Source organism: Vicugna pacos, chromosome 5, assembly GCF_048564905.1.
Source record: "Vicugna pacos chromosome 5, VicPac4, whole genome shotgun sequence".
Taxonomy (NCBI): Eukaryota; Metazoa; Chordata; class Mammalia; order Artiodactyla; family Camelidae; genus Vicugna; species Vicugna pacos.
The window spans coordinates 77,516,196-77,588,284 of record NC_132991.1 but is presented as its reverse complement, the minus strand read 5'-3'; the positions used below and the strand labels follow the sequence as shown (position 1 = coordinate 77,588,284).

General features: G+C 37.4%; 1 protein-coding gene across 9 annotated transcripts; it reads left to right on the top strand.

The window, feature by feature from the left end:
• Nucleotides 1-24,604: 24,604 nt before the first annotated feature.
• Nucleotides 24,605-65,426, top strand: NAB1 (NGFI-A binding protein 1). 9 transcript variants are annotated; one of them, XM_072961591.1, is made up of 8 exons: nt 24,605-24,680; nt 37,440-38,277; nt 45,289-45,422; nt 47,997-48,048; nt 57,628-57,717; nt 59,315-59,477; nt 61,234-61,350; nt 62,888-65,426. In XM_072961591.1, exons 2-8 carry the CDS (start codon nt 37,459-37,461, stop codon nt 62,974-62,976), a joined length of 1,464 nt encoding a protein of 487 aa, XP_072817692.1. In that variant the 5' UTR covers nt 24,605-24,680; nt 37,440-37,458; the 3' UTR covers nt 62,977-65,426. The 9 variants fall into 9 exon arrangements, with proteins under 9 accessions (XP_072817692.1, XP_072817688.1, XP_072817687.1 ...); XM_072961587.1 differs by lacking the exon at nt 24,605-24,680 and adding an exon at nt 26,747-26,930 and having other exon boundaries at nt 37,555-38,277; XM_072961586.1 differs by lacking the exon at nt 24,605-24,680 and adding an exon at nt 26,776-26,953 and having other exon boundaries at nt 59,318-59,477.
• Nucleotides 65,427-72,089: the final 6,663 nt, after the last annotated feature.

Sequence of the window (72,089 nt, the reverse complement as noted above, 5' to 3'; positions counted from 1 at the left end):
AAGTCAACCACAAGAGGCAGAGTGGAATCCAAGGAGTGCCCCAAAGTTATCAGGAATCCACCATCTTCCTTGGTGAAGGCTTTGACTGGCTCATCTTCCATTCTATACCCTGGTGAACCAATCACTGTGGCTGAGGGGATGCAATTCCCTGGCTGGGGTCAAGAATGGAGAGAGAGGCTGTTGTATTACAGAAAGGATGTTGAGCAGGCATTAGGAGCTGTTCAATCAGAGGGATCTCACCAACCAAGGGTATAGGGTAGGGGTGGGTAGTTTTGAAGAAAAAGAAAACATTTTGTACATACCCAGTCCTTTGGTACTCAAAGGTGGGAAGGAAATGAGAGAAAGGAGAAACTCTTTAGTAGAAACAAGACTCTTGCTGGAATGTCCTATACACTCTTGCCACTGGAAATGAGCAGTTACAACAGTGGTCACACCAGAGACCATATGCATCCAATAGGCGTATGTCCCATTAGCTTGATCTATACTACCTTCGAATCTCACAAAATTTTCCTTTGAGGAAAGTTTAGTTTTCTCATTGATTTAAAGTCAGTAATTTCTGTTCCTCTGAGCACAGAATTGCTTTTAATTATAAATGCATGACATTTAAAATTATTTAAATACAAATATTTTTACACCAAGGGGTGTGGAATGCTGGGTGTGGGATGTGGGGATGGAAGCAATGAATTTTTTCCTGTGCAGAAACCCTGCTGCACAGGGAAAAAAAAATTTTTTTTCCCTTAAGTCATCGTTCCGAAAGTCATCCCTCTCAGGGATGCTTGTTATTTAAAATTAAATGGAATTGGCATTTAGAGATTTTTGAATAATTTAGCTAGGCTTGTTTCAGTGATTACAAAATGGTTGCAGACGGGTCAAGGTCCCAGTCATGTCGGGGAATTAAGAAACATTATTTGTTTTCATGGTCACTGGTCACCTGCCCCCCCTAATCTTACATGCTTCCACCACCACGGCTGCGACCCCCACTCCTCTCCATACAGGAAGCTCCTTGAGGACAAAGACTACCTTTTATTCATCTCACTCCTGGTGTGGCCTCTGACACCCTGCGTACACTGCATCTGTCTGTGTTGAGTTGCACTGAACACTGACACGTGGGGAGTCTGGACATTCAGGAAGGTAGAGAGTTCTGTGAATTCTCAGCAAACAAAGCTCCTTAGAACAAAGTCAGCAACATAACAACAACAGCTTTACAAATTTCTAGATGCACAGCTGCCATTTTTGGCAGATGCATATGTTGAAAATCTTACACGAAGCTAATGCCCGTCAAATATTGGAAACCAACTCTGGGCAAAATTTGAAGTGTATTTTCTATATCCCCACTCTTGACTTTTTTAAAACCAGTTTTTCCAATAGTCCTTCCCTTTTTTGTGTTCAAATCTCCCCTTTTCATTCCTTCCTCTTATGAAAGTAAGAAAGGACCCCATTTTTAAGTTGTAAATTAATCGATTGTAACTTGGAATTGATGAATTTCATTTGAATTTTTCCTCTAGTATAAAAAGAAAGACTGTGTTACACTCTGACAGGAAATGCAGGCATGAGTAGGCAGACGGGGGCAGTCCTTCTGTCCATCTCTAGGTGCCTTTTTCCTTCTCTCCCTCCCTTTCTGCTTTCCTTACTGGGGAGTGGGTGGAAAGGGGTCAACATGAAGACCAACCCTACTAGTACAATGATTTTAATCCTTTGAGGGTGACTAGAGGGGATTAAACGGAAAAGGTGGTCATGGTCTTTTTTTCTACCCCAAACACCTACTTCTGGGACCTGAACAGGACTATGGAGGGTGACAGTCCATTTCTCTCCATATAGTTAAGTCCACCTTGCCTTACCCCAGTCACTTCAGGCACAGTCCCCTTCCTGGCCTCTTTTTCTTTCTTTTGAACACAGGCCCACCCCCTCTCTCAAATTTAACCCAAGTCTTTCCATCCATGAGCTTTAACAAAAACTACCGTGTACCAATTCAGTCCAGCATCGTTAGGAGTTTGCAAACTTTACTACTTATCTGAATACAACCTTGCAAGACAGGTTAATATTGTTTCCATTTTACTCCTGAGATTCAGAGAGGCTAGGGACATCCCCAAGGTCACAGCACCAAGTGGCCAAGTCCGAAAGCATGGGTCCTTCAGCTCCAAAGCCCAGGTCTCCCAGATGTGTTGTAATGTTGTCCAACAGTTTGGCATTCATTAAAAAAAAACTGATAACCTTTTCATTCTGCTACCTCCCTAATCTGACATCTCGGATCACATCCTCTTATGTCATTTCTGCCCTCACTGAATGTCTCTGGGGCACTTCACATCCCACGTGATTAAAACCACTCCTATGGTCCCAGTCTCCAATTCAATCAAGTCTGCTGCTTAAACTAGAAACCTAGGACCCTTGATTTTTCCCTTTGTTTACTCTCTTTTTTAAAAATTGGTCACTAAGCCCTACAGATCCTTTCTTCCACGTACACATATAGTGCAGATCTACTCCTGGACTCTCATGTTTCATTTTGTAAGAGTTCTAACTGTTCTCTCATTCAACCCTCCATGCTGCCATCAAAATATGTTTTTTTTTTCTAAAATATACACTGAATTACATCACTCTCTTGTTTATCAATTCACAGGACAAGGTCAGAATTCCTTAGCCTGGCATAGATCATCCTGTCCTATTCTTCCCTCCCACAGCCCTGACTCCTTGGCTGGTTCCCAACCCCCTTGGTCCTTTGAATCTATGCTTTCACGCCTGCTGAGCTTCTGTTTTCTTTTTCCATGTGGCCATCCCTAGTCACACACCAAATTCAAGTTCAAATGTCAGTCCTGCTGTAAAACCCTCCCTCACTTCTATGGAAAATCTGGTCCCCCTGCACTTCCACAGCTGTTGATACAGGGCTTGATGATAAGAACACAAATCATTGTATCTGGGGTGTCTGCTGCTAGTGTACGTCACCCCACTAGAGTGAGAACCCTACATGGGCAGAGATCTAGTATCATCTGTGCTTGGAATTCAGACATCTTGCACTGTTTCAGGCATATGATAGATCCTCAATAAATATTGTTGGGCTGAACTTAACTGAAGTGTATCCAAGGCATAAACAAGGGTCTCACCGTGCCCACCGTCCATCCCGGTGCTTGTGATTTAAATACCTACTCCCAGTCAAGCTGAGGCCTGAGCAAAACAGGCAAGATCTCAAAGTCTGTTTTTTCTGTCTGTGACTTCATCTTTTTTTCAGTTCCCCTTTCCTACCAGTAACAGCCTCTCTTCTCCTTTTAGATTCCCAGTGACCTCCTACATTTTTGCTCCATCTCTTTCCCCAAATCAGGAAGGATCTAGAGTCATCACTTGTATCGGAATGAAACTCGCAGCTCCGCTGCACGCTAGCTGGGATCCTAGGCAAGCTCTTAACCTGTCTGACACTGGCTCCTCATTTATAACACGGAGATGACAGTACCTGCCTCCCAGGGTTGCCCCAGAGATTCAGGGAGAAACTCTAAGTAAAGCATTAGCGTAATCCCAGACACATAATAATGACTCAATTAATGCTGAAAGAAAACTGCCTTATTTACACTGAAACGTTAATCCTTCACAAAGCATTTACTAAAAAAAATTTAAAAATAAAATAAATAAAATAAAATACTATTCAACTGTGGGATAAATCATCTCTCATAAAAGAAACCTATTTGTTTACCTAACATCCATTGATAACTTCTCGGTGTCTTGCTTCAGCCCCGGGAACTCAGGAGGAGAGACTGGATCCCAGCACTGGGGACTGGGACTTCTCACCGCTGTGTTAAGGGCAGCGGTTTAACGTGTTTCCAGATTTTAGAGGAGGGCACCTGGTACAGCCTAGTGAGTGATGCTGAGGGCAAGTTTCCCAAAGAAGGGGTCCACTTGGCCTGGCATCAGTCAGATGAGGGCAATCTTGTCAGAGGGAACATGAGCAGAGGGACAGAAGTCAGACAGGGTTTGACAGGAGAGGATAAATAACGAGTCATTTGGTTCAGCTGCAGCTTGGGTGTGTGTAGGAGGAGGTGAGTCGGAAAGATGGGGCTAGAAAGATAAGCAAGTGGCCAAATCCTCAGGCGTAATAGCAAGTGGGTGGGGAAGGTGTGGGCTGGGGTTCTTCTAGCTCAGTAAATCTCAACTGTATTTTGCATATTGGAATCACCGGGAGCTTTCAAAAATACCAAAGCCTAGGTCCCTAGACAATTATATATAAATCACTATGGGTGGGACTGAAGCATTTTTTTTAATGCTCCCAAAGTGATTCTGATATGCAGCCAAAATTGAGAACCGCTGTATAATCTAGTCCCTGAAATCATACCAACCCAAATTTGGCTGCGAAGGTAACAATGTGATTGCAAACCTTTAGAACGGGAGGGAGACTGAAAGCACAGCTGATCCTACCCCTGTATTTTCTTAATTAATTAATTAATTAATTAATTCCTTATTGTAGTAAAATATACATAACATAAAATTGATCATTTTACCATTTACGAGTGTACAGTTTAGTGGCATTAAGGATGCTCACATTGTTGTGCAACGATCATCATCACCATCCATCTCCAGAATTTTTCATTATTCCAAAAGGAAACTCTGTACCTGTTAAACACTAACTCCCCATTCCTCCCTTCCTAGCATGTGTCAGAATTTCCTTCCTTCTTAAGGTTGACTAATATTTCCTATTTTGATCCATTCATCCGTCATTTGGGTTGCTTCCACCATTTGTCTATTGTGAATACTTCTGCTATGAACATGGGGTGTACAAATATCTGTTGGAGTCCCTGTTTTCAATTCTTCTGGGTATATGCCCAGAAGTTGAATTGCCAGATCAGATGGTAAATCTATTTTAATTTTTTGAGGAACTTCTATACTGTTTTCCACATTGGCCACACCATTTTACATGTCCATCAGCAATGCACAAGGGTCCCAATTCCTCCACATCCTCACTAATACTTATTATTTTAATAGCCATCCTAATGGGTGTGAAGTGGTAGCTCTTTGAGGTTTTAATTTGCATTTCCCCAGTGATCAGTGATGTTGAACACCTTTTCATGTGCTTATTGGCCATCTGGAGGAATCTCTAAGTCATTTGCCCATTTTTCAATTGAGTTGTTTTTTGTTATGGAGTTGTAGGAGTTCTTTATACCTTCTGGATATTAATCCTTTATTAATTATATGATTTGGAAATATTTTCTTCCACTCCATGGGCTGTCTTTTCACTTTGTTGATGGTGTCCTTTGATGCACAAAACTTTTCAGTTTTGATGAAGTCCCATTCATCTATTTTTTCTTCTGTTGCCTGTGTTTCCGGTGTCATAACCCCTGTGTTTACAGATGTGCACACTCAGTTCCACAGGTTGGGCTCCCCAGGTAGCAGATGGAAATGGAGGCTGGTGCTCGTAGTGTATTGGGTGCTCTTGGTGCTCTTGGCATCACCACCTGCGGAATGGAAGCACAGGAAGCATGGGCAGAGGGAGAAATGGGCTTTGGTGAAGTCTCAAGGGAAGTCTCAGCTGTGAAGCTGAGATGAACCTTCAGAGATGTTCTTCGTTGGAGTGAGAGCTATGGCCTTTGTATGTGACCAGTCACTGGATACAGGGTGCTACAAGAGGCTGTGATTGAGGATGAGGCAATTCTAAAGAAGGCTGACAGCTGAGGACTGTTGGCTACCAGGACTCCTGGCATTTGGGAGAAATAAGGCCTTCATTCCTGGAAGGGGATCTGGGTGGGTGACATATCGCATCACCTACTATAGTCCAAAGAGGTCTCCTCTTGCTTGCTTTGGCCTCCTGGTGTTGGGGTGCCACTGGCACATCGCTATAATTTAGAGAGGAATCTAAGGTCTCCAGGAATCTCCAACCTATTCTCACAGACCCACCCTACCCCACCCTTCTTCACTCTTCACTTTGCCATCCCTGGTCTCTCTCTTCCCCACTCACAACATAGCAACATTTACTGTTGTGTTCATTTGAAGACTGCAGTCTGACGTCATGGTCCAGAGTTCTTGCCACCCCAATCCTTTCATTGCCCAAGACACAATGAGCAGGAATGGAAGCAGAAAGCAGTTGCCCCAGTCCTGGAGCATGGGTGGATGGGATCAGGGTACAGCAGAGGGATGTTGGGCTAAACTACTTAGGCACAGAGAACCCCAGGCCAGGAGCATGGACTCAGGTACTGAGGGGCAGATACTGAATCAAATAAGCATGTACATGATAAGAAAGTTAGGAACAAAAAAGAATGATAGTTAAGTAGTACTTGGCATTAAGGACATAAATGATGACCTTAGTTTTGGATGTTAAATAAATGGAAAAATGAGAAGAAAAAAATTCGTTAGTATTTATGTCCAAGTATTATGCAGTGCAGTAATTCAGTACATAATAAAATGTGTTCAAACTTAAATGTGTTCAAATTAAATCCCATCTCAAGTTGTATTTGATCAGAACGGTAAACTCTTACATACAAACATGGGGTTCGAACTGCGATTCATATAATACGGAGAGCTGCTCACAACCTGAGAACATCAGAGGGAACGCTCCCTGCAGTGCATCCTCTTCCAGGTTGAAGAAAACTGTGCTCTTGGATCCCTCCGGCAGCCGCCTTGGCTGTCACAGTTCCTAACCCTTAATTCTACTTGTTTCTCATAAAAATTTCTCCTTAATAATCTTACCTGTGCATTGTAACTACATTTTGTGACTTTTTTCCTAAAAATAATTTTTAGAATACTTAATTGGACTTATGAACATTTCAATTCCTAGCTCTTAAGTAGCCCACTCCACTTCAGTTTTAATTAAAGCCAGCTACCCAAGGGTCTTCCCAAGGCCTTTCTGTCATGTGAAGTTAGATTCCATTTGGAGGGTCAGTAACTTATCTTTTTTTTTTTATTCCTGAGAAGGTATTGTTTGTTTGAAAATTGTTTAGGTTAATCCAGGTGAAGGAACAAAGGGTGGATTTTATATTCTTTCTTTCCCTTTCTAGTTCTGTGGTTCTAAGGATTCCAGAATTTTCCCCACTCCCACCCTGCCAGATCCGACCCTTACCCTCACCCAAACTAAATCACCTCTATCAGAGAGACTAGGAAAATACACTAACGATTGAAAAACATTTCACCCGCACAGTCTTTCCATTTGGCCCCTGTTTAATTTCTGAGGGTCATTTCCATTTCTTGTTCTGACACTATTTGTACTCTCTACATTCTCAGACTAAGAGAACATAATGTTTCTCTGGGGAAATTTACTCAGAATAAGCCCCCAAATGCAAATTCTCTGAAAAATAATAGGGTTATACATTTTTAGAAAAACAAGTTTTGATATGTCCTTTAGGCTAGAGTCGCTCCTCTTAGGACAGCCATGTGGGAACTGAATGAGCTCTTTCGTTGCAGTACTGCCTCCTTTATCCTCATCACTATGACTGTTGCTATTAAGATTTTAGCTTACATTTTTATGATTCAATCTTGGAAATGGTTCTTAGATTCTCATGATCATTTCCTTAATTGTTTCTGTTTTTCAGGCTTTTACGACGACATTAGCTTTGTCCTTTCTTGAAACTGCCTGAAAATCAGGACTTAAATTTTATTGTCAAGTAGCTAAATGGAAAATCCCTCTCCTGAGGTTCTTAGGGAGGCCACACGAGAAGCCTCCAAGGACACGCCGTCTCACTGTGCAGCCAGGTCAGAGCCCGAGACCTGAGCAGGCGCTCCACTTTGCTTGCAGCTGATCAGTGTGATGACTCATCAAGTCCGTAGCAAGCCATCCTGCCTTTCCACTGCTTTGTTTGTCTCACTGTTTGCTCAGCGTGGCCCAAACTAAAATCACGTCTCATCTCCTTTTGTCTTTCAGTTCTTCATCCTTTGCCAGGTGTTCTAGGTGGTTCCTTTGTCCTTACCATCAGTTTCTAGCAGTTCTTGAACTCTCCAAGTTAGCATGGAACACCACAAATATATTTCTCATAGAGATGAATGGCATTTCCTGAGAAACACCCAAATTCCTTCACCGAGATCCGAAAAAGGTATAGTACTGAAGTGAGTTTTCATGTATCCCAATCCCTTTCTCTTCCACCATCCCTTCTCCCCCCAACTTCCACTGAGAAGTTATCAGGTAGGGATAAATGATGCCATCTTTAGACAGAGGAGATAATTCCCAATTGCTTAACTTCTAACTTATTCAGTGATTGAGTTATAGTTTCATCTGAAAGCAGTTCTTTTAAAGTCCTTTTTATTCCCACAATTCTTGCCTTAAATGTTGGGAGTTGGCAGAATGGAAAGATATAGCAAAGAATAATCTCTCTTCTGTCAGAGGCAACAAAGTTGGCTCTCAATTCAAAGAGCAGAATTGGTCTTGCTATTAAGACTCAGAGCATAGCCCATTCGTTACCTGGCTATGAAAGCAATATGATGTGGACATCAAAGATTTTTTTTTAATGTTATGGTTTGCTTTTCAGATTGTAATTGTCATATATAAATAATGCAAGGCTGAGCAGAGTCAACCTGGGTGTGTGCAGGGTCAGTTCCAGAAACAGAAGACACGTGGTATTTCTATTCTGACATTTAAGGGGTCCATGGGGCAGCCAAGGGCAGTGCTTATTGTCCCTAGACACTAAACAGAGCTAAAAGCAAAGTGCTAAAAGTTGAAAGTGAGAGATGAATACTGGCCACTAGGGAAAATGGCATGTTAATAGGCAATAGGAAGTTGGAAAATAAAGAACAGAAGTTAGAGAATGGAACCAAAGCCAGTCAGTTAATTCTGCCACAAGGCATCTTCCATGGCTGGGACTGTTTTTACCGGGGTGACCAGAACTGCACTGGCTCTTGGGCTTCAGCTTCTTAAAGGCACTACTTAGCACCCAGTAGCTCTCACACAGTAACCTGGTGATGCTTATCATCATCATCATTATAATCAGCACCGTCACCACCAAATCAGCAATTCTTTTTCCAGGATGCAGAGCAAGTCCTGATTTGCCAGATCCCCTGAGAACCAAACTTTCATTTGGATTTGATCATGTCTTAGAAGTTTGTTGAGATGATTTTCTGGAGTTGACACCTTTACTGACTTCCTGCAGCTTACTTTATATAACGTCCATGGCATATGTGCTATTAAAGTTTGTGCACAAATGTACTGCATCCTACAAGCATAAGGACAGTGTGGAGAGAAGTTATTTTATTTATCTGCAACAATTAGTTGTTTGCTCTCATGGGGTGAGAGATAAAGAGGAATGCTTGGGAGATAGGAAAAGAGAGATACAGAAGAGTTCCTTCTGCAACATGCAGCCTTTCCCAGAAAAAAATAGATAACCTGACTCTAGTGGGCATTGTTTCTATATCTTATTACATTATTGAAGAGGACATAAAGTCACAAAAGAACTCTTAGATCTTATTAGTTTAAACAATTCGGCCCTGCCCATCAATGGCATTTAAAGAGAACTACCTAGGGAACTTCCTGAACCTGATAAAGGTCCTCTGCAAAAAGTCCACAACTAAAACAGACATGATGGTGAAAGAGCAGATGCTCTCCCCCTAAAGTTAGGCAACAGGATACCCATTCTTGCCGTGTCTGTTCAACATCCCGCTAGAGGCTCTCGACAGGTAAATTAGGCACAGAAAAGAAACAGAAGGCATTGAGATTGGAAAGAAAAAAGTAAAGTTATCTCTATTTGTAGATAACATGTTCTTGTATATAGAAAATCCTAAGGAATTTACTAAAAAAATTGCTAGAACTAATAAACCGTGTCTAAGGTTTCAGGATACAAGTTCCATGTACAAATGTCAATATATTTCTGTACACTAGCAAATGAACAATGCGAAAGTGAAACTAAGAAAACAATTTCATTTCCAGTAACATCAAAAAGAATAAAATAGGAATAAATTTAGCAAAGTAAGTAAAAAATTTGCACACTGAAAACACTTAAAAACATCACTGGAAGAAACTGAAGAAGATCTAAATTAATGGAAAGACACCGCAGGTTCATGGATTGGAAGACTTAATATTGTTAAAGTGGTGATATTCCTTAAATTGATCTGCAGATTCAATGTAATACGTATCAAAATTCCAGCTGGCTTTTTTGCAGAAATTGTCTCACACTGCTCCATTTCAAAACTTACTATAAAGCTACGGCAATCAAGACTGTGTAGTAGTAGCATAAAGATAGACATTTAGATCAACAGAATCAACTGAGAGTCCAAAAACAAACCCTCCCATTTATGGTCAATTGATTTTCTATAAGGAAACTAATCAAGACAATTCAACAGAACGACTAGTTATCTGCACACGAAAGAAGAAGTTGGATCCTGACCTTGCATAGTATAGAATAATTATCTCAGAATGAATCAAAGACCTAAATATGAGTCAAAATTACAAAACTCTTCAAATTAAATATAGGAATAAATCTTTGTGGCCTTGGTTTAGGCAATGGTTTTTAAATATAACACCAAAAGCCCAAGCAACAACAAAAGAAGAGAAATTGGACACCATCAAATTTAAAAACTTTGGGGGTTCACTTCAAGAAAGTGAAAAGATATGCATAGAACGGGACAAAATACTTGCAAATCATTTATCTGTTAATGGACTTTTACCAGAATATATAAAGAATTCTTAAAATTTAACAATAAAAGAGAAATAACCCAATTAAAAACAGGCAAAGGACTTGTATAGATATTTCTTCAAAGAAAATATACAAATGATCAACAAACACATGAAAAGATGCTCAACACCATTAATCATTAAGGAAATGCAAATCAAAATCATAATTAGATAGCACTTCACACCCTCCAGGATGGCTATAATAAAAAGTTTGGACAATAACAAGTGTTGGCAAGGATGTGGAGAAATTTGAAACATTAGTCTTTATTGGTGGAAATGTAAAATGATGCAGTCATTTTGGAGAAGACAGTTTCAATTCCTCAAAAAGTTAAACACAGAGTTACCATACAATCTAGCAATTCTACTTGAAAATATATTTTCACACAAAAGCTTGTACACTAATATTCATAACAGCATTATTCTTAGTAGCTAAAAAGTGGAAATAACCCAAATATCCTGATGAATAGATAAACAAAATCCATAATTGGCATATTATTCAGCCATAAAAAGGGACGAATATGGATGACCTTTGAAAGCATTACTCTGAATGAAAGAAGCCAGACACTAAAGACCACTTATTGTATGATTCCATTCATATAAAATGTCCGGAAGAGGCAATTTCATAGAGACAGAAAGTAGACTAGTAGTTGTGTGGAGGAGAGGCACTGGGGAGTGACTGTTAATGGGCATGGGGTTTCTCTTGGGGCCGATGAAAACGTGGTAATTGTACAACTTTGCGAATATACTAAAAGCAATGAATTGCACACTTTCAAAGGGTAAACTTTTTGGTATGTGAATTACATTTTAATAAACCTGTGATAAGAAGGAAAAAAAGAACGAGAGAGGAAGGGAAGGGATGAAGGGAGGGAGGGAGGGACCGAGGGAGGAAGGAAGAAAAATACAGAGCTGCACAGATGCTAGTCTGGGATAGTTCAGGTCACCATCATCCCTGACGGCTTCAGTGCTGTCAGGTATTTGGATTTACTAGCTTGTGTTCAGTTGTGCTTTTTCCTCTCCACTACCTTTTTTTGTTTTCTAAGTGTTGAGGCTTCAATCCAAGTCATCCTGCCAAAAAGATTCTCAAACATGTGTTTCCAACATATCTGAGTTCATGGCCAAATGCTCCGGATTCAGCTAAGAAGTCATCTCCAAATTCACTTTGGTTATGGATTAATAGACAAGGGGACCTCCAGAGACCCAAATATTTCTCTTTTTCAAACATGTGTTCAATTGATGATAGGTTCCCTTTAGTGCCAGGTTAACCTGAAAATAATAATCAATCTGAAAATTAGAATGAATACCAAATGGAATGAAATACACACTGACATTCAAACATACCTTGAGGAATGCCCTTTCATATTACCACATTAAGAGTATATAAAAATAAAAAAGAACTGTACCTGTATAGTGATTTTCGGTAGTTATGCAGCACTCTTCTTTTGAATTGCTCAGAATGCTTCATATCATCTACTTTAGCAGTTGTCACAACATCCTTGTAGGTGGCAAGCACTGTACTAACAGTGCAATACAACTGCAGGTCAGACAGCCCAGGGACACTCAGTTGTCACATGAGGTCTAGAGCGTAGGTGGGCGTGAAATCCAGATGGTCCATCTAATGATGCTTCATCCACATCTGACTGGAGTGACATCTTCTTGGACTGATAACCTCTTTCACCAATGATGGTTTTGAGTTCCTATTATTCTGGATTTTCCAAGCGTGTCTGCCATTTCCTAAACAGATGGTCAGTATCACACAATATGACTGTTTTTGATGGTAATAGAAATTACATGGCTAACATTTCCTGAAAAAAACTGGATTAGATATTGAAAACTGGACCTTGGGGTTTTTTAAATTTGATTTCCTGTTTCATTTCCAGAAAAGCAATAGGAATATTGAAAAGTCTATACAGAATATTTTGACATGGCTTAGTATCTACATCTGTTATACGGCATACAATTTGAGGATTTTAGATGGACCTGTAAGACAAGAGACGCTTCTTTTAGACAGCAAAAATAGAGAGGGCAAGAGCACAGTCAGTTTCATTCGTACAACAGTTTGGGCCTTAGTTTCCTCACGTGTAGAGTAAAAGTTTGTACTAGCTGATCTCTTTAGGTCCCGTGCAGCTATTTGATTTGATGTCTGTGATGTTCTCTCTGATCAACTCAAAGCTTAGGCAGGGATACGTGCGTAGGGACAGCATCCAACTTATTTATTTCCCAGGATATTTCCCAGGTGTAGCACAGTGCCTGGCACACAGTCTGTGCTCAAAAATACCTTCTGAATAAATACATGTCTACAATATTTTGTTTTATAAGACTTTCCTTGACTGTGAAGCACTACAGTTGAAGTTAAATTTATCATAACAACCCCTCCCAGGAACTTATCTGTTGCATTGCTAATATGTTTTTATTTTCCCAGATTTCTTTCATTCCTAGTTAATCTGACTGACCACTCACAAAAGGATACTAAGCTTTGAAGATTTCCAAAAACCTCTGGTGAGGAAATTTTTATAAGCGCCCCGTATTTCTCACTACATTTTAAAAGGTTATTTATATCTGCAGTATTTTTGGCATTTTAACAAATAATAACATATTCATATTATATCAACACTTACTTCATTGTTTTTCTTTAAAAAGTTCTTTTTAAAAAATTCCAACATCTTCCCTGGTTTTATTTCCTTCATCTCCATTAGTTACCAGTGCCGACTCTTATTTTTATTGCCAATATTCCTCCAGAAAACTTAGAGGAGATGACCTATTTGTCCTTGATTTCTGCTTCCAAAGATGCTTCACCAAAGAATAGAAACTCCTTATAGAATGCATACGTTTTAGGGGCATCTGTCTCTGTCTTTAACTTGACAAAAATAAAATAATAAAGTTATGTATTTCCTTCACACATTTAAAAGCCAGAAATAGATTTAGACGTACATTTTTCAACCCGAGTGCCAATTTAACAAGCAGAGCGAACCAGACTGCGGCGAGGACGCCACGGCCGCCACCCACGCCTGCGCCTTCCCTCCCCCCAGGCCCAGCCGCCCGCAGCCCCCCAGGAGCCCACCAGCTGCTCCCCTGGCAGCTGCAAGCCCGCCTCTGGGACTGTTCCTGGGACTCATTAAAATCATAGCATCATAGTGTGTCTTTGGACCAGCTCTTTGACACCACTGAATTTCTGCAAATGATTTACTCGGTTTCAGCCTCTTCACACTTCACCATCGGGAATGGATAGGGACTAACTGACTGCCGCGACCTCCGGGGCACAGTCAGCCTCCTCCAATGAAAGCAGAGGTCAAAAGATGCGTTCCAGGTGCCCACAGAGATGGGCCTGACGGGGAGGTCCATCTGTTACTGATTTTTCACCCTTCAAGGAAGGAAACCTCCCAGACTTCTGAGAATTTAGAACCCAACAGTACAACATGGTTTTAACTAGTAATATATTTGCTACACATTTTTCCTTAGAAGATATAAAATCAGTTCTGTAATGCCTGTTACCTCAGTCTGTTATCACACAACATACTGAGTGAAGAGTGTCCTCCTGGCCTGAGCTAGGCAGATCAGAGTCTCTCCCAGGAGTTCGGAATGCTCATCTCAGCCTGTCCTGGTTTCTCCAACACAAAAGATGTCACTGGGGAGCTGTGGATCAGCAGGGTTTGGGGCTGTGTGCCCTGAGGCCGTAAAAACACCTGCAAAAAGAAAATGAAAGAGAAATCTACAGAGAGAAAAGCAGAGAGAGAGTGTGCGTGCTTCCTGGCTCCTCCAGGCTTCCTGGCTCTTGGTTCTAGTCCCTCAGGAGATCAGGCTGCCTCCACCCTTGGCCTGAAGTTCACTTCTCTTATATGCAATGGAAGTCTTTCCTAAAACATTGACTTCACAAGTTTTCCAACAACAAAGCACAATCATATTCCTTTTATCAAGGTCAGTTATCCAAACTCTCAAGAATTTGAATTTTCGAACCCAGAAGTAATTGTTTGATGTATCTAAATAGTAAAAGGTATATTTTTGGTCCAGAATGACACAGAGCATCACTCCCAGCTGTATGTAACCCTGCCAACTATCCCCTTCTCCAAAAAACTGTAATTCACCAATTATTTATTGGGAAGCTGCTATATGCTCTGTACCAGTCAAATGCTAAAGGTCTGAAAGCCATCAATACACAGCCCTTGCCTCCTAAGATCTTCCTGATTTCAAACTATACTTTAACCTACAGTAATCAAAACAGTATAGTACTAGCACAAAAAACAGACACATAGATCAATGGAACAGAATAGAGAGCCCAGAAATAAACCTACACTTACATGGTCAATTAATCTATGACAAGGGAGGCAAGAATATACAATGGGGAAGACAGGTTTTTTGATAAATGGTGTTGGGAAAAATAGACAGTTTTCTTCATGCAAAACTACATGCAAAAGAATAAAATTGAACTACTTTCTCACATCATATATAATGATAAAATAAAAATAGATTAAAGACTTAAATGTATGATCTGAAACCATAAAACTCCAAGAAGAAAATATAGGCAGATTATATAGACTTTTTGACATAAGTCTTAGTGGTATTTTTTGGATCTCCTCAGGCAAAGGAAACAAAAGCAAAAATACACAAATGGGACTATATCAAATTAAAATGCTTTTGCACAGCAAAGGAAACCACCAATGAAACAAAAAGGCAGCCTAATGAATAGGCCAAGATATTTGCAAATGATACATCCAGTAAGGGGTTAATATCCAAAATAAATAACTCATATAACTCACCATCAAAAAAACAAACAGCAGATTAAAAAGTGGGCAGAGGATTTGCGTAGATATTTTTCCAAAGAAGACATACAGATGGCCAAATGACACATGGAAAGATGTTCAACATCACTAATCATCAGGAAAGCTAGTCAAAACCACAATGAAATACCACCTCACATCTGTCAGAATGGCTGCCATCAAAAAGACAACAAATAACAAGTGTTGATGCACTATTGGTAGGATTATAAACTTAGACAGCTACTGTGGAACACAGTAAGGAGGTTCTTCAAGAAATTAAAAAATATAACTACTATACAACCCAGCAATTCCACTCTGGATATTTATCCAAAGAAACCAAAAATACTAATTCTATAAGAAATATGCACACAAATGTTCATAGGCGGCATTATTTAAAACAGCCAAGATATGGAAGCAACCTAACTATCCCTTGATAGATGAATGGATAAAGATGTGGTATATATGTAATGGAATACTACTCAGCCATAAAAAGTGAAATCCTGCCATTTGTGACAACATGGATGGATCTAGAGGGTATCATGCTAAGTGACATAAGTCAGACAAAGACAAATAGCATATCATTGCACTTTTATGTGTAATCTAAAAAACAAAACAAAACAAACAAAATGAAAACAGACTCATAGATACAGAGAACAAACAGATGGTTGCCAGAAGGGAGGGGGCTGAGGGGTGGGCAACATAGGTGAAGGGGATTAAGCAGTAAAAGCTTCTAGCTATAAAACAAATAAGTCATAGGGGAAGGGATATGGTCGATAATATTGTAATAACTTCATATGGGGACAGATGGTTACTAGACTTATGGTGGTGATCATTTTGTGATTTATGAAAATGTCAAATCACTATGTAGGATACCTGAAACTAACATAATATTGTATAATTTCAATTAAAAAAAGAATTTTCCATTCTGACTTAGAAAATACGGAGAAACTAAGAATTGAAACAAATAGCTTATGAGACAGGCAAATTTTGTAAAAAATGTAAGATAAGTAAGTTAGTAACCTCTGAGATGTGTCAGACATTGATAAAGTAAGCAGAGCATTTGTATAATGAACATGACTAGAAAGGGATGGAAAGAGCAACAGACACCTAACAGTCACGATATACTAAATAAATGTGAGGCTGTGAATCATCAAATACTCATGACATGCTGAAGATACAGGACGCATATGAGGCATTAGCTATTTACAATGTCACAATTCAGCTGACCATTGGCTCCTCACATCCCCTGCACAATGAATGGAAAATAAAATCCATAGCTGCTCATCAGGCAAACTGCATTACAGCTATCAGCCAGATAGAGGCACTTGCTTCCAAATCTGTAGAGCAAGTGTTTTGACCAGCGCACCTTCTATGTATTGAGCCACTTCACTCAAATCTCAACTCTGGTCCTTGCTAGCATACCCTTATCAAGGGAGACAGAGACAGGACTGAGGATTCAGGTAATGTCATCTTTCCAAGATATGCCTACATGTCAGATACGTGACCCTACCCCATCTCTTTCACTTTGCTTCTTGCTGTGTGTTTTCAACTGATTTAATAAACCATGTAATTTAACATCTTGTTTTGATCTGTAAGCCCTTCTGTTCTGTGATCTCTTGGGTAGCCTGCCTGTTGTTAGACTCACAGGCTTCCATTGCAGCAAGGTAATTTCCCCGACTACAATAGTATTTACAAGTTTTTAACTTGGATATGAATGGCATCATGTTGTACATATTCACCTGCAATTTGCTCTTTTATCCAGCATCATGTATGTGAGATTCTTCCATGGAAGATATGTGGCTCTATTTAATTTATTTTCTTAGCTATATTCACTATATGAATATATCACAATTTTATTCAGATTCTTTTTTTAACTTTTATTGAGTTATAGTCTTTTTAAAATGTTGTGTCAACTCCACTGTAGAGCACAATTTTTCAGCTATACATGAACATACATATATTCATTGTCACATTTATTTTTGCTATGAGCTACCATAAGATCTTTTTTTTGTGTGTGTGTGTTTTTTTTGCTTTTTTTTTTGCTTTTTTTTGCACAAGATCTTGTATATATTTCCCTGTGCTATACAGTATCATAAATTCTTCTTTTGATATAACGTAGGTTTGTTTCCAATTTTTAACTACTACAACCAGTGATGCTGTGAATTTTCTTGTACATATCTCTTGGGCACATCTAAGAGAGCTGCTCTGAGAATATACCGGGGAGTGCAGTTTCTGAGTCAAAGAGTATGCACACATTTAACTTGACCAAATATTGCCAAATTGCTCTCCAAAGTGATTGCACCAATTTATATCCTTATCAGAAGTATATGAGTCCCTATGTTCTTAATCCTAGCCAACAATTTCTGTTGTCAGACAAACATTTTTGCTGATTTAATGAATGGATGCACTCTCGTCAGAAAGAAATAATAATTGTGACAATTAAAAAACCTTGTAGCATTTCCTTAGTACTTCGATCATGAGGGAAAAAAATCTGTGTAAATTTTTTGTCATACTTTTGGACTTTCCCATCATCTGTTTAGGGCCAAGTAAAATTTCCCATTTCTCTTTCCAACTCTGTGGACATCACAGGAAAAACAACTCTGCAACAAAATGTGTCTTTTTTTTTCCCCGTAGGGATTAGGGCTTGGAAGAATACCATGTTGTTTGCTTTATGTCACAAAAATATCCCTCTGATATGGGATAATGGGCACAAGAAAAAGAATTTAGTTGCAATGATGCTAATCAGTCATCGCTAAGTACATGACATAATGATGGCAGGTCAGTAGCTGAACAACTATTACTCATAGGCTAAGAATGCACTCACCTAAAAAATTCTAGAAAGTTGCTCCTTGCCCCCAAATGTGTACTCCAGGGGCTTGCTCCATGCCTTAAATTTGACTATTAGAAATTACTGTACTGGGTTCAAAGTTTTTCATATTTAAGAAACCCCAAAAGTACTCATGTATCATTAGCACCTTATTTGTCACATCTCTTTCAAAAGCACAAAGGGAATGGAATATAGAACCTGCGAGTGCCACTGGGTATAAAATAGAAGCCATTCTCAGCTTATTCCGCTACCTAATCTGGCACATTCGGACAGGCAAATCTTTGTTCTTAAATTCTTGCTGAAGCCTTTTGGGTGACTCCCCAGCAGCACTAGCAGTGTTCTCAAAATGCGGTCTAGGGGTCCCTTTTGGCTTCAGATCCTCCAAGGTAATTGTTTGAAAAAAGCAGATTTCTGAGTTCCAGCCCAGGCCTACACTCAGAATGTTTGAGTGTGAGGCCCCGGAATCTGTGTTTTCAACAAATTACCCAACTTGATTTGAAAAAAAAAAAACAAAACTTTTTTACAATTGGGACGTATAAAATACATCAAGAAAAGTACTGAAACCATAAATATGCGGTTCAATAAATTATTACAAATTGAGCCACCATACAGCCACAGTATAAAACAAGAAAAGAGTCTTGCCGGCACTTCAGAAGTCCTGCTTGTTCCCTTTCCAATCACCTCCCTCCTCCCTAATTTCAACTATTATTCTGATGTCTCCCACTACCGGTTTGAGTCTTGCACTCATTGAAGATGGGAGCTACAGCAACAGGATAAAATCCGCATGGCTTAGGGTATCATATGAGGATGCTGCATAACTTGGGTCTTTGCAACCTCATCTTCTGTCTCTGCCCTCTTCACATTTCATTCTGAAGTCATTTGGAAGCAGTTATGCGTCATTTTACAATTATTGCCCTAATTCACTGCTCTCACTTCACGCTGTTTCACTGCCTCTGTGCTTGCTGGGGAGTGCCTGTACTTCCTGAGTCTTTCCATTAAATTCATTCTTCATGACCTGCCCAATTACTACTTTCTTGTCAACCTCATGACTTTCGCCCCTGTGCCCCATCCAAGGCAGAACCATCACTCCTTCCATTGTGTGACTAAGAAAATTTTACAATGCAGAACAACTATTCTATGAGTCTATTCCCCTTTCTAGACCAGGAATTAGGGCAGAGATTTATTTATTTATTTATTTATTTGTAATTCTCTAGAGTATAATACGGGCTTAGTGTGTGTCCTTCAGTAGCTGCTTAGTTATTAATCAAACAAATAATCTCCAGGTATACACATCTTTGGAAATGTCACACACTGCAACATTAACACCCCCTGGTATATTTGCATCAGATCTTCTTCTCCCTTGTCAGGAAACGAACCAAACTCAGACATCAGGAGAACACTGGGTGCCTGAGAAGAGGCTGAAAGCAAGTGAAGGAAGTGGAGTGAAATGCAAAGGGGGAGGTGGGGGGCCAGAGTGATGTTGCCAAGATCTCTAGGGGGCCCTGAAGAGAAGGGAGCAATCACACTGCTTCACGCAGCACTGGGGTGCCTGCCTCACCAGAGTCCTCCCTTCCTTCTCAGACAGGACGGCTAGCTGTCACATGGCTGTGCTGTGTGGGAAGCCTAGACTAATCTGACTTCTTTACAACATCTTTCTCTGCCTCTTAATTGCCTTCACACTGTCCATCTGCTTCTGGGTGTCCATTCTTGTTTGAAAAATGCCACCTTATATGTAACCTGCCTATTTCTTGATCTCAACATACAAGGAAGGTGGAGTGTTCAGTCCTTCAGAACGCCTACCCATCCATAGTATGTGTGAGTAGGAGTGGAGGGCGACAACGAGGCACACAGAGGGGCCTTGTGTAACTGCCCTGGTGCTCAGAGGCTCTGGATCCTAAGCATCTGGGCAGCCTGCCACAGGAACCTTCTCAGCAATGTAAATAGCCCTTACACAAATGAACCTAGACTGTTAGGCAAACTGAGAAGTTGCAAGAACAGGAACAAGAAGAATGACTCAAAATTTATATAATCCAAGAAAGATACTGTAAAACAAAATTAAAACCTATCAGAAAGACAGTGATTGCCGGTGGTTTGATCCCTGGGATGGGGCTAGGGGTGGCTTTGAGTCTGGAGATAACCAGACTGGCCTGCATGAAGCCAGCACTCTTGGGAGATGGCTGTGTCTGTGAAATGAAGGAATAGCGGAGCCCTGCAAACTATAGTGTCGGAGAGAGTAGGCCCCTCTGTCCTCCCCTAAAGAACCACGCAGTCTGCAGAAGGGTCTCAAGCAGTGCGGGATCAGCACGGCATCTGGGGGGCCCAGTCTACTGCAGAGACACAGGCAGTGAGAAACAGTGACATTAGAGGCCGCCCAGATGCCAATTCTGTTGCTGTTTGGCTGTGGAAGCTCGATGATGAAAGAATCCCAAAAGCCTGGGACGGCATCAGTCCCTGGAGGAGGGGCACTCTCAAGAAGATACAAGTGGATAAATGCCTGAATGATTAATCAGAAAAATAAAAGATTAAAGCCTTCATGATAAATATATATACACCATACATATTCACAACTGATACACACACACACACACATATCTGACACTTGGTAGGCTTTCCGGACACGTAGTTATATAGGACTAATTACATATGAATGGCTCAATATGTACATATTTGTTGGATAATTTCCTGATTTTTGTTGCCCTCTTCAAATAGATAAATATAGAATTGTTTTTATTTTTCTTTCACTGTAAACTGCTTTCGAAGGATCCTTCTTTAAAATAACATTTAAATTTCCCCCTGATTTTTCAGAGTAATGCATGTTTGTAGTTGAAAGTTTTGGAAATTAAAAAAAGGATAAAAATTATCTGTAATACTGTCATCCAGAGAAAACCACTGCTAACATTTGGTAAACTGCCTTTCATATTTAGGCAGAGGGATTATAGTTTGTTCTGCTCTGTCCTGTTCTGTCCACTACTATTGTATCATGAGCATTTCCCGAAGTTATTAATAAGTAAATATATTCTGTCATATAGATGTGCTATAACTTAACCAATTCATCACTTTGTTTTGGTTTTTCAATTTTATAGATAATGTCGTGGTAAAAAACCTCTTCTTAAATGTTTATAAAATTAGGCTAATCTTCTAGAAGTGAATCTGCTGGATCAAACTGTATGACCACTTTGAAACACTTGGTTCAATTTACCAAATTACCCTTCTAAAGGTTGTTTACTTTTTGACCAGCAATTTGCATAAAAGCCCCTAACCTTACCAACATCAGAATTATTTGGAAAAATTTATTTAAGGAATATATTTATAGTTGGCAAAAACTCTCACTCTGTCACCTTTAGAGATTGTTGTTACAGTAGGAAATGAAAAAAATACAGCAATAGTTTCTATTATTAAGAAATCAAGGTCCTTAATGTTTCTGGCTACCATATATCATGGCCAATCCTGGGCAAGTGGATAAGCCATGATGTTTAGCACAACAGTATAATTCAGACTGTAACTTGGCAATTGGATGTGAACAGAACCATGTTTATTTCAACAGTTTTAAATCTCTTATTGTACAATACATGCATTGTCCTTTCCAAGTGTCTGCTCCTAGAAGGCAGTCAGTATTGAGTAATTTGTTGTGACTATTAGCACAACTCATTAATATTAACACACTAAATTTCTTCATATGTCTACCACAGCGTGAAGACTCTTGGTGCAGTGGGTGTTTTTTTGAGCCCATCCTGCTTTCTCTTTTTTTCCCAATACATGCCTGTATCTGATACATTCACCACCTCTCCCAACCCAACTTAAAGATAACATACATTATAAATCAACTTAAAATGTTAAAAAAAAAAAAAAGATAACATACAGGCTCTCTCCAAGTGAAGAGAGCAGGATAACCGCTGTTGCTCTGCCCTTCTTCCTGCAGCTTTATCTCAAATACTCCATCCCATGATTGCCATCTGTCCCAGGTCAAGAGCACATTTTGGTGTCTAGCTTACAGGAATTTTCCTTAGGATGACCTCTTCTCTGTCTCTTGTTCTTTCCTCCTTCAGGAGAATCATGCATTTGGGTACTTTTGCTTTGGTTTTTCACTTCCCCTGGAAAACTTATGTCCACTTTAGTTAGCTTCTCACAAATGTAGTTATCTTTTTGTCTCTTTATCTCTTTCCACTTTCTTCCAACTCTTGCCCATTCACTTCAAGAAAGGTTCTTTTCCTTTCCATGCCCTTTTCCTATTCTTTGCTCTAAATCTTGGTTGACAAGGCATGTACCTCAGTCAAGGAGACAATTATCTGCCGTGTGGAATGCTTAAAAGGGGGACTTGAGTTGGTGGGTCCTTTGCCTGCAGTAGACTTGAAGAGGAGACAAGAGCAGAGACAAAGTGGGAGAATGAGCACAGATTTGCTGTCAATCTCAGCAAATTGGGTGGAGAAGAGCAAAAGCCAAACATGGGATAGTGAGGAGGAAGCAAGCAAGCCAAGAATGAAGTATGCAAATGCAAGATGGTTTGGATAAATTCCAGAGACTGAGCAGAGTATTTTTTTACCTACTCTCCACTGGCCTTGAGCAGTTAGTGGAGAATTAGTAAAGGCCAGTGTTTTAGTCCACTTAGGCTGCTATAATGAAAAGTACCGTAGACTGGATGGCTTAAATGACAAATGTTCATTTCCCACGGTCTGCTATCTGGGGAGTCCAGGGTCAAGGCACCAGCAGATGATTTGGTGTCTGATGCGGGGCCACTTCCTGGTACACAGATGGCTGTTTTCTTGCTACGTCCTCACATGTCAGAATCATGAAGAGAGCTCTCTGGGGTCTTGTGTGTAAGAACACTAATCCCATTCATGAGGACTTCACCCTCATGACCTCAGCATCTCCCAAAAGCCCACCTCCTAATACCATCACATTGGAGGTTTGCATTTCAATATATGAATTTTGGGGGGGCACAAACATTATGTAACAGCCAGGACTGAGTGCACAGTAGTTGGTGTTGTTGAGGCCTGAAATAGTGTCATGGAATAGTTAACTATGTCAGTTTTGCACAGTGAATGCCAGAGAAAGGGGAAAAGGTGGGGAAAAAAGAGAAAGAGTAGCTGAGCTGTAACCAGAGAGAGAGGATAGAGGGGAAGAAAAACAAGGCACTAATCCCTAAAAAATGTCCGGAAATTCTCTTTAGATAGTCTTTTCAAAAGTTTCCATTTACATTCTCTTCTGTCTTAAAGACAAACTTTTAAAATAAAACCAGAATTATTCTTCATTCAGTTAAACGTTTGGTGTATTTACTGCCTAAAATTTTATTATTTCTGCTCTTTATATCAGCAATGCAGAGTATAAATGTCCTATCTGTAGAAGTCAACTGGTTTAGATGACTTCTAAGGTCCTACCTACCCACCCCAAAATCTGTAATTCTGTATTTTCACTTGCATTTTATTAGCATTTGTAGTCCATCTGGGAATCCAATGATTTCATTTCTTTTTTTTTTTTCCCAACAGGGATTGCAATACAAGTAAATAACCAACTTATAAACTACTAGAAACTAAACTAGTTGTATGTTGAATTTCTGCAAATTACTTGAAAATACTTTGAATATACAAAGGAAGTTGAACTAGGTGAAGTTCATAATCCTTTAAATCTTAAAATTCTATGATATCTTGTAATAATATGCAATATATGAAGATTTGCTTATTTTTTAGAAGAGCAAGTGTTTTTAAAGTGCTGGCTCTTGAAATGATCCATTATATATTCCTATTAGCATACTTTTAAGAAACTTGTTTATAATCTGCATATATTTAAAAATATTAAAATCTCCATACACTAAAAAAATCTATTTAATCTACAATACACAACCAAAACTTTAAATTTCATGTTGAAAAACAAGGGATATTTAAATTATATTTCCTATAATATGAATATTACACATGACTCAGTTAACTGTCAGGACACCACCACAGAGAGTGGAAAATTTGTTAAGCATGGAATTGTTCTGAGTCAACAATAGAAGAACAAAAGGGTAGAATTATACTATATCTTAGATCCTGTAGCTCATAGGCCATGATGTTATTCTTTATTTCCTCTAAGATCATTAAAAATCTGTCATTTATTCTTTTGCTTTGAATCACTGAAGCATTTTAAAGAAATTTTTCTAAAAGTAGTTAATTCTCTTTCAGGGACACTTTCATTCTAATGTCAGAAGAACTACCAATTTTCTACTTTTTTTTTTTTTACCAAAAACTTTATTTTTAGTTTCACAATATGATAATTTTTTTGTCCCCAAACTCCTATTTTTACAAATGCACTAATCATCGAAGTATTTTTAAGAATTATTTTTTAGATCCTATTAAATAGACATCTACTGAATTCAAGAGAAGTGGGAGACATACAGAATGGAATGGACTATAGAATAACCAGAAACCATAACTGTTACCTCACAGGATGGAATGCTTTCCCTTAACAAACCACAAGGGCCTGGGAATAGGAAAAGAATATGTGTGTGTTGTGGGGGAGGTGGTGCTTAAGGGTGGCATTGGCGATGAAAGTAAGTGGTAAGAAGGTAAGTAAGAATCAACACTTCTTCACTTCTTTGAGTTGTCTCAGATACAGGTGAATGCCTCAATTCTTTTTTTGAGCAGCCATATTGATTAGTGTTGTCATTTAGACATACAGAACTGGATGCTAAAAGCTTTAAATTTTATCTTTCCTTCCTCCCACCATTTCCTCCAGTGTTTAAGGCAATGCAAAGTGGGCCAAAAATGTCATTCTTAATGTGGGAAAAATATACTATCTAAATGTGCTCAGAAAACAAACAAGGAGAGATTTCAGTGTCTAACTGTAGAAATAATCAGTTACAAGTCAGAAGAAAAAGTATCTGCCCTGACCCATTTCCTTTTCAGCATTACATTCAGGGCTGGCCAGACATATATAAGTTTGGCAAGAGGATTTAAAGTTGTTTCTTCCAATTCTGGAAACAATTCTACTGAGAGGCTCAATAGTCCAGTTAAAACTACTCATTTTATGACTTGTGAATCACTGATTGTACATCTTTATGGAAGAAAGTTATTTTTCTCTAGCTGTTCAGAACCAACAATGTCTACAAAGCATCAAGATTCCAGAGAAGAAATGGAAGAAAAGAATTCTAAATATTTAATTTGTTCATTTGAAAATCGGTAACCTGTATCCTTCCAAGAAGTGGCCTTTATTTCATTACAACCTAAGTTAACTTTCTCTTAAGCAGAACAGGGTCCACAACTGCAAAATCCAGACAATTAGGCTAAGACACACTTCCAATAGTGATTCTTCAGTTGAAGAAAAATTTGAGGAAGTAAGCACGCTTATTCATATGAAGTATCAACACAAATATTCCAGACAGAACCTTTCACTAACACTGGAGAAAGAGGTTTAATTATATATTCCATTGTGGCATTACTCATTCCCATAACATCTTTTTGCAAAAAGGAAAACGTTCAGTACTTTAATAAGGTCTTTTTCTTTCAATGTTATCACCCCATCCATTGCTGCAACATAAAGATGTGGTATGAAGAATTTCCCATCTCAAAGAATGCCTTGTATCCCCATTAGCAAAGTAGGCACACTCTGGAGATCGGCCAGGATGTGGTAATGGCCTCCTATAAAACTGGATTTTTATATATACGTTAAAATGGATTTACCTGTATTTGCAGTGGTTTTATATTTACCAAATGCTCTCTAGCCTTCAAGAACAGAATGCTAAAACTCGAGGAATTCTTCCCGTTTCCCACTTTCGCAAAGAAAGGAAAAATAGACTCTAAAACAAATATCCAAATTTTCTGGCAATAGTTTAAGTACATTTTTGGAGGTGTTTTAATTTCTTTGGTTAGAAAAAGTTCATGCAAACCAAACGCAAAAATTCTACAGCGTGCCTTGGGAACTCTATTTTAACACACCCCAGGACTGTTCCAGCGCTGTCGGATTTTTACACTGTGGAAACAGAAAATACTAACCAGTAAAATAACAGGCAGGTTTTCAGGAGGATTGAGAAGGTTGAAATTAAATTACTCAGCAAGCAAGACAGTTGTCAAAGCTGCAGTTCGGGTTTGTCGGTTCCCGTTCCTCCCCTCCTCCCCATGCCAGGGCGGTGGTGGGAAGGGGGCAAGATGGGCGAGGCAGAGATTCCCTACAACCGCCAGCTTTTCTTCCAGCGCCGCGCACCTGCCACCCCTCCCTCCGTGCGGTCTTAGCCAACTTCCCGCAGGGCGGCTGAGCCGGCTGGGCGAGGGGCGCACCTGGCCCACCAGCCTCAAGCCAGCAGGGGAGGGAACAGGGGCGAGCCGGGAGCCCAGATTAGTGGGCCGAGCGCGCTCTCTCTTTTTTTTTTTTTTAAGTCAGCCTACTGGGGGATGTTGGATTTGGCTGGGCGTGCTCTTTTAAATACTATATTGGGAACCTCATACATTGAAAAAAATTTTTTTTTAAATTGCAAACCTTCCCAGTTCAGTCGGCAGCTGGAGAGCAGGCCCGAGGCGGCATCCCCTCCCACCGGCCCGCCACCCCCATTTTCCTCCATCCCGTCCCCTCCCCCCCGCCCGGAGCGGGACTCGCGGGAGCCGCCCCCTCCCGGGCGCCCACTTGGTTCCTCCCAGCTGCCGTGTGAATGGGCCGCCCTCCGGATTCCGCGGAGGGGGCGGCGGGAAGAGGCCGAGCCCGGGCCCCGGCGGCCGCCGCCCCCGCCCCCGCCCCGCGGCGGCCCACGCCGGGATCTGCGTCACTCAGCCGCGCGTGGGCGGGAGCCGGAGCGGCGAATGTAGCAAGAGCGGAATCTCCCAATGTGACAGCGCGCGGGGGGTGGAGGTGGCGGAGGCGGGCGGGGGAGGGGGAGGGTGCAGCACTCGCGGGGAGGGGAGGGGAGAGAAGGGGGGGAAGGACGCAGCCGGGGGAGGCGCCGCCACCCGCGCGCCGGAGCCTGAAGGAGCCGCCAACGCCGCCGCGGGCGAGCGAGCGCCGTCGGGGCTGGGGGCGGGAGGGAGCGGCGGGCCCCAGCTGGGTGGGGGGAGCAGGGAGAGCGCGCCCACCACCTTCCCTTCCCCCCTCGATGGGAGCGGGGGCGTCCCGGCCGCCGCAGCCGACTGAGGAGGGAGAGCCGGGGGCCGTCTCTTTGGAGTTGGGGCTGAGGCGTCCTCGGGGGAGAGCGCGCCAAGACCGCTGCAGCCGCTGGCCGAGTACGTACCAACTCGCAGTCCGCCAAGCGCGGGACGCGTTCGTTCTCGTGCGGCCGCGGGCGAACTTGGGGCGGCGGAGTCGCGGGGCCGCGCCGGCACTTGAGGGGGGAGGGCGTCCAGGGGAGCGGGCCCCGCGCGGCCGCCTCCGGAAGGAGAGGGCGGCATCGGGCTCGTGTGGGCGATTCCCGGAGAAATGCGGTGCGCAGGGGCAGCGGGTTCTGGGCGAGCAGGGCAGCGGGCCCGACTAGCGTGTTCTCCGCCGAGGAAGCCGGGGGTGCCGCGTCCGTTCTCCTCACCCGGCTGGGGTCTTCCTGGGGGGCGCGGAGTAGTCGCGGGGTTGCGTGGAGTGTTGTGCGTGGTGGGTGCGCGCGCCCGCCCCGGAGTTTTGCAGCCACCTTCCCCGGAGGCAGAATCTTTTTGCCGGTTTGTTTACTTTTTATAAAAGTGTTGCACTTACAGTCTTAATTTTCGTCCTGGGTACACTCTCCTTCGGAATGTAGTTTTCTTTTTTAAAAGCGGAAGGAGAGTTTTGCTTGGAAGTGGCTTTCAGAAACTTGGCACCGAGGTGTAGTGGAAGCAAGAGACTCATTGTGTTCGCTAAGGCCGAGTGTGGAATTCGCAAATACATGTGGGACATACAAGCCTTGGATGCAGAGGTGTGTGACCTTATTCATGGACAGACGCTGCAAGTGCAATCAAATGGTTATGGTCTGCAGCCTCAAGGTTCACAAGGCTTCAGATATGAAACAATTCGAGTGAGCCTAAATGTTGTAACATCTTGGGGAAAAGGATAATTGAGTTGAAATATGCATTAATAGGTTCCGCACACTAAGTTTTGCAGCAAGTGATCAGGAGGAACCCTTGACTTGCATATACATTTATTCCTCACTCCGTGAGATCCGAGAGGCATGGAAAATTTGAGAGTAGCTGTCAATTTAAAATTTCATCCGAAAGAGTTAATTTGGAGTAACCTGTCACTACCAATTGGTTTGCCAGTGACGTGTCTGCAAACTTAAGAAGTGCAAAGATCAGAAGCTGTGAGGAAAATACTCTGATCTTGTTTAAAAATATTTTGGCAGTTTTAATAGATAATATTAGATTACATAAGAACGGAGGAACGGAATTTTAAAAAGATTAGTCACGTAGGAAATGCTAGGCTGTTTTGTAAAAAAAAGTGTGCACACTGTGAAATACCTTCTTAAATTTTCACTTTTTTGAAAAATTTCCCCTGTAAAAGGTACCAAATTATGACGTGTCATAATTTATGCGTGGATATTAAGAAGAAATATTGGAAGAGAGGATGCCTAGGATTTACTTTATTTTGGGTGGAGGCTGATATTTTACAGAAGACCTAAAAAGCTGCTTCTAGTCTAATCTAAATGCTAGTAAAAGTGGCTCTTAGATTTAGGGGTTTTTTTTTTTCTTCCATTTTTCTGGTATTTGAAATATGTAATATTGTCCTTTAATTAAGTTATAGAAGTTATGTTGTCCTTATAGGTATTACCTTACATGTAAGGGTTCTCTTGAGAATTTATATATATATCTGGCAAGGTCAGCCTATTCCTGTTTGGGTATTTAGTGGAAAATCAGCTCTTGAAAGAAAATGTCAAGGAACCATTGGAAGGGTTCTTGTTTTAATTTTATTATTTTTAGCATCTAGCATAGAAGTTAATATGCCCTCTGGTTATTAGAAAAATTTCGTTCTCCTCGGCTTTGGTGACTTCTTATGAATATATCAATAATAATAATAAAAACATTGAGGCATTGTAGATTTTTATTTTATATCATTCTGCCTGCTAATTTTGGATGTAATGAACACTACAGAAATCCTTAGGAATACTACACCTGATACAGGGAAATTTTGTGAACTTCTGTGTGTAATAAATAATTTGGGATATGTAATGAATACATCTTGTCTTATTTCAGAATTATTATTAAAATTGAATAATCTCAGCTAAATTAAAAATTTTCCTTTTTTGTTGACTAGTGAATAGCATCCATTGCCCTATGGAAAAGTTAATAGATTTTCATTCTCCTTGTTATTTAGAGAGCCAGTTAAAGCACTAGATGTTTTCTTTTAAGCATACTTTAAGGATATATTAGTTTATTATTATAGATTTTGGAGTTTTGTACTGTGGATGCTTTGAAAGAAGAAACTATAATGTATGACAGAGTGAGGGAGTTCTTTGAAGAATCAATTGCATGAACTTTAAATATTTAAAGTAAAAGATGGTTGCTTAAAAACAGAAGTATGTCAGGTTTTTGTGTTTGTTGACCTAGGCGCTGTCCTAAGACTTAGGCTTCATTTTTTCCGTTATAATAAGTGATTGTTTTTGTTGGTGCTGTTCATGTGCATTATTGGAAATGAGGGCTCTGTTAAATTTACCTTTGTGGGAAGGATATAGCTCAGTGGTAGAGCACATGCTTAGCATGCTGAGGTCCTGGGTTCAATCCCTAGTACCTCCATTAAGAAAACAAGGAAATTAATAAATAAACCTAATTATCTCCCCTACTTCAAAAAATAAAATTAAAACAAGGTAAATAAATCTAAAAAAAAAATTACCTTTAAATGTGAAGCTGTATTTCTGAATATCACAGAACCCTGATACATTTTATGTTACTTTCATGAAAATGACCATTTTATAATATGTTTTGATCAGTTTGAGGTCTTGCTCATGTATAATCATCTTGTGTATGAATATTTCATTGTGGAGTTTATTAAAAATAATAAGGACTAAATAATGCTCACTCAAGAATAATATGATTCCTAGCTCTTTTGCTTTGAATTTGGTTTATTTTAACTGCTTCTTTCATTCTTTTCAGTAGAGTGAAGAATGGTACAGTTATTATATTAAATGCAAATTTCCTTTTTGATCTGACATGTTCGATAACTACTACAATAGTACAATATACTCCCTTAAACATAATAGTGGAACAAGTGGGAAATTAGAGAAATTGATGTTGGGAAAAATTAATAATCCTCATCTTGTCAGAATTCTCACAGCTAAAACATACCATTAAGCTTTCAAATAGTTTGTCATTTTTCAATACATTGTATTTAGGATATTGCACCTTAATTTGCACAGTATGTTAATTCAGTAATTTTTAAAGAGAAATTTCTGAAGAATGATAAAATTTATATGTACTACATGTGTACTCCCTGCTCATACAGCACTTAATGTTTCTTGAATAATTTGACTGTTAGTTAATTGAAGAATTTCTAGTCATATTATATGAAATACTTGTGTTTACCTACTGGCATGATAATCAAGTTAATGCATAGTATTGTTTAATTGCAAAATAAATCTGATTTACTTTTTCTAATTTGGATAAATAAATTTTAACCTACACATTGAATACTTTAATTAAAATTTTAAGAGGTCTGTAAGAAGTTTTTTCCCCCAGCATTATTCAGAATTCAGAAAAATATCAGCAGGAGAGAACATTTTAAGTTTACTAAATTACCATTAATTCATTGGAAGCTTTATATTTTTTTCATAGCTATAACAGTAATAAGGTCTAAATATATCTTAAGATACATCACTGAATGCTTATTAATAAATAACGCCTAGTTAAATTGTTTGGTACTTGAAACACATACCTAGGAGTTAGTACCAGGGCCATCCCGGTAATCTTAAGTAACCCATGATGTAACTAAACTACGTTTAATTATTTTAGCTTGAGTTCTGGGACTAGGACAAAAATGAGAAGAATTCACCTCCTAGGCATAACGCTCATCCTTCCCTAAGCTTCAACCTTTCCAAATTCTGGCATTTCAGAAACGTTTTCAGTCTCCACCTGTAGTGTACCCATTGCACCCTTCTCTGCAGGCTCCCATACCTTCAGACTAGAGTCTTCCACACTGGTGATAATTTCAGAGGTTTTAAATGTAGTCACTGCCCTCAGATTTCCTATTTCCTTCCTTGCCATTTCCCATCTCTATCTTTCATTCCCTTAGTGTGCAGTGGATCTCATCTAGGTATTAAAAGGAAAACAGTCTGGTGGAACTAATTTACCTTAATCTGTAAATGACTCATGAGCCAATTCTTCCCAAGTTTTTTATGCATTTTTTAGAAACTGCGAGAGGTTGCTGTTAACTTAGATTATTTTAAAGTAAAAATTTCAGGCTGTACTGGGAGGCAGGAATTTTTGGTCTTCTACATAAATAAGCCAGATTTCACTGGGATTTTGCCCTTGATTTCTCCCCACTCCTGGAAGAGTCTCTCTTTGGAATGCCATAGACTTCATAAAAATGTGTGTATTAAAAACACTATATATATCTATGTATGTGTATACATATTTCTGCATCATGAGGATTCAGGGTAGTGTTTATGAATCCATCTGAATATAATGATCATTTATAATACTGATACTTTTTATTTGGGGATAATATACTGCACTTTAATTTATAGGAACCAAGAGGAGAAAGAATTAAGATCTTTCATGACTGAAACTGACTTCTTAAAATGCTGCTGTGGGGGCTAGACTGACATGATGTATACCACTAACCACGTGTATTCTTGTATAAAAGCATTCTTTTATCTCTTGGAACAATAGCCATCTTGTTGCTTATAAGAAAGAGGAAGTATTGAGGATGAGAGAATGAAAAGGACTGTAGGTAAAGTAGCAGGATGTGCTGTTACTAGACTGGACACCAGTTTACACAAGGGGCATCCTTTTTGGAGTATAAAAGGAAGCTGCTAATCAGTATCTGACTCAAATGTTGAATTTCATTCAACAGAAGCCTTTATAGAGATGTTATTCTATGTTGAACACTTTGCTTGGAGCAGAGGAGGATAAAAGATAAATGAGACCTAGTCCCTACTCTCAGGGAGCTTACAGCCTAAGGCAACCTGTTCTGCAGGCTGCTTGTCTGTTCCACGACTCCTGATGTATAACATTTAGGATAGCATTTATTTATAGTGTTTAAGTGTGTGTGAACCTATCTCCTGATTGTTAACTGATCTTCATGAAGAACCATTTGAGGAAATCCAGTGAATCTGTTTGGCACGAGCATAGGGGCAGCTTAGGAACCAGAGGAGGCTGGACAGGTCTGGATGCCTAAATAAGTAGTTTGGATATTTTTTCTCCAGAAAGTGGGGAAATTTGCATAGGTGAGTAAAGAGCCACACCTGTACTTGAGGAAGATAAAGTTGGCATTGCTGTGTGGGATATACTGAAGATGAGGAAGCTGTTTTCAAAGTTGGGGCAGGAAGCAAGAAAACTTATCGAATTAGGTACTCTTGAGACAGAGAAAGAAAAAGGGTGGTGCTGTGGCCTAAGGACATGTAGATTTGAGGAAGGAAGAGGAGAACTGGAAGATGAATGGATGAAGAAGATGTGGTGTGTATACATATAGATGGTGGAATACCATTCAGCCATAAAAAATGAGCTGAATGGAATTGGAGGGTATTATGCTAAGTGAAATATGTTAGACAAAGAAAGACAAATAAGGTATGCTATCACTTATATGTGGAGTCTAAAAAATAAAACAAAGTAGTGAATATAACAAAACAAATAGACTCACAGGTACAGAGAACAAACTAGTGGTTGTCAGTGAGGAAAGTGAAGTGGGAGGGGCAAGATAGAAGGAGGGGATTAAGAGGCACAAACTACTATATATGAAATAAATAGGCTACAAGGATGTATTGTACAGCTCAGGGATATAGCCAGTATTTTATAATAACTATAAATGGAGTATAAACTTTAAAAAATGTGAATCACCATGTTGTAAACCTGAAACTTATATAACATCGTACATCAACTATACCTCAGTAAAAAACTTTTTTAAAGATAGAATCTCTACTTTTATTAATCCAGGAAACTGGAATAGTAGTGGTGCAACTGAAAGAAATAAGAGAGTTGGGAAGAGTAGATCTGGGAATCTGGAAGAAGGGAGAAAAATTACTTACCAAATTTGAAATGTTTGACAGTCTCCAGGTGGTAGTTGAAATGCTGAATTATCAGAAAAACAATGTGGGCTAATGATTCTCAAACTTCTCAGGTACGAAGATCACTTTTTAAATTAAAAAATGTGAATATTTATTTATAATTTTACCTTTAGTGTTTGTTGATAGAGAATACATATAATGACAACAACTATGAATTCAGTTACACTTTTAAATGAGTTTCTATTTTATTAAATCACAAAGTGTTCATTTGCTTTTATTTGCAAAGGAGACATGTGAGAGAGGCATCTTTTTTGCTCTGTAGCCAGTGCTTGGTGTGCATTTGGATTTGAGAATACTTTGCAGTAACTAACTCCATGAACCACTGCTCCAAGCTACAGAGAGCAGTTTGGTTGTCAGTCCGCTGTAGGTGATACTGAAGCCTGGGAGTGGATGAGATCATCATGGGAGAATATGCAAGGACAGTAGGAAAGGGATCTAGTATAAAACTTAGGAGAATTCTTGCACTTAGAATATAGTAAGGGAAGGCAGCATAATGGCAAAAAGTCAGGTGAACAGCATTTCAAGGAATGATGTTGAGCTGCAGAGAGATTAAAGAGAAAGGTGGTGATCACTCAGCAGTTACTTGGGAGTTTTGATGGAGCAGTTGGGACAGAGGGCAGGCTGAAGCTTCTTGGAATAGACTGAGGCAAGTTTGAAGGAATGGTTCTTGTTTTCCCTTGTGACCAGTAAAGGCCTCTGTCCTACCTAAATCCCCACATCCCAGCTTGGGGAATACCAGAAAAGTTTTGTTTCCCATAATCATGTTAAGTGCTTTGTTGTGGTCTGAGGACAAAGCAGGAGTTGACCAGTAACGTTTTCTGAGTCCAGCTAGCTCCTTGTTTCACTTAGCATCGTTTGAATCCGGCAGATAACTGTTCCTACTCCAAAAGGAGCCGAAGTGAGGGTTTGTTTTTTTTTTTTAAGGTTCTGGAACAAATCATTGCCATTTAGAATAGATCAGTGACTAACAAACAACAACAAATGGCCTCAAAAGAATCCATTGTTGTTTAATTCCACTTTCTCCGGAACTGACCGGGCTGTCAAGCTGGTGCAAGTGGAGGTTTGCTGTACATAGGCAGCCGGCCCTTGGTTTAGCTTTTGAATGCAGTAAAAATAGGTAACTGGTTTCTCTAACTTGTGGAATTCATAGAAAGGTCAGACTCAGCATGGTTGTTCCAGCATCTCTTGGAAAGGCTAGGTAATGGAGTTTTCGGCTAAGTGGATTTACTGTACTGTTAACTTCGTATACAATACAGTGTTGTGTTAGGACCCTTTTGTATTTACTTCAGATTGGAGAGATGTGGATAGCTGCTTTCTTTTGATTTATTTGACCTTCATATTGAAGCATGAATAGATACAGAGTTGGTAAAAACAAAATCTCATCTTATAAAAATTTTCTTTTAAATCAGATCAAGTTAATATATGAAGTGGTGGGTGTTTAAATTATCACAACAGGCTTTTGTAGGCAACTGAAACTCTCCTAAAGCAAAAGCTTAAGGAGAAAACTCCTTTCCCAGAAGTAAGTGTGGGCCTTTAGAGAGCCTCGTGGGACTCGAAATAGTTCACTTATTTATCTTTCATCTAGTGTCTTGACTTTGGAAGTGTTCGCTTGGCCCTGGCAGTCCTTATGGGGATATTATAATCATAACTACTTTCTTACTGGAACATAAGGGCTTTCTCGTAGGAACTAGGGGGTTTCCTTTTTTTCTGGGTAAAGATGAGAAAGGATAAAAGTTGAAAATTTATATTTTCTAAAATCACTGCCTTATCTCAGAAGAATAAAACCTAAATTTGGGTCTTTAGTTCTCCTTCCTTAAGTTTCTGTTTTTTATTTGTCCAACATACATTCTTTGTTTTCTTATTGCTCATAAAACGATTCAAGAACTCTTAGATTTTCTCATTTAATTTTTACTTTATGCCATGATTTGGGGGAGTATATATATGATGAGATCATTGATGATAACATAAATCTTACAAGGTTACAGTCCTCTTATAAAAAAGATTTTGTGTGTGTATATGCACACACATGGTATTTGTATGTGTGTAGAGTTCTTTTGTTTTTTGTTTGTTTGTTTGTTTGTGTATGCTTGAGTTGAAAGCCTATGGAGCTGTTATATTAGGTATATGATGGGAAAGTAGGTTTCCTTTCCTCTACCTCAGACACTTTCTAGAAGCCCTTCTATTTGGTATAATGTTGTTCAATACAGACTTTACAATATAGTCTGTAACTCCCAAGAGCTTGTTTTTGTGGGTTAGTGTCCAGCTGGATGGTAGATTCTCTCCTTGAAGAGTCTCCCCTGGAGTGGGAAGACAAAGCAGATCTTCCTATGGGTGATTCAGAAGGTGCAGAAATGGTTACCCAAAGAACTGAGGTGGCATGAACATGAAGGTGGTCTCAAAACCTCCAGGCATTTGTGGTGAACAGAGGGTGTACTAAATAGGGACCTACTAGTGTAATTTGCCAAATCTGCCAAATCACTAGAGTCTCCTGAGATCAACCCAGGGACCTGGGAAATTATATTTTTCAAAAGCACCCCAAGTGATTTGCTGGTGCCAGTTCAGTCTTTCTATGTCTCTTGGGAAGCCATCAGGTCACCTGGTAATGCCTTTATAAAATAAAGAGCCATAAAATTTGAGGAGGTCACTAGTTGATGAAAGCAGATGGTGGATGACACAGAGGTTTTAGGGGTGGGGCTTCCCAGCAGTCAGTCCTTAGGGTGGTAGAGAAAGGCCTTCTCCTTGGATGGGATGACTGAGACTGGAATTTTGTGTAGCATTCTGGTAGATGGCATAAAGCAAAAGTCCCAGGTTTGGTGATCTGGCCTTCAGGGATGCCTGCCTTATCTCCCAGTTAACAATTGCTCCTTACTGTTTTGAGTTGAGTAGACCTTCCGTTTTCCTCTGATATATGTATTCTTCTGGCCTTCTGTAATTTTCTCCTTAGACGGCTTTGGGTCCTTTTAATCCTAAGGGTGCATTGATCACAAGTTTACTTGTTTCTCTTAAATAGAAGTACTTGGCCAACTCCTCTTTGTATGTGGGAGGTCTCCAGGCAACTGTGAATAACTTTTAAAGGCTACAAGGAGGTCAAGAACTAATTTGCTGGGTCTTGTTCTGTCTCTTTAAAGGCAGGTTTCTCTGCCTTGCTCGGGCTGTGAAAGTATTACTACCCCCTTGGCTCTGTCTTAGGCTCTCTGCTGCTTCTCTGTCCCTGGTTTCATCCTGTATCTCTAACCCTGAGATACACTTAGGCTCCAGTCTGTTATTTTTCACACAAGGCTGTTCTACTTAAGCATTCTACCTGGTACCATGTTCAAGTGCCCTATGTTTGAAAGGGAATCCCATCATCCCTGATTTTCTGTGTCCCCAGTGCCTGTCGCAGTTCTAGACTCTCACACATGTAATCCTGTAGTCATCTATTACTTGAACCACAGAAAGTGTTAAAAAGAAAATGGTAACCATTTCCTCTTTTTTCATCACTTACACCTCAGTGATCACCAGGTCTTGTCATTTATTTGTCTGAATTTTTCCTGCCTATTTTTTCTCAGTTCCTAAATATACCACCTTCTATCTTCTCACCACCAGTTCATACTGAAATCTCTGTTCCTCTGCCTGCCAGACTGATCTTGCTCATTTTTCTTTATAAAATGGGAATTAACTATACCTATCTCAGAGGGCTGTGTGAGGATTAGACATAATGTAACATAAAGTTTTTATCATATGGTCTGACACAGTGAATGGTGGAATAATGTACTTTTTACCCTCTTCTGAATTTGATTATCCTTCATTTCACCTCTGTCCACACTATGGAAACAGCAAGGTGGAAAGTCAAAAATTAGACAGAGAACCCTGTGAACCTTGGTTTGAGTCCCTAGACTTCTGCTTAGCTGGTTGTGTGATCTCAGGCAAATTTCTCATCTTCTTTGAGCCTTTATATTTTATCTTTAAAATGAAGACAATTACTGAACACTGACTCTTAGGATTGTTAGGAGGGTAAAATAACATAACTTAGGCATAGAGAGAATGCTTCCTTAACAGTCAGTTGCTATGCAAATACTCCTTGTTTTTCTTCTTCCCATACTGCAATCTTAAATCCCGTCGGGCCTAACAAATAGGTTTAAGAAGTTTAGAGCAAATGTGATGAGTGTTTCCTCTCTTCTCTTTCAGGTTAAACCCATTCACAGTAATGGCCACGGCCTTACCCAGAACCCTGGGGGAGTTGCAGCTGTATAGAATATTACAAAAAGCCAATCTGCTTTCTTATTTTGATGCCTTTATCCAGCAAGGTGGCGATGATGTCCAGCAACTCTGTGAAGCTGGAGAAGAGGAATTTTTGGAAATCATGGCACTTGTGGGCATGGCCAGCAAGCCCCTTCATGTTAGAAGGCTACAGAAGGCTTTGAGAGACTGGGTTACAAACCCTGGCCTTTTCAATCAGCCGCTGACATCCCTGCCTGTTAGTAGCATACCCATCTATAAATTACCAGAGGGATCACCAACGTGGCTGGGAATATCCTGCAGCAGTTATGAAAGGAATAGCAGTGCCCGGGAACCTCATTTAAAAATCCCCAAGTGTGCTGCCACCACCTGTGTGCAGAGCTTGGGACTGGGGAAATCAGACGTGGTGGGGAGCTTAGCGCTGCAGGGTATTGGTGAGTCCAGACTCTGGCAAGGCCACCATGCCACCGAGAGCGAGCACAGCCTCTCTCCAGCCGACCTCGGCTCCCCAGCATCCCCAAAAGAAAGTAGCGAGGCGTTGGATGCCGCTGCTGCGCTCTCTGTAGCTGAGTGTGTGGAGCGAATGGCCCCCACGCTGCCGAAAAGTGACTTGAATGAAGTGAAAGAGCTGCTAAAAACCAACAAGAAGTTGGCCAAAATGATCGGTCACATCTTTGAGATGAGTGATGACGATCCACACAAAGAGGAGGAAATTCGAAAATACAGTGCAATATATGGCAGATTTGACTCAAAGAGAAAGGATGGGAAACATCTCACACTTCATGAGGTAAAAAGCCCACGTTTTTCTTTGTATGTGTGTGGCGTGTTGTTTTTCTTCTTAGAGATAAGTTTGGTAATCGTTGTCAACAAAGGAGATACACTCCCTGAAAACAGAATTAAAAACATTTAGGTCTTAGTAAAATATAACCCTTTTGTGAAAACAGACCATATAATTGTGTTAGGGTATTTTTGTGTTGAACTCAAACATGTTGAGCTTTGGATCTACAGTGTAAGGTGACTTTAAGAAAAATTACCAGAATTTAAGCAATGACAGCACAGAGTCTGCGTTTACGAGGCAGTTTGCCCTTTAATTAAGAAATAAAATGAGATTTTAAATAAAGCCATTCACTGAAAAATCATTTTTGTAGACAGTTATTTTAAGGAAAAAAATTTTGTAATAAATAACCAGATCTTAAAGTGATTTTCAGATAGCATAGAAGACAAAATTATATTAGATAAGTATTAGAAGAATTATTATAGCTTTTAATATTGTTTTGGCTTGACATTTGATATTAAAAATTCTCATCATTTTACCTTGGTAGCATCTATCCAGAAATACTTTGCTTAAGTAGAAAAACGCAGATATGCCTACCTCGTTTGCATTTTCTCCCTTTTTCTTACCCATCTGGCCAACACATCATCTTTAAGATTTAGTCCAAGCATCAGTTTAAGTCTTTTCTGATATATTTCCCCCCAAGTGGAATGACCTTTCTTTTCCATTTTTATCCCTATATAGACTACTGTCATAGTGACTTCAGCTTCAACACTTTACTGTACTTATAAATACTGGCCTGTCCCTCACAGTATACTTTGAGATTCTTCAAGGCAAAGATAATGGCCTATTCATTTTTATATATTCAGTCTAATGTACCCAATAAATGCTTGAAAAATAAATGCTTTTCAACAGTTTAAAAAGTCATTTTGTAGCTAAAGATTATAGTCATTTATCATTTATAAGAAAGAAATAAATTCTCCTTGAAAAAAATTTTCAGTTGAATGCAGTATTTCATGTTAGAAACATTAGATCTTCCTCCCAGACTTGTACTTTAGCACAAAAAAGAATATACACTTACTGAAAAGTATTCAGTCATTACAAAAGGATGTAAAATAATTGAATCTGTAAACTTCCAAATACTTTTCTTTACATACACAAATATGGGATCATATTTTGCACACTTCTCCAAATTCCTTTTTTAAAAAATGTAACAATATATTCAAAGTACATATACTATTATTTTCAAGTGAGTACATATAGAGCTACTTTATTCATTTATGGGCTACACTATATTCCACAGTATGACTGTGTTGTTATTTATCTTAGCCATTCACTTTTAATGTCATTTAGGTTATTTCCGTTTTTTAAATTTTACATATGGTGGTACATGAACATTATACGAATATACCTTTATAGGCCTGTGCATGTTTTCCTATAGAATGATTTCAACATGTAAACTTATGGGATCAAAGAATATGTAGGTTTAATATTTTAGTAGCTGCTAAATTGCCTTCTAAAAAAGCTGCAACAATTTACATTTCCACTATCATATATGAGTGTCCTTTTCTGCATGCTCTTGCTAATATTATGTTTATTATTTTTAATCCTTGTCAGTCTAAGAGATGAAAAGTTTTCATTGCTCAAGTTAACTTTCCTTAGTGAAGATGAGTATCTTTACATATATTTGACATCCTGTTTTATATTCGTACCCTTTGTTTTAATGTTGGGGTTTTTTGTCTTACCTTTAAAATATTGGTAAGAACTTTTTATATTTTAAGGATATTCATTTTGTTTTATGTTGTAAACATTTTCCCAGATTATCATTTGTCCTTTGACCTTTCAGACTGGTTACCATGTGGAAGTTTAATTTTATGTAGTAATACCCATTGATCTTGTCCAATATGATTTCATTAGTCTGATTCTCTATTCCCTCACCAGTATAGAGTTACTTTAATGTGCTGTAGCTAAATAATATATTTTAATATCTGGAAATGCAAGTGCCCCTTCAAAAGTCTTGTTTTGTAGCTTCTGGTATTTTTTAGGTAATCTTACGCATTTCTCCTTCCAAATAAAAATTTTAATGCATTTGTCAAATTTCCCCAAAATTTCTGTTGGTATTTTGACTAGAAAAGCCTTAAAGGTATAAAGTAGGAAAAAAATTGATATATTTACAATAATGAAGGCTCCCATACAGTAAGATAGTAATGTGCATTTACTTATGTAGATCTTTTATATTCCTCACTAATTTTATAGTTCTTTATTCATAAGTTTTGCATATTTATTATTAGGTCAAATACTGTGTATTATGTATGTATATTAAATGTCTATATCATCCATATTAAATTTATTTTACTTGTATAGGATATACTAATAGATATAAAAAGGATGTGATTGTAAATGAAATTTTTTCCTGTGTTCTAATTACTATCACTGGCTGATTTTTGTGTGTTTTATTTTCAGCAGTTTCACTGTTTGATATTTTTAAATAAAATTATTTTAGGTATGAATGAATACTGGTGCTTAATATGAGAGAATTGGTTACCAAAATTAATCACAGGGTTTCTGTGATTTGATCTATTTTGGCCATATCCTTTTATAACTGTTATGTATTGTTGCCATACAATAATAGAGTCTCACTAGAACTTGTGAGTAGATCTAGAAATACAGGTAGCATTATAATTTCTATACACTTTGACACTTTCATTACTTATGAACCAACAGAGGAATCTACTAAAAGGCTATTAACGGTTGTCATTAGTAGGAAGCAAGGGGCAAAACATGTAGGCAGTTTTAGTTTCATATTTTAAGCCAGTTTTCATTTTTAAAACATAGCAGATGAAACACAAAGTTGACTCAAAAGACCTTATTTTTATTAAAGTAAAAGTGTGTTAAAGAGATGACTTTAATAAACCCTATCAACCTCACTAAAAAAAAAAAAAAAGTCCTAACTTACTTAAAAAAAAATCCTAAATGAATTATTTCACACTTGGCTTTTGCTCAGAGGCTCTTTGCTTCTTTGGAGAAATAGGCACAGGTGGTATTGCAGTAATGAGACCATTGTGGGTTTCCCAAATAAGGGGACACTCAAAATGAATGCTAGTAGGCTGAGGTGTGGAGGTGGGGGCTTTGGGAAATGTGGCTTATGTTTTTGAAACTTAACTTAGATCACTTGTTACTTGTATCTCAAGTGTGTGAATCTGGTCCAGTAATATAGTTTAGGACAGAAGTTTATGAATCAGGATGCTTTCTTCAAACTAGTAACCGTCCAAGAGCTTGCTTGGTGGAAATTATGAAATCCTGAGGGAATTAAGGGAAAGAAGGTACTATTCAGTACCTTTTAGGTCTTATGATAATTTCTCATTCCTTCACTTGACTGGGTAAAATGAGAGAAAGATTTTTTAAGTATTGTGTGTTAAGTTACTTACTGTGTGGAATTGTCTATTTGTCTTTGTGTTATGCAGTAACTTTATTAATCTTTAATAATGTGTTTTGTTTTAAAAACCTATTTTGTTTGATATTAGTATAAATACATGTGCTTTCTTTTTGTTAATAATTACTTGTTACATCTTTTTTCCATCCTTTTAGTCCTTCTGAATCTGTGTTTTAAATATAGCTCTTGTAAATACAAACAGTTGGATTTTTAAAAAATCCAGTCTTACTTTCTTTGTATTTTAACTGCAGCATTTGGTCCATTTACATTTATTATAATGACTGATGTTTTGAACTTATTTCTTTTATTTTATTTTGCATTTCTTCCCTTCTCCCTCTTTATATCTCAGATTTACCACCTGGAATTCGTTTCCTTTAGCCTGAGGTGCATCATGTAGAGTTTTCTTAATAAAGGTCTGCTGATGCCAAACTCTGTCCTTCCACACCCCACTGTGCTATACAGTATGAGCTTGTTGTTTATCTATTTTATATATATTAGTTAGTATTTACAAATCTCAAACTTTGAGATACTATCTTCATTCATTTTGGCCTGAATAGTTCTTACTGTCATGCTGGCTCATTCATCAATGATTTTAGCACTGCATCAATTTAGGATGTTTTCCCTTTCTATTTTATCCAACATTTTTAGTTTTCTGTGACTGGGGCCAGTCATGGTACCCAGCCCTCCCTGTGCTGGAAGTGAAAGTCTTGATTGCCTTTGGAGCCTGCCTATCACACAGCATTCATACAGTATTTTTATGGTAACACTTACTTGAAACTTAATCAAAAGTTACAATCGTTTGTTAAAGATTATAATAATTTTAACTATGTAGAGAAAATGTTTAAGTCTAGTTGTAAATGATAGAAAGCTAACTTTAAGAAATTTTTATGTGAAGGTATAAATGGAATTTTGGTATTTTCAGTCATGAAAAGAGGAAGTAAGTAAACCAATGAGGGAGAATTATAGTTTTAACAAAACTAGAAACTTAGAAGTTTTTAGAAGTTAGCTTGGTGCTTACCTGAATGACTATTTTGGAGTATTTGTATCATTTTTCTTTTTAAAATAGATCATACTAGTTATTGATTTAATTATTAGCAACTGGGAGTATGAAATCTAGAAAATATTTACAGAAAATATATTTTTGAGAAGGAAGCTTGATGAATCAGCTTCTTCTTACAGCTTGAGGTGAGCTTTCAGTATTTCTTCAGCCCCAGGTTTTCTACCAGAAGGCTCCCTGAGGGCTTGGTGAGTTCAGTCTACTTTTTTGGTCCGTTGGAGCTTGAATTCAGTAACAAAGAATGTGTTTTGTTTGTTTTTCTTGGTTTCTGGTAGGATGATGGAGGGAATACTTGAACATTGTTTTCAGTTAATGTTGAAAAGTTGTTTTCTGTGGTTGTACAGGAACTGGTACCTCTGAAATGTCAATTAAAATATCTTACCGACAATCAGAAGCTCTCTATACTAATTTAGATTTATGAGTACAAAAAAGAAACAGCTACATAAAAAGCAACTTGAGAAGGGTCTTTTAAGGTCATTGTAGCTTCCACGAAGCTGAAATTGAAGTTAATTTATTTAGGAAATTATTCTTTGAAGTGTATTTTAACTTTTAACTCCCAAAACAGTGTGCCTTTCAAAAGCACTCAGGTAAGAAATTGATCTGTTGATGATTCTTTAGGAGAAGAGGAGAAGGCTGAAAATAAGTTCTTCCTATTATGCTTTTATATTCAGCTATGGGTTTAAAATAGGAAGCCTGGGCTTATTGTAACCTTGTCACCAGTAGCCACATTAAGGCATACCTGGGAGATACTGAAGGTTTGGTTCCAAACCACCGCAGTCAAGTGAGACACATGAATTTTTGGTTTCCCAGTGCATGTAAAAGTTATATTCACACTATACTGTAGTGTATTAAGTGTGCAATGGCATTATGTCTAAAAAAACCTACATACCTTAATTAAAATACTTTATTGCTAAAAAAATGCTAACCATCATCTCATCTGACAACACAGGGGTGCCACAAACCTTCAATCTATAAAAATCACTATCTGCAAAGTGCAGTAAAGTGAAGGCGATAAAATGAGGTATGCCTATATTTGCCTGCGTATAAGCTAGTGGAACTCACAGTAGGAAATCTGGGGTGGAGGATATTAGATATCTGTATCACGCTATATGTCGCATACCATAACGCATTCTAGGTGGTAAATAAACTTGTGGAAAAAAGAACCCATTAGACTAAATTATAGGACAACGTTTATATGTAATGGGATGAGAAGAGAGTTTTCTGTGCATGGCACCCCAAACAAAACTATAAGGCTAATGACAACTATGAAAAAATTAAAAACACCACCACTACATATGACGAAGAGTTAATGCTCTTAATACATAACAAATTCCTCAAGTCCTTAAAATACAAAATAGTGCAGTAGAAGAAATAGGCAGTTGCCATGAGCAAGCAGATTTTAAAATAAGTCAAAAACATAAGGAAAAGTTCCAGTTTTATAGCCAAAGAAATGCAAATTATGGCCAAATATCATTGAGAACACATCAAATTGGTAAAGCTTTTAGATAGTAAAAACTGGTCAGTGTTGGTCAAGATTCTGGGAAATGAACTCTCCTTATAATTGTTGTTAGCATTAAGATTTGGAGCAACTTTTGTGAAAAGTAATTTGGTAAAATATATACTCTTAAGATTTAGTATATTCTGTGACTAAGAAGTCTATTTGTAATAATCATCAGTCAGCCAATATTTATTGCTCATACAACCCATGCCAGGTACTGATGTAAAGAAGCCAAGTCTCTGCCTTAGTATGTGAAAAAGTAAAATAATGCGGCATACATAAATGAAAAAAAGGAGATTACATGTCTGTATTTCACAAAATTATATGAAAAACATTTTCTAGTTTATTAAACAAATGATAGATTTTGAATTTAGGATAACATTTTCTATTTTAAATTTTAGCATATGGTGTTTGGTCAACTAGCATCTCTATACTGGCAGTATTTAACACTTACATGAAAGAGTAGAGTTAGATGAATTTTAGAGATCAAGTGACTCTAAGATCTTGATTTTTCCATTATAGCCCTAATTTGTGAAAACTGTCTTTTACTAAGTGATTTGATAAGTATTTAACTAAAATCATTTAGTATTTCTTTCCTAAGAATTTTCATGTCAGTTCACATTAAAAAAAAAAATCTGTCAGACCATGTATCCTTACTTTTAGATAAGGAAATATCACCATATCATATAATCAGATCCCTTGGGTTTTTCATAAGAAAAATGAGATGCAGAACATTTTTTTAACTCTCTATTTTGCTTATTTTCTATGATCTCTCCTACCTAAACAAAAATAAATAAACCATATAAATAAATGAAACCAAGATGACTACTTAGATCAGTTTGAGTTCTGAGAGATGGTAAATTATTTGATTTTCTTCTGAAATTAGGCAGTAGGACTAATTAGGAGTAAAGACTATCCTGATTTTCGTTAATTATGATTGCATTATATAATGATGTGACAGTTTTATTAAGTGAAACATTTTCCATATTGATGAAATAAAAATGTTTATAATGTTTACAACTTTACTTGGACATGCAGCTTACTGTTAATGAAGCAGCTGCTCAGCTCTGTGTGAAGGATAATGCCCTGCTGACAAGAAGAGATGAACTTTTTGCCCTGGCCAGGCAGATTTCTCGTGAAGTCACCTATAAATATACATACAGAACCACCAAGTAAGTGTTTAATTAATTGGCAGTATTTTTGCATTGATAGAAGTAGAGCTTGAAACACCATCCATTGATAGAATATAAGCAATATCTGAAAAAGCAGAAGTGTGATTATAGTTCTATAAAATTAAACAGTGAAGTGGCTTTTCAAAACATTGCTGGTGTGGTTTTTGTTGTCTTGGTTAGTCTTTTGTCTGTCTGTCTTTTGAAAGATAGTTGCCTAGCACCAGAGCATTGCTCTGGTAGTGGTTTTAGACATTCTTGCTTTGGTTTTGAGCATGATGATGGGATTTAGTCAGTCAGCACTTATGGACTTATTTGTTTACCCTACAAACTATGTGAACTTGTTGGACTTTCTGAGGAAGCAGAATGTTTCCTTTTGCAAGGTATTTGTGATCTAGTGAGATTAGCTAAATAGATAAAAAGACTCCTTTGCCTAGTATTTAAGAGAAAATTGGAAAATACTAGACTTCTAGCAAGTGGAATATGGAACGTGCATTTGAAATTAAAAACCTCATTTCAAAAAGCAGTAATGGTTTTAAAATTTAATGTAAACACACCATATTATTCTTCATCTTATCCTCACTTGAACCCTAAGCATTGTCTGCAGGTAAAGGACCATTTTGATTTTGTTCACTTGGTTCCACATGGACCCTGATTTGCAGTGCACCATCAGCTGTGCCACTGCTTCTCTGAGTAGATGCTTTAGAGTAACTAAGTGTGTGTGCTAAGAACCACATCTTGAGCACCCTTCCCAGCTCCAGTAAATCACGGTCTCTGGGGATGGAGCCTTAGAATCCAAACTTTCACAAGCATCCCACATGATTCTTGGGCATATTCCAGTTTGAAAAACACTATTACAGGCACTTGCTATCGTCACCATTATTTTCCCCAACTCACAGCAACTTCATTTTCTACCCTATCTGAAGAGCCCATGTGTTTACAAACTGGCAACAAGTAAAATTATGCAGACTAAATGAACAGGGGTAAGAATATACAGCAATATTATAGGATTATTTATAAGATTTTCTGAGTTAATCAAGGGCTGATTTTGTGATTTTCTATTTTCTTTGCTGTATTTTACAAAATTTTCTTTCTGACTGCTTTATTTAAATAATTTTCTTTAATAAAAGTAATGCATGTACATGATTTAAGAAGTCATATAGTACATAAGGCTTATCATGAAACTTAGTGGTTCCCCTGCTCCATCCCCCTTCCTTCTTCTGAGTACCATGCCCCAGAGGCAGTTGCTTTCAAAAATTTTTAGCTGGTTTTTGTAGTTTTTATTTATATTTATATTTATATTTCTTTCCTTAAGTTAAAGAATTTTAAAATACACAACAGTTTTATATTATTTAGAAGCCAAAACTATGTAAAGAGGTAATGCAGAAAAGTTGCATTCCCATTCCTGTCTCTTTTTACGTTGTTCCCTTCCTCAGTGTAGGTAATTTTTATTAATTTCTTTTTTATTTTTCTAGTATGTGCTTATGTACATGCAAACAAATACAGTTGCCCACTTTTACCTTTTTTTTCCAAGAAGCACTAATGAATTAATGTTACATTAATGAATTAATGTCTGCATTATTCTATATTTTGTTTTAACGTCTTGGAGATCTTGCTATATTAGTACATACACATCTTCTTCATTATTATTTTTTTTTTACAGCCCCATGATATTGCATTGTGTAGATATACTATGATTCATTTAACCAGTTCCCTATTGGTGGGTACTTGAGTTGTTTATTAAAGTATAGTTGATTTATAATGTTGTGTTAGTTTCTGGTGTGTAGCATAGTGATTCAGTTATACGTATATATATGCATTCTTTTTCAGGTTCTTTTTCATTCTAGGCTATTACAAGCTACTGACTATAGTTTCCTGTGTTGTACAGTAGGACCCTGTTGTTTATGAGTTGTTTCTATTCTTTTGTCATTATAAATAATACCACAGTAAATAACATAATACATACCATATTTTGTTGATTTTGAGATGTATTTTTCCACACTTTAACATCTTTTATATTGAGGTATAACTTAAAATTTATGGCTGGCCATAGTTTAATTGGCAGTAGTATTTCATGTACGTGTAGATGGTTCTGTGGGATAGATTCCCAGCAGAGGGATCCCTGGGTAAAGGGAAAATGCATCTATAGTTTTGATAGATAAGATGTATTTTAATCTCATGTAGCCTTAGGCATTCATCTTAAATGATCATTTTTGTCATTTTATCCTAAATTGTACTTATCCATGAAGGAATATCATGGAATACAGTCCTCTTTGATTTTTTCCTTTTTCTTTATGTAATACCTATTACATACTTATTGAGTACTTTCTGTGTGAGAAGTTCTTAGGTGGTGGCTTTTTAAAATGTGTAATATAATTGTATCTGCCTGTTTCCCTAATGTTAACTTAGAAGTGATGAAAAGTCTCTTTTTCATTATTTTACTGTTCATTATGAATGTCTTATTTCTGGTATCAGGGTTTCAGGGTTACATGTTTTGGTGGAAGCTTATAGATTGAGATGCCTTTTGAAAAAATTTATTACCTTCTCAAGCTTTTCTCTCTCTCTCATTCCCCTCAGATCAAAATGTGGAGAAAGAGATGAGTTATCCCCGAAGAGAATTAAAGTGGAGGTATGATTATGTATTACATTTTCTTACACTAATAATGTTTGCTTACTAGCTCAAACTGAAAAAAGGAATTCCTATCAGCTAGTGAAGAATGTGAATTGTAGATTCTTAAAAGCAATGTAGAATTTTATTGCTTTAAAGTGTCTGTGGTAGTCTAAACTCGGATACTCAGGAAGTTCTCAGAAGAAAACAACAATGATGAGCTCCATGTCCAGCTAATTTATCAAAGGTTGATTTGTAGATAGATGTTTTCTACAGATTTAAAATTCTTTTCTGGTTAAACTGTTCCTTTTATAATTTTATTTACATCATTAATCATCTTATCACATACATAAAGAGGAGCTAAGATTCAACTTCTTTGTATTAACTATCTGAGAGAAGTTTAGTAGCTACAAATTATGGAGACTTTACTGAAATTAAAAGCCTCTTTTAGAGATCATAGTTGAGGCTGTCCTTCTGATTTTAGACCTGCAAGTGGTAAGGTAGGTTGAGCAAGAAAAATGTGCCTTTTTTTAGGGATCTCAGAAATACAGAATGGTTTCAGAACTGCTGCTCCTTAATTTGGATTGAATACTTTTTTCAAAGCCAGTCTACAGCAGAACAGAAGTTGGAAGTCAGGCAGCTAGCTCTTTTTTTTTTTTCTTTTCCCTTGGGCAGGGAGTGGAGGTCGGTACTCTCTTAGCCATTCATTATTTAATGTCAAGTTAAAGCAAATAAGCTGTGTTTATCTACCCTAAATTTCCATCATCAAATTATTCTTACTAAGCATCTGTTTGTATATAATCTCTCATTTATACTAAAGCCAGAGTTAAGCCTTTAAAAACATAAACCCCTTTTCTTGCTTACATCTTTCCAGTGGCTTTCTGTACCTAGAATCAAATCTCCACTTTTCCCTGAGGCGTCTCAGACCCTGCATGCTCTGACTCTGGCTTGCATCTCCAACCTCACCTGTTAACGCACTTCCCCATTCTTACTGTGCCCCAGCTCCACCGGCGGACTTTCTGTTCCTGGAACAAGTCAGACTCATTTGTGCCTCAGCACTCACCACTCTCCATGCCTAGGTCTTTCTCTAGATCTTGACATGGCTTCAGCTCATAGCTGAGAATTTCCTCTGACTTCCCTGCTTCCCTTTCTAAAGGGGCACTGTTACCCCAAAATCACAGTTAAGCTCTTTGTCTTGTTTTGTTTTGTTTTCATAGAACTTACCAGTGTCTGAAACTATTATGTATTTGTTTTTAATTCGCTCCACTAGATGAGAATAGAGCTCTTATTTGTCCACTGCTTTATACTGTTTATAATAATGCCTTGAACTTCATAGGACTTAATAAAATATGTTACATGAAATAATGAATGGCCATGGATAAACATCTTTCACTTATAAAAGCTTTAGCCAAAAGCAGGGGTTCTCAAAGGAGAGAACAATTTTGTCCAAAGAGAACACATTTTAAAAAATTGTGCTTATATTTATAATCTACCTCACTGTTAGCTCTGGAATAATGTTTAAGATGGGTTAGCCTCACATACCACTCAAAGAATTTGTTAAAATGATCTAAAAGGCCATTGAAAAAGCTAACTAGTGAAATAGTTTTCTCTTGTTGCACCCAAAGTTAATGAGAGAGGATCCTTGTGGATTTAGCTGTAAGTGACTCTACCTCTGAAAGGAAAGTCAGATAAACATAGAAACTGCCAAAAGGCATGTGCCATTGGAGGATTTACAGGAGAGAAGGTACAAAACGTACCCAGTGGCCAGGAAAAGTAGTCAGCTACTGGGTTAGAAGTTAACACGTGCCTCTCTGTCTCACCAGTGGCGCTCCATGTCATCATGACTCAGGCTGTTCTCACATGTAGGCCCCAGTTTCCTTTTTGTCTAGCTTCAGAGGTCACTAGTGAACACTGAAGTTTGAGATCATCTATCTCATGGATTTTTGGTGCTATAGTGTTTTCTTGTTAGGCTGTATTAATAATTAGTCTTTCTGACCCTCTGAATGGCCCTGATCTGAAATGTAAGCAGATTGTTTCTGTATCCAGTTACAGTATTTTGAGTTTCTTTTTAGTAGCTCAGAGTATTAGGTTATAGTATTAGATGTGACCCTCTATTCCTTTATCCACTGCTAGAGATAACTGAATTATAGTTCTGTATGGTTAGTTTATTACTTTATACTAGACTTCACAAAGCCATTTGAACAGTCTCAGATTGAGAATTAAGATAACCAGTGTTGCCTTTTTCTGTGAATAACAATTCTAACCCCTTCCAAATAAGGATAGTGACTAATCAACCCCAGCTGTCTTTAAATGCTCTTAAAGACACTAAATTCTTATTTTTGTTCCCCAGAAAAAGAGATTTTAGCTTTGAATTTAGGACAGTAGTTTACTTTTTTGTTGGTTTGTTTTAATTTTGTCTTGTTTTTGCATAGTTTTTTAAAAAGCTTCTGTATTGCAGAACATCAGTATCTTTTCAAAATGTGTATTATGCATGTGTGTATAATGCCTACAGATGTATATAGTATAGTGTGTAATCCTTTGCAGAATATACTATATTGGCATAAAGACTTGTCTAAATTCTCTTGAGGTATATTCTAAATCGAATTTGAGGTACTGGCATTGTTCATTCGGTTCTGGAAGCTGATACGAAGGTAGTTGGTATTTTGCCGTATTGGGTTACTACTCCCTTAAGAAGACATTTCACCAGCTATTAGTGCTTCATCCATGTCTCCCTTCTCTGGCTGCTGAGGAGGGGGAGAATTTCTGGCATCAGAAGAGATTAGGGGAGGCTTTATTGGAGGAGGTACCACCTTAGCTGGGTTTTAAAAGAAGGGTAGAATTTGAGAAGGTAGGTGTGTAGGGTGGAGGGTGGAGGGGCATTGCAAAGAAAGACTGTTGGCAAAGACACAGAGGTAAGAAAATACTCTGTGCATTTAGAGAACAGTGAGACCAGTTTGTCCAGAATGTGTGGCTGACACATAGGACATCATAAGTAAAACTAGAAGAATTTCAGAATTCTTTGAACATACTGTTTGTCTTATTTTATTTGAGTATTTGTTTTTGCAATTCTTGGCTCATTATCTATTAAGGAAAAGTAATATAAAAATAAACTTAAGCTTAGCCCATTGTAAAGCAGTATAACAGATTCCTAATTACTAGGCCCAAATTAATGAGACCATTTTCTCTTCCTTTACATCTTAATTTTTCCAAAATCCTTGACAACAGCCAATGAGCATACATGCCAAATTGCCAAGGTTTTTGAATCTTAAAAAGACCATTTTTATAAGGACAAAAAAATATAATATCTAGTAGATAAAATAGAAATAACTCAAAATAGGTATGTAACAGAAAGAGAAGCTTCTTGTATGCTGTTTTCAGTGCATTAGGGTACACTAATAAAACTAGTGCTTTGTTCAAGCCCGGTAGTTATTTTCTCATTGCTAAATGCTGTATTTTCCTGGTCTGTCTGTGATGGTTTGGATGGAATTAAGTTTTAAAATCCTTGTCTGGTTTTTCTCCTCTTATTGTATAGTCGGTGGTTTCCCTCTAAGGATAGCTGTTTGTTCGGTGGTGGTGGTTGTTTAATACCAGTATACGTGTTATGTGAAGTACTCAGGACAATTTCTCATCCTTAAATAGTGTTCTTCCTACAGGGCCTGTAAGATTAAAAAACACAGAGATTTTGAACTTTTTTCTGTAATTCCTAGAATATATTAGACAGACACAGAGGAAGAAGCCTGTTAGCTTCAGGAGGCCTTACCAGGGTAGCCCATTATCTGGAATGAAGCCTAGGGGGAAGCCTCTTTAGCCCTATATGTTAGTGTAGGGTTTGGGAATATTTCTCCTCCCAAGGCTAGATGAGTAGATTGTCCACCTGGAACACAAACCTCTGTATGAATCCACTTCCAGCTAAAATGTAAATGGATTATATTTATTCTTTTCTTTTTTAGAGACCTCAAATCTAGCTCTGGGTCAGTTGTAAAAATAACTGTTTTTCTAGAATCAATTACATGCCTATCACTGCTACGCATTTGAAATATATTATTATTACAGACCTTGTCTATTCTATATGGAGTCTTTATGATTTCTGCTTATAGCCAAAGAGTGACCCAGAAATGATCAGGACCTTTCCCGACTTTCTACATTTCTATCTAGTGGCAGAGTCAGGGCTTCAAATCTAGGTCTGGCTTCTAAACTTGAAAGCAGTACCACCTTCCTGGGTGCTAATAAGGATTCACAAGACATCTTAGGTTTGAAAACCGCTACCTGGATTATACCTCTTCTCCTGCTAGTCTGGTAATAAAGGCAAAGTGTGCACAGGACTGGTAGTCTTTGAAGAAGGGGGAAGGAACGGCAGTTATCTTCTAATCCAAAGATGTTTAACAACAGTTATACACGTTTTTAGTAGGAAATGTAACATTATAAATTACAAAATATATTTAAATATAAAACACTACCATTTGACATATTAATTTTTCAGAATGATGAAAAACAATGTGTTAGGAAGATAAAGTCCCTGGCACTCTTGTCTTCCCCTCAGTTTTTTTAAACATTAGTTATAAGTAGGTTCGGTTGATGTCTTTTCTTTTACATTAAGGACATATCCTATGACAAACCCTGTCATTGCCTCTGGTGTAATAAGTAATATCTTAGAGGAGAGGAAGGATGTGAAAAACAACCAGTCTCGGCCTTGGCAATGGTGGCCGACTAAATGGACTGTTCACTGTTTGGATCTCATCTGTCTGCTGAGATTGCTGGGGACTAGGCAGAGAGATAGGAGGTGACAGCGCTCTTGATCCTTTGTGGGCTGGGAGTGCAAAGCAATCAGAGATAACTGGATGAAAGAAATGAAGTTTATTAATAGAGACCAGAGAAGTCAGAGAATTGGGGCTTGAAAAAGAAAGATTTAGAGGAAACATCTGCTGGCAGTTCCACTGGGGTGGGGGTGGGAGCGTGAGGAAGCGGGAGGGAAGAGGGTCAGAATCTCCACCTACGTTGTCACTAAGCTTCTTGAAGAGAAAGCAGGTCTGATTTGATGCAGATTCTTCCCCTCTGGATCAGAAAAACAGAAGCATTACAATCTGCTATTCATATAGAAAGTGTGAGTAGAAAAAAGAAAAATGCACATGTGAGGCTTGAGAACATCTGCTGGAACAAGTCATTTTAAAGACAGCTAAGCAGTGCCTTCAAAGCAACTGCTAGTATTTGGTGGAAAGGATGAGGAGAAATGGGGGTGGAGACCAATGAGATGAAAGTAATTAGGTCATGAACAGCATCCCACCCTGTATCTTTTATTTTCTCAGTGCTCAGACTCAAGAGTCTCTCCAGTCAGGGAACACTGTGATTAATGGCAGCAGCCAAGAATATGACAAGAAGATAAATTGCTCATAGCATGGTACAGCTGGTTCCTGGGAAAAAAATCTTGAGAGACTTAGAACAAAAGTCCTGCACCAAACATAATGTGAAAGAGACCATCTTCTTGGGAATGTTCTCACTTTTATTTCTGTGTCATATATTTTGGGTACCTTATATTTTATGAAATGATAGCTACTCAGGCCAGCAGTTTTCCCATGCATGATGAACTGTCAGACTGGGAGAAAATCAGAATGAGTAATGTACCCAGTTGCAGAGAGCCACTGGTCTTTGTTATTTATTGTTATTTATTGCTGATTGCATGCTTGTATTTCTCTTTGTTAATGATGGAGCAGTGTCCATTTTCTAAGAACTTTTACATGTAGTGTTTGAAGTTCCCCCTTCCAGCTTTTCAACATTCTCATGGTTAATAATCCTGACAATGGTAGCACCATAAATTTGTATAGCAGTGTGTACTTTTCCCAAGATTTACCATTTGCATTACTTTATTTAATCCCCACGAATTTCTGTTGAGCGGGTAAAGCAGTGATTTAATCTCCATTTGAAAACTAGGAACACTGGAAATAATGAGGTTAACTCTCTTCCATGAGATCACATACCTAGTTCCTAACATGAGAAAATTAGATCACTCCTTTCTCCTGCATGCTCCTTCAAAGACAGTATTGAGATAACTGGAGCTCCTGGGAGTTCTGGCCTGGGCTCACTCCACTCAAGGTCTGTTGATGAGCTGGAACTTTCCAGTCTGACTTTACCCCAAGTTCCAGAGTTAGTGGAGGTCTCACCAACAGATCGGACTCAACATGTCCTCAACTGAATTCGTCAACTTTCCACTCTCTCCAACTTCCTGGTCCTGAGTCTCTGATTCTACTGAATGTTATCACTGAATTCCCAGTTGCCAAAGTCATCTCTCAGGAGTTCACGTATTTCTCTGTTGCATCTGCCATTGTCTGAGGCTAGGGCGCTAGTATCTGTGTTCACTGTAGCCCTCTAGCCACCATCCTTGACCCCCCAACCCCCCACATCACATTCAGATTCAGATTCGGTTTTCTAATCTGATTAGTCTTTTCCCTAAGACCTTCCATGACTTCTCTGCATTTAAGATAAAATCTAAAATTCTTAACATGGTTTACAAGGCCTCACAGAATTTGGCCCTGGGTATCCAATTTCTCAAACCACCCTCTCTTTCTCAGTATATTCTCTTTGTTATCATATTAAATATTTTCCCATTTCCCCAGGATATACTGTTCTTTTTGCCTCCAGGCCTTTATATAAAGCTGCTCTCTTTCCCTAGAGAACTCTCTCCTTCCAGGTCCCACCCAAGACATCATGCCCTCTGGGAGGCCTTCCCTGACACACTGTTCTCCCCTATGCTCTGGATCTCTTTGTCCATTTCCCTTCAGACTGTGCTTGTCAGAAGGGCAGAAGCCATTGTATCCCCAGCATTGAGTTCAGAGGATAGAACCTATTAGGCAAACAAGATTAAATGAATAAAACAAGTGTTTCTAGATTTCCATTTTTTTTCCACTAAAATGTTCCCCACCAATATGGTCAGTATTCCCTTGCTGATTTTAGTGTCAAATGCCTAGCTCATGCTCTAAGATATTAATACTATGTAAATATTCCTAAAATTTATCTTATTCCCCCTGTATCATAAAGCTATAGTAATATCACTTATAGCATGCTATTTTTTTTCACTCTGATTAAATATAGTGGCTTTTGGAGTTAGCTTAGTTAATATCAGTTACAGACTTTTACTGGGTTAATTTCTGTGTACCAAGCACTGTGCTAAGTGTTTCTCACAAACTTTTTTCTTCTTTAAAATGGTTCTAAAGTTAGCTGGGTACGAAGGTTATCCCTATTTTAACAGATGAGGAAACAGACACTGAGAGATGAAGTAATCTGTCTAGTACCACAGCAAATAAGTAGTAGAATTGGGATTTTAACTCAGTGCAAGTCATAAAGTTAAACCAGTTCAGCTGATGAAAAACAGAGCTATAGGAGAAATGCCTCTATTTACTGTAGTAAGTTCATAAAGGTGGCAACTCTAGGATTTTGTGGTTTTCACATAGGCTTTGAAGCCAACGTCTGTCACCGTAAAATGAGGGAAACCCAAGGTTGTTTGTGTGAGGATTAAATGAGATAATTGATGTAAAATACAGGATACAGTCAGGAACTGGTTCATTGTGGGCACCTGGAAAATGATAGCCACTCTGGTGGTTGTTTTCTAAGTCTGCTAGCTTCCTCATTGAACTTTAGGGTTTGCTAAAGATAAAGCTGGATTTTTAGATCTAAATAAATTCTTAGGAGAACAATGGAATGACCAAGAATAGTACTTTTCCTTTAGATTTAAAGTATATACACTTGTATAAAATTTATTCTAGCTCAGTTAATGATTATATTCTATACATTCCTCTAAGACAAGGGTCCTTGGTCTTGGGCCTAGAAAGGTGGCTATTTTTAGCAGTTTTAAAAGGCTGATTGTATATCAACCCACCATGAAGCTACAAGATTATTTCAAGATGTTAAATTTATCTGCTCTTAACTCTAATTATTTTATTGCATGTCTTTGAAATTTAAAAAATAGGAAATGAATTATTAGTTAGGAAATGAATTTTGGTAGATGAAATATTTGAAAACATGAGATTTGCAGTGGAGAAATAGTCTTTTGAAAAGACCCTAATGGGGAAAATTTTTTGAACCATTATCTCATATTTCAAATAAGATAAATATTTTGTCATTATTACATCTTTTTCTGTTGTATTATTACACAGTAACTTTGGTTTTTTATTATGCACCCTTTGCTACAAATATACAGCTTATCAGATAAGGAGACAAATGTTTTGGAGGTTAATGACAGCATCTGTGAGATCTTAAGTAGTTTTCAGTAAAATTATTAAAACCATGCTATCATAATGTTTGTAGTTATAAATTTCATGTGGAGCCCTAAGCAAGCAAAAAAACCCCAAAAAACTTGATAAAATTAGTATATGGATTGGCACTAATATATATAAAGTATAAAATGGAAATAATATAACTTGAAGTGTTGTCCAGGAGTAGAGTGCCCCAGTACGCTCTATTTAATACAAGAACTTAGTATATACTGATAAACATATTCAGCAGTTATTGTATGCTGAAGGCAATATCTCATTTGCTTTATCTCACAACAGCCCTAGTAATTCTTTTATCTTTATTTTTCATATGAGGAAGCTAAAGTTGGGAAACGTTAAGTTACTCATTCGGTGTCATGTAGCTGTAAGTAGTGGTGGAATCAGAACAGGACTTCAGGTCTTTGTAACTCCAAAGCCTGTCACCTGTCAGGTGAAATGGCAAAGGAGAAATCACAAGTCAACATGGAAGAATTCTGCAGACATTTAGGTCAGGAATTTGCTTTGGATGTTCACATTACATATAACAAAATAAATTCCAGGTGGGTTAGAGAGTTAAATTAAAAAAAAAAGAAACAATAAAATAAAGCTTTAGAAAACTAGAGGGTAGATTTGAGTAGTTCTCAAATCTCTAAAGCAGAATGCCTTTCTGAATTGTGTAACAATAGAAGAAACCACAAAGTAAAATATAAGTATATACAACTACAGTGTATAAAATGTTAAAAATTGATTATCAAAACAAAAATATAAATTGACAAAAATTAAGAAAACACCACCTAGCTCTGGCATGGAAAACTGTCATATATTGCTTTTGATACGATAAGCCAGTAAAGGCCCTTGAGGAAAGTATGTGAAGGACATAAAAATGTTCATCCTTTTGCACTAATTCTGCTTCTGGGAATCTATTGTATTAGATAATCTAAACTATGGGGAAATGCTATTTCCATAAAAATATTTTTGTAATGTTTTTCACAAAACAAAAAATAAAATAATCTAAATGTCCAATATGAAGATAGTGATTAAGTAGTCAAAACACTAGATGAAATGTTAAATAATCATTGTTATCAGTGATCATAAAGTCTATGTTCTAGTGTCAAACTGTGGATGTATCAACTTTTTAATTTTTTTCATTGATGTTTTTACTGAGGTTACTTACAGCTATAGAAATAAAGTAATTGTACCATAAAAGATGGAAATGAAATATTATACATTAAAATCTTAAATCATGATCATTCAAGTAATAGGATTAAGTTGGATTTCTTTGCTTTATTTTCTGATTTTTTGATAATATGATTATTTTATTTACAAACTAAGTAAAAAGGGCATATCCTTTGACCCACAGGATGGGTTTGCAGACTTTCAGGACTCCATGCAAACACTCTTCCAGCAGGCTAAAGCCAAGAGTGAAGAACTCGCTGCTATTAGTTCACAGGTAACGTAAACCACTAGTTAATATTTCATAACACTGTGTGCAGGTTAAAAAGTCAATGGCTGCTTCGAGGAGCTTCAGTTTTAAGCATCCAAAGACTGAATTTATTTCTGGTCGTTTTAAAAAGTCATCTGATCCACAGCTGTATCAACAAGATAGCAGTATCAACTTGGTTTGATTTGGTTTATGAGCAGAATCTGATTGCGTGCTACTTATTTATTCTTTGTAGTTGTGGAAGGAAGTAAGACAGATTCTCTACTTAAGAAAACTCAGAAGAAGCAACTGGATAACAGGAAAATGGCCATGTTGACTATGGCTGTGTGTAATACAACTCTGAGATAAGATAGTTCTAGTTCTCAATAAAATATTAATAGTCAGCATTGTCGCTGTTGTTGAACCGTTTCAATTCATGTATAATGAAAAATTATTAAATTAATATACAGCTTCAGGTGCTTTTGCTACTAAGTTATTTAATTATGTACACAGAAATTAACATTTAAAAAAGTCATTTCTGCATCCACACCTTTTAGAAAGAACTGTTTTATTCCTGTTGATCTCCCTAGTGACTGCTTTTAGTCAGATTCGGTACTGCCAAGTTTTGTGTTTTTGTGTTAAGAGGATGAAAAACTACATTTCCCCCTCAGAAATCTTACTGAAATTTTATCAGTTACTTAGTAAGAAATTTAAATGAATTGAAGTTATCATTCCTTTTGGTCTGGTTTATTTGCATTCAGAAAAACAGTATAAACTTTTATCCTATTCTATAAATTAATATATTTCACCTATTGATTTTTGCTGTTGTGAATCAGGATTGTTTGTAACCAATGTTAATTAGCAGATTCCTTTACTCCTCTTTTGTATAGCATTTTTACTATTACCTCCTGGGCAAAATATCACAAATACACTGCTTTGAATGTTACAATAGGTAATTTAGAGCAGTGCATAGAAAAGGACTTACTACATAAATTTATATGTCAGACAAGTAATAGTACATTTGAAACGTGTCTTTTTATGGGTGGTTGGGAAATACTGCAGTTTCATTCCATGATGAAGATGAAAGATCCTCGTTGGCACTGATGTTTTCCTGCATAATTTGCATTGTTTAATTTTGGTGGGAAGTGTGTTTGTCTTGTTCTTCTAGACAGCGTTTTACACCTTTTCTCCCCCAAACACACTGTCATCATATCAGAGTTTGTGTCATGCCAGATCCTAAAGTAAAAATGCCAGGACTTCACCCTGTGTGTTAGAAGCAGCCTATAGCAGATGTTGCGGTTGCTCTGAGGTTCCGTTTTAAAAAATCTTTAAAAGAACTCAGTACTTTGGAAAACAAAGCTAAGGTTATTTTGCTTTTGAGCTAAAATGGAAGTCTCTTTATAGAATTGAGCAGAAAGCTGTTTTCCTTTTGTATGAAATCCAACATTCTGTGTTTTAACATGATGATACAGACGTCAATGCATATTTATGGAACGTGTATACCACATGAAGTGTGAACTAATTTTAATGAATACTAAATATATTTTCTGGAGTCTGAAATTGGCATCTTTAAACCATTAAAAAATCTAGAATGTTTTAGTTATTTTATTTTTGCTTTACTTACTAGCAGCCTGAAAAGGTGATGGCAAAGCAGATGGAGTTCCTTTGCACCCAAGCTGGCTATGACAGACTGCAGCATACTGAAAGAAGACTGTCTGCAGGACTTTACAGGCAAAGCTCGGAAGAGCACAGCCCTAATGGCTTGACTTCTGATAACTCTGATGGACAAGGTACATGTTTAGAGTGACCCACACCTTCAGATCTGGCTACTCTGTGCACTTCAAAGAGAAACAAACTGCTAATTTTAAAAACCTGATATTTTGTGGAGATGATTTTACAGGTTCTCTAATCAAAATTAATTTTTAAATTGCCCCTTTTTCTAAAAAGGAAAGAATTCTTCCTGCAAATTTAATTTGTGAAGTTTTTTTTTTCTTTTTTTCCTTACTATCCTTAAACAATAGTTGGCACATGTGATTGCCTTTTGTAGAGGGTGGATGGGAATGGGAGATATAAACAGTACAGATCATTTTTCCTGTAGAAATAGATTCCATGGGAGATGTTTATCATTGTTTAAAAGATTAAAACTTTGTCTTTTTTAGACTGTATAAACAGATTAGTCTAAAATATGTAACGTTTAGTTCCTAAGAGAATGTGGTAACTGCTTCTAAAGTACTATGCCAGGGTACAGAGATTTGAAGAGATAGGATAAGAGTGGAGAGACTTGTAGACATTTTGTCTTTAGGCTTACCATTGGCCTGCAGTCCCTATGAGAATATTTTGTGTGGTTGTATACTTTGGAAATTGTTCTCTTAAAATCTTAGGTATAGAAAGCTTTGATTCCTTAGTTATTTGTTTGTTTGTTTTACCATTTAAAAAATTGTTTCTTTTTTTCTTTTTCTTTTTTTTTTTTTTTTTTGTATTCATACATGAAGAAAATTCCAATCGTTGTCATTCACTCATTCAGGAAGTATTTTTTTAGTATCTCCTGTGTGTCAGGCACACTTCTAGGTACTGAGATGCAACAGTCAGTAAGATAAAGTCCCTGCTACACTGCAGCTTACACTTGAGTGGAGGGAGATGTATAGTATATAAGTATAGAAATATATCCTCTAGTTTCAAATAGTGATAGTTTTTGAAGAAAAACCATTTTGAGGGTCTTCTTTTTTTAGAGAGTGGTTACTGTAGTCAAAAAAAAAATTTCTTTCTAAGTAAGAATACAATCTTAACCAGCATTACATGTAAAACATTACATGTCAGCAGATCAGAGTACTGGCAGAGAATTTTTTTTCTTTTTTAAGTATTATAGAAACTTTTTAGTAGAAGTCTTGTTTAACTTCTCCAGTCATCCTTGACAGTTAAGACTTGAGTTAAGAAGCCAAGGCATTAATGAAAGATTTGATGACTATTTGTGACACCAGGATAGTCCAGACTATAGCAGTAATTTGCTAAGTGTGATGCATTTAGATTTATGACAGAGAATATGCTTTGGTGTATGAAGCATTTTTTGCCACATCTGTGCTAATTACATTTTTTTTTCATGAATTTGCCACAGGTTTTGTTGTTAATTGTTGTTTTTAATAATAGACAACTGGCTTGAAGCCATCTCTGTCTGTCTAGTGTTTTCTACTATGTGGTTAATGACCTGCCTTGGTAAATGGTTGCACTGGTAAGAAAATGCCCTGCAGAGGTGATGCATTTTCTGCCAAGATTTGAGTGCATACTGGAAATCTCAGTCTTTTGTTTATTTTAGGATTAGCTCATAAGAATATTCTGGCAGAATTGTAAATCTTGAGACTAGCATGAATTGTCATTTTCCCCTTAAATTGTTATTTTAAATATTTCTCCAACTATTATCTAAATTCCTCAGTATCTGTTGACTTTGTTATTCATTTCCTAGTGAGTGTTCAGGCAATTGTGGAAACTTATTTTTAAGAAAAACTGATGTGTTTTTAATATTATTCATATTGCTTTTTCCCTTTTCATTAGGAGAAAGACCTTTAAATCTCCGAATGCCTAATTTACAGAACAGACAACCCCATCATTTTGTGGTGGATGGGGAGCTGAGTAGACATTACTCCAGTGAGGCGAAGTCCCACTCGTCAGGTGAGAATGTGCGATATGATTAAAGGGAGTAATACTTGAATAGAACATCTTTAAATTCTAATCTCCTACTTTCCATTGTTCCCCTCAAAAAAGTTCATTGCTAATAATGTTATAGTCAGTTTTCTGCCCTTGGAAATGATAGATAGCCACATTAATAGCCAGTCTTTTTGAGAACATAGTTTCCAAAGAATTGATTAGCTAACATGAATGATGACTTCTATACGGAACCTAAACCAGATAATAAACGGCTGCTTTAAGGTATGTAATTCCCTTTTCCAGCCTTTCATAATATGAAATCGATGGATTATATGTTTGCTGTCAGGCTAAGAAAACTTTATATACCAAAATCTAGATTTTTCATGCAGATGCATTTTGGGGATGATACTTGTATTTCAGAAGTAGACTCAACTCCGTAGAAGGACAAGCTGTTCCTTACTGTTGTCTGGGGTTCTCATGTTTTTGTCCAAGTAAAGTGAGTTAGACAAAATTAAAGTGTTAGAGACCAACACCAGTTGAAAGAATTCAGGATTGTTCAGTCTTTGAGTTTTAGGAGTCACCCGAAGTCAGTTATTTCATCTGTAAAATAGAAATAATTTCTTCCTCATAGAATAGTTACAAGGATTGAACAAGATAGTGTATATGAATTGCCTGGCTGATAGGAATGCAATAAATGGTAGCTACTATTTTTATTCCTCTTTTTATACTAAATTTAAAGTCCACTTCTGTATAGAGAGGTTAAATTCATAAACTGAAATGCCTAATTTCAGATAAGCTATTAATATTGGTTACCTTTCTAAAATCCTTTTAAAAGTGTGTGTTCACACACACATATGCATGTATATGTATCCCCCAGTATTAGTACTTTATGTAAATACTACATTTTATTGTCATTCTGTATTGTTTGTTGGAGGTTGAAATAACCATACACGTAACTCCAAGGAATGACTTCTTATGAAAGTAGAATCTTTATTCTTTTTTCTCTATTTCTCCCACCTTAAGATTTTTTCATGACTGGAGAAACTTTTAAAAATAATTCCATGTAAACATGGAAAATGCTTTTCTTGTCTCATGTCTTCATTGGTAGTAAATATTTTAGCCAGTAACTTTGCTGTATATGAATGACCAGTTTTTTATATTTTATTTATTACTTTGGACCAAGCATTAAATAAAAGTGAATAGGTTCTGTATGCTATGTGCTTTACATGCATTTCATGATTTAACTCTCATATGACACTATGTATAAATGTATAAAATGGGGTACTATCCCCATTTTATAGATGAAGATAGTAAGATGCTTAACTTGTCCAGACATGTGTACAGCTAGTAATTGGCAGAAATGGAACATAAATCCAGAATCCAAGATCTTAACCACAACTCTATAAACATAAAATTTTTATATGAATTGCAGAATCATGAATAGTTGATACTGTTTGTTTTGGAGTTTGGGGGTTTGTTTTGTTAAATTTATTTGAGTTTGTTTTTTTATGATCCATTGATTTAAAGTATCAACACATTTTTTGTTTTCATTTTTATGCAGAAAGCCTTGGAATTTTAAAAGACTACCCTCACTCAGCTTTTACTCTAGAAAAGAAAGTCATCAAAACAGAGCCTGAAGATTCAAGATAGCTGTGATTCTCCCACTGTTCTCTGGAAATGGCATCAAATTTAATGCTCCATCATAGAAATAAGCCTTAATAACCAATGTTGCCTCATTCAGCACAAACAGATTTCATAGCCAAAGCATAAGGACTGATCCTGTAGTCTGTGGAAACCAGGAAGAGAAAACTACAGCCACAGAAGAGAAAATTAAGAGAATGTTGCAATCTGTAACAAAAATATTGATCCACTCACATTCCTGTGTAAGTCGTTTTATGTGGAAAGGCTTACAAATTAATATTGTAAGCATTCATTATTTAAGAATGTACAATGTATTTGTGTAATTTATAGAAGTAAAGTCTAGATGTTGAGACCTGTTTGGTCTAATTGGTGTGGATACAGTTTATTTTACTTGAAATTTCATTGTCTACTTTAAGTGTGCTTAGCGTAAATATTATTGTATGTCAGAGTTTAGAATCTCAGCAGTCATAAAAAAGAAAGTTTAAGTGATGTAGTTATTGGCAAGGTTGCAATGACTTTGGGAAAATGGAAAGCAAATAGTCAATTTAAGCCAAGGAAAATATTGTAGATTTAATGTCTGATGAAACTGGTTTTGTTTAACATGAAATGTGTCATTTTTTATAGTCAAATGTCATTTTTACTGGCTTAATCAGGCTCATAGTTAATAAATACTGAAGTAAAGTCAAAAAGATGAGCAATATAGTAGAAAATCTCTCTTACCTAAGTTGACCCAGGTTACATTATACGATAGCTACTTAAGGTGTAACAAAAATAGGAAGCTGTTACTTGGACAGAGAACTTGAAACAGGTGGACTGATGTGTAAAAGCTTTGACTTAACATTATTATTTCAGAATGTGTTATGTAGGTTGAGACAAAGTAAGTCAACCCTAAATGTGATAAGGATGGTGTCTGTTAACAAAGGCTATAATATATAATTGAGTAAGTACTGTTTTATATCCAGAAATTCTTCTCTACTTACAGTCAGAGAAACTAGATGACTCTCCCTAGGGAATGTCTCCCCACCCAGAACATCACAAGTGCAGACGATCATTGCATCCACATTTGCAGGCATATTTCTAGGGATTTTTAGTTGACATCTATATTCATTATTTATTTTACAATTTCATTTTTGTACAATTGTCAGATTGTGAATGCAATTTTTTCTTAAAATTCATTTTAACTTGAAAATATGTTTTAATTCTCCCTATTTAATTAATGGGCTGTATGCATATATATATGACGGTGTGCTTAGATGTTAATAACATACTTGCATACTTACCAGAATTTCACATTGGAATCCATAGTTAAAAAAAAAAAAAAAAAACAAATACTACTTCTACCAATTTACAATTTTTTCTCTTGGTTTAAGAGGAGATGTTTGACAGCTTTACCTACTTCCTCCAGATTCATCTAAACCCAGACATTGCCGAGAAGAGCATATTGACTTGGAATATGTGTTTTTTTGTTTTCAGTTCTGTTCTAGGTTATAACTATGTAAAAAATATTAAGTTATAATCTGTTATACTAAAATTCATCAGCCAAATGTTAGATGAAATGTCTGCACTGTAGTCTCTGATCACTGTCACATATATGTTTGCTTTTTCATTTCGATTTGTAGAATAGCTTTACAGTAGAAACACCAGTAAACAATTTTTATACTATTAAAAGGCTTTTTTCCCTTCCTAAATGTTTTGATCGTACCGTAGTGTTTTGCCCACTGAAGACGCTTTTTATGGACCTTGCAACTTTGATGCCAGCTTGAGGTTGATTATTGTGTTTGTATTGTTCACTGTGTGTAGAAATAGTATGAGTACGATTTACATAGATTATTCAGTTTTTAATATTAGCCATAGAACTGGTTAGTATCTCAGTAGTTTCATGAAACGTTTCCTGTATTCTAATCTATTTTGAGAAATTTTGTGGGGTTTTTTTTAATTGTGTCTTATGGTTCAAGTTTGTACATTTTAATAAGCAGCAATTTTTAAAGATGTGGTAATCTTCCAACTAATATTTATCTGTCTTTCATGATCCCACAAACTGCATCTTTAAATCCATAAATAAGTTTCCTTAAGTATCATTCTTTTCTGGTCCTTCATGCTTAGCGATAAGGGGGAAGCACAAGAAAAATTTCAGTAGAATACAGTTTTTATTTTGTAAACACTAATGTATTAAACTTGCTATACATTGAAACAAATAATATATATTTTTATTTGAAGTGTATATATGAATTGGATGTTATAAGTAGTTGATTTTTTTCATTGTGTTAGAGGTATTTTCACTGAACAAGGTCAATTGGTTACCTCAGTATTACAACCAATATAGTCCAAGGGACCATTTCTCCCCAGGAGTGTGCTGTACTTTATTATGTGAAGTCTGTTTCTGTGACTCTTAAAGCTGTTGGTGAGGTGGGACGAGTGCACTTGCTTCCTGTGGCAATAAAGACTTTCTGTGCCTCACACATCTATGTTTATAGAGCTTTCTGCACAGCACTCTTCACGGTAGTGTTAGTCTACTCTGCCTCCCCTCTTTCATTACGTGGTGTGGGCTAGAGTGTTAGGGGCCAGGGGCTTATGTCTTAAGTCAAGACGAAATATTATTGTCAGCTATCGTCATTTCTGTAAAGCTATTTTGCATATAGGTACTCAGTTGACTCTGGAATGTCAGAGCAAGAATTTGGTTTATATTGTTCTCACTTACGAGAAGTTTACAAAGACATTTTAGAAATTACCCACCATATCTAAACAGCCAAAGTAATAAATAAAAGGGGGAACATTAGGACTTAACATTTATAATATACTAAATATTTGCAAAGTGTTAATGTGATCTGGCTTCAGTATTAAGGGCTAGGTTTATGGAATTGAACTAACCTGTGGTAGAGAATTAGCAAAAGCTTTGCAACAAGGTTGTAATTGATGAGTTTGCTAGATTAATGAAGAACTTCGTGATGTCCAGAGCTGAGCCAAGGGCTAGGATGAGGCTGGAGGCCACAGAAGAAAGGTAAAACATGATCCTTGCCCTTTGGGAGCCCAACACCTAGTTGAATTGGAACTAATGCCACTCAAATAAAAATACAGATTTTAGTATGTTACAGACTTGGGGTGAATAAGGAGCTGACATTAGGTGCATTCTGTGTTCAGTAGGGATTATGGGAGTAGATACTTAACAGGTGAAAGAGAGCACTCTCAGTGAGTGAGACTCAAGAATTATCAGCCAGGACTGGAATAGTTAACAGAAAGAGGTGGGATGTGCTTCTAAAGCCATAGAGGTAATGCATTCCACTTTGAGGTCACTTTTTAAAAGAATACTTAAGCTCAATGCTTCAAAATGATGGTTGCCATGGATAATCATTATTTTGACAGTCCCTTTGAACCTGTCGAGAGGCAGAGGGGGAAAATGTGCTTTTTCCTGTCCTTAATTAGATTACCTAGGTAAAAGCTTTTGGATCTGGTGGTCATGAGCACTAGTGTACCTTTACAGTTATAGTTGGTGATATTTAAGACTTGAAACCTAAATAAGCATGCAAGGAATTTCCTAACATATGGTCTGCTCACTTGGCTACTCAAATGTTTTAAGTATTACTGACACAGTACTCATTTTGCTTGTGATTTCACTGAATACTACGTTGAGTCTTCAAAAGAAAATCAACCAAAGCATTAACCTAATGAAACTAGGTCTATCTCTTATAGGAAATGAATTCAGTTAGTACATAACTGAAGTTAGAATTAAGCAGGCATTTTGTGTTTGTAACAGCTTGAAGCATTAGACCAAATATGGTAGCTGCTATTTAACTGAAAATCACCTTATGGTCCAGCTGTGTGCATGGGTGGTGTTTCAGGGAATCCAGGCTTATTTATTTGTTATAATCTGTGGGTGTTCTCATAAATCAGATTCTCAAGTGAGCCTCCAAAGTTAATAAAAGAATGATCCAATCTCCAGAAATTTATTTTTATTGAATACGTATGGTCTCAAAAAAGTCTTATTGTTAATTATTTCCTTAGTGACTATAAAATGATTCTTATGTTACATAGAAGGGATCAAAAGCTAAATGTTAGGGTAGGGCTTTCTTACTTTTTGAGTATACAACAGTTAAAGCTTTAGAATCTCTTCTCTGGCTTCTGTTTATACTGACCTTGTGAAAATTAAACAACAACCACCAAATACCTCTTTGGGTTTTTTTTTTTTTGGCAGAAAAAAACTAATCAGAAATTTATTTTTTAGGTTCATAATCAGTTTAAAGTCTGATTAAAGTTAGAATCCAAAAAGTTAACTGTTTAAGTTTTTAAGTTCAACTTACAAATCCTTTTCTATCTGTAAGTTTAGCAGTTTTAAGGGAACTATGAATAACGGTTTGGTTCCATTCAAAAATTTGGTTAATTAAGATCCTTTATATTTTTATTCTTTCATATTCTTTCTATCTTCTAAAGGCCACAGAATTTTGAAGTATTAAAACCATGCTCTATTGAATTCTGGGTCTCCTGGTTGTGTCATTTGGTTACAGTTTCCAAAGTTATTCTTCTGACAGCTAAATAATCTACTTCCAAGTATTGCTCCCAATAATGTTAAAGGTCTAGCCTTTACCAGTTCATCTTCAATTAAAAGAAATTTTTATGACATTTTTGTAGCAATTTCATAAAACATCAGAAATTAATCACGAAATATACTGATCCTAGTTTTATTTCAACATCTATATCAAATGTTTAGTTATGATCCTTTTCTTGTTTTATTCTTATTGCATGATTCCAGATACTTAAGAGAGAAACTGCCTGGTTTTTTTTTCTCTCTTTATTATACAATTGTTGTCTGTTTACATTTTCCAATGTAACTTCTCAAAAGATTTGACTTCTTCGCAGTCTCAGAGAAACAGAATTGAATGCCATGAAACAATACTGCAAAGTGCAAACTGAGTACTTGTAACAGTGGTTCAAGATTAGTGCCAAACAAGCGTTACAATAAACCCAAGAATTTTTCTCATCGACTTACTAAGAGCGACAAATTTTGTGAATTTCCTGGTAGTCCAAACAATTTGGTATTCAACCCAGGCTAGTTTTGCTATGGGTGAGCACCAGTGACAGTATATGTTAGATTGTGCTTCATATTTACACATTCTGAAACCTTCTGAGTCATCTTTGCATTAAAAGTTTGCACCTCATAAATTTATGTTTCAAGTGCCATGTTCAACACCCACACACAGTCCTAAGCAAGTAAGGCCAATCTCTTGTAACTGTCACAGACACCCTCTGCTGACAGGTCACTTAGGCTCAAGTATGTAGGAAGATACTTAAGCAGTGCACATGTAGGTGGAATCTTACCGTAACTAGCTCAGCAGAGGCATTTTATAATTTTGTGAGACTACCTACCATCCTCTACTGTGAACTGTTAAACCAAACATCTGTGGTCTAGCCCCATACCCTGTTATTTAGCATCCTTCCCAGAAGACAAAGTGACTTCTTCGGTAGCGTATTCTCATACTGTAGGTCCTCCAGAGTCTCATTATTTTAGTTATGTTTCAAAAAAAATACACTTTCCACGTTCTGGTCCCTGACAACATGCTGTAAGGATGTTTTCCATCAAGTTCAAATGGACTAGGTCATCTTTTTCCTTTCTGAATTCAGCCAGTTACTCTATCATCAGAATATGCTCATATATTGATGGAGTGAATTTCTTTTGCATGTAACAGCTAATTCTCAAATTGGAGCACATCTTTCTGATTTTTATTGGCGAGAAGACAGCTTGTATAATGAGATAGACATTGCAGATATAACCAGGTACTTAACTCCAATTCTTAGGGTATTAAAAAGTCCCTTGTTTTAAAAAAAAAAATCAAGGTGAAATAAATTTAGGTTACCTAACTTATTCAAAGAGAAGAAAAAGATAATGTGATATTTAAAAGTGAGAAGAGATAGTCTCATTTCCTAAGATTTTAAGCAGGTATACAACAGTTTACAGGAAAAATAAGCCACTTTTAAGCTCTCTTGTTAAAAAGACAAGTTCTGCTTTGTAAAGCAAATGACCTAAAACTAAGGCTTATACGTTTAATCTAGTGGCAGTTGCAGTCGTGCCATATATCGCATTTACTGCTTCCTAGCCCTGGGCTGGCTGCTGTACATTTAATCCTTTCTGAAACTCCAGGAAGTAATTATTATCACCCTCGTTTTATAGATGAGGAAACGGAGGTCTCCAGATTAGGTAATTAGTTATCACACCCATAGCAAATAGTAACTTTGGCCTGTCTGCTTGTTTGATGCCAGTCCAAGTGCACCCTTTCCTGTTAAATTCTCTTTGAACTGAGTGGCCTGTACTGTACCAACGTTTTACATTAACACAGTAGACACTTTAAAATGCGGATACAGCTTAACTATACACACATATAGGAACTACTGGGCTATATGTGTATGAGTATTGATCCACTGGTTAGTTGATAGTGGTGTCTAGATTCCAGCAGAAGCATCCTAAAGGAAGTAAGCAGGCCGTTCTGAAGGCAGGTATTTAAGCAGAGAAGTTAAAGGGCTTTGCTTTAGGTCTAGCACATGTGAAAGGCTCAGGTATAGGAGCAGAAAAGTCACATTCGGGTACCATTGTGAAATTGAATGGACTAGAGCAAAGAATTTAAATAAAAATGTAATTAGAGATGAAGTATCTAGAAAAGAGAATGCCCACTTAATGACATCTTTTGAAACATACAAAGTTCTCATTTAATTTGGGAGGCAATTAGAAGCTTTTGAGGAGAGGAGTGAAACAGTCCAAAAATATTCGAAACATAAGGACAAAATAATACAAATCAGATCCTTAATATAAGGTGTTCCAAGGAGACCCCAAGAGCTTGATTTTGGCTCTGACAGGTGGCAGGAGTGACTAGGATGCTGTTGCAGTGGTCAAACTGAACTCAAGCATAAGGACCAGGGGGAACAGCAGTTAAGACTGCCCAATCAGTCACAATTTCATTAATTCAGCCATCTGCTTAAAAATATCCAGGCACATTTTTAGGAACTGGGGATACAAAAGTCACAAGACATTGTCCCTGCCCTTGAGGGAAGCTTCACTGTCTAGAAGAAGAAGAAGGTGATTGTTGATGAAGTGGCAGGACTTGACAATAGACAAATAAATGTCTGGCTCATGAGAAGGGGACAGGAACTAATTGGTCAATTGGATGGAAATTATCCATGCTTGTGACCTTGGGGAAAGGAGGGAATAAAAGGCACCACTTTTCAAGAGAATTTAGGAAGGAAAGAGAATTTGGTGTTCAATATTTTGTTTCTGACAGGTTCATTTTGGGTGTTGGTATATGTGAGTAGCACTCCTCTGAAGGCAGTGAGAAATGTTGAATCAGTGATAATGTAGATGGTCTAAGCTGGAGCTGAGCATTTTTGAGAATTTGAAGCCATTTTCCTAGAGAGGTTCCACCAAGAGCAAAATTAGTTATCAGTAAACTGATAATCCACAAATAAACCTAAAAGAACCCCCTGATAGAAGGCTGAGGTGTGTTTTGGATGTGTTGTTTAGAAGGAAGAGAGGAAGGAGGGATTCAGTGAAGGAACCATATTAGCTAGATTTCAAACCCTGGTTCGTTTAACTTCATTTGTATCTCCAAATTTCACCCACAAATTATTTATTTATTACAAAGGGAAAAGGCTAATTTTACAATTGTGAAATTTAGTCTATTCTCCTTTCCTGAACTGAGTGGGAAAATTCTGGAAACAGCATATTTACTTAAACCTCGGAGGGCTATCTTTATCCTTACAGTTGTGACCTAATTAATGCTCTTCACAAACCCGCAGATTTCTCAAATTTTATGAAAGCAAAACCGCACTGAGAGGTTTAGGGGCATATTGATACCTCGAGAAGGGATTAGTTTGCAGGTGATAATTGTTTCTGCTTCGGTTTCTATCCTTAATGAGGAAAGAAAATCATACTGTGCATTTGAAAAAATATAGGTTGCCTCCAGCTCCTTTATGTGGGCCAGTGTGAGGGCTCCAATGAGACAGTTACGAAAAGGTTGAAAAGAAGCAGCTTAGACACTGACAGCTTGAGATAAATTCAAAGTCAAATACAAATACTATACTTTGTTTCTTAAATGGAGAGTCTTTTTTTTTAAGATAGACAAATAGCATTGTTTTGCTAAATGTTTTCTTAAAACTCAAGGATTTTCTAAATACAACAAAAATTATCATCACTAACATTTTTTAGGCATGCATCTAAAGGCAGGGTGACCATAAGAACAAATTAAGTTATGATTCTTGAACTTAAAACATTTATAATATAAAGCAGATGGCATTATTCTGAACAAATGCAAAGAACAAGAGAAAATTATGAACTGTGCCCACAACCCAGACCCATAGTCTGCCTTCACTCAAGGGAGTGAATACCAGGAATGGATATAATTGCAGGCCGTCTTGGAGGCTGCCTTCCACAGTGAGGGGGGACAATGAGCTCTGTTTGACATGTTGCGTTTGAGAGGCTGTCAGTTTATCTTAGTGGAGCTATTTAGGATTTCCTTGGAAACAAAAGTCTGGAGATCAGGAAAGCCTGGAACTCAGGTCAAGACTGGGGTTGTAGATTTGGGAGTTACTGATGTCTCATAAATGGTAGCTGAAACCATGGGAGTGAATGAAAGAGGATAAAAATTGAAGAAAGTTAAAGACAGAGTCCTGGGAAATATTAACTCATATGGAGCAGGTGGAATGACAAGAGCCTCCAGAGATACAAAAGAAAGGGCAGTTAGAGAGGAGAACAGAGACTACATCCTGGAAGTTCTTCAGAAATGTCAAATTAGACAAGGGTCAACTAGGATGAGAACAGGCTGTTGCCTTTGATCATTAAGTAGGTCACTGTCAACTTTTAAGAGACTGCTAACAAACAGTGTCATTGGGAAAAAAGAATTGATATGACTATTCAATGCAATTTGCTAAAGTAAAACACAACTTATTGATAAAAGTAAACAGAGTATGAAAATTAATAATGCACTTGATATAAGGCATATTTTATTGAAATCTAAGGGTGGCCTATTCCTGGATTAACACCACATCCACCACATCCCTCCTTCATCACAGAAGATTAGACAAATTTACTTAGAGCTCTCTGACACATGCCAGCTCACTATGCAAGCCAGAATTCAGTGTACTTG

What these genes read in the sequence shown, in the direction of transcription:
- NAB1 (XM_072961587.1), top strand. Translation starts at nt 26,757, where the DNA reads ATGGGCCGCCCTCCGGATTCCGCGGAGGGGGCGGCGGGAAGAGGCCGA. An exon ending in TATACATACAGAACCACCAA is followed by an intron (nt 45,423 to 47,996) that starts GTAAGTGTTTAA and finishes CATTCCCCTCAG; the next exon opens with ATCAAAATGTGGAGAAAGAG. An exon ending in TGATAACTCTGATGGACAAG is followed by an intron (nt 59,478 to 61,233) that starts GTACATGTTTAG and finishes CCTTTTCATTAG; the next exon opens with GAGAAAGACCTTTAAATCTC.